Consider the following 72089-nt stretch of genomic DNA (forward strand, 5'->3'; position numbering starts at 1 on the left):
TCGGATCCCACCGGCGGCATGTGGTTGTTTCTTCTGCTGCTTTTCTAATCAATTAGCTTTAAGCGATGACATATTCAGTAATATTCTAAATTGATCAACACCACAAAATAAGTTAATAAATAAAAAAAAATCCCCTGTGTCCCTTGGTTTCTGTGGCTGTTGGCTTCTCCCATATAGAAACTAGGTTATTTTTGCTCAGTTTGTTAAATTTTTGAAGATTAAATCTCTAATAATAATTACAATGCATTTATCTTAATTTGTTACGTAGGGCACACTTATAGCTTTATAAATGCCACAGATTTCTTTTCATTTAGACATTTCAGTGGTTTCTTATCACTGCTTGTGCGACCAGCAGTTTTATCGCATTTCTTCACAATAACAACTGTAAAAATAAATTGCACCGTTGTTTATATATTAGATTATGCGATAAGGTAAACAAAACGTGCACTTTCAGATAAAATTATGTTTATAATCCAAACTGTTGGTTTATAAATTTTTCATTTTATTTGGGGCCTCCCGTCTCAGGCACACCTGCAGACGCACAGACCCAAGTTGGTTTGACGTGCGCGTCGGTATTGAAATGGGCAGGTGAACTCAAGGACAGAAGTGCGTGAAACTTCTTCGAGGCACTCAGCAAAAGTGTCGTTTTGCTGTAAGTAAGTCGCTTTCATTTCATGCGAGCTTGAGTTTAACACACATGCTTCTGTAAATTTAGCTTCACAAGCGTCTTATGTAACCCTTCACCCTGTAAATCGTGCTCTGTCGCAAGCAACTGCAGCTTGCGGAGAAGCCAACAAGACTTGCAGGTGGAAAGAGGCGTATGCGGTCATCCACAATCATCGTTTCCACTGATCTGTTGATAACTTTCGGTAATATAAATGATGTTTTACTCTAATTGATGCGGAAGGGCTCATCAGATATTAAAAAGGCTGACAAGACGCTAGAACTGTGATCTTTGTTGCGGAGGGTATCGTAATGACGACTACAAAGATATTTCAGCTTTTGAGAGATCGTAGTGTTTTTTTTTTCTTCTTGCTGATAAAGGCCAAACGTTTTTGAGAGAATGGATGCCACGCGCTCTGCCACTCTGTTTAATTTTGGTGCACATTGAAAAAAAAAACGAGCCCCTTCCCCCTGGGCGCACACGCACGCACGCACGCACGCACGCACGCACGCACGCACGCACGCACGCACGCACGCACCCATAATTGTAAAACGAACTGCGTATTGCGCAGAAGTGGCTGGGAGCAAGCTGGCCATTGGCAGATATCTTTTCTCGAAAAAAAAAAGGAGAGAAGGGCCCGGTAAGGAGCATAGGCTGAGAAGCATCTTCGAGGGAAACACCGCCTCCAGTGAACTTCTGGCTTGAAGTTTACCTCGGGAAGATGTCCCAAGTTGATCGTATCACAATTACGCACACACGAAGGGAACAGACGGATGACACACATCGGCTGTAAAAAGTCATTGGCATGTCTGGAGAGGAACCCGGTCCAAGGCTCATTTGCGGACTGTATCACACACATACAACCACACGAAAAATCTTCCGAGTGCCCTGGCAATGGCTTCACGCGAACTCAAGAAAGCTAAACGTGGTAGCGGAACACATGCGACGAAGCTTCTTTCAAGGACGACTTTGTCGGCGGTCACGAGACTGCGGTTGCCAGCAGCGATAAGGCACTCACGAGCAGCCTGGCGGGAAACGTTGAACTTGTGATGCTCGGGCACACGCCGCAGTTTCCAATAGCTGCAAAAGAACGAAAAACAGATTTTAAATCAGAAGGAGAAAAACCGAGATAACGTAAAGATATAGCGAGCAGCGAAACGCTAGAGTGCTATCAATACGGTGTGCGACACAGTTGCTTGGGCAAGAAAGGCGGGAAGCAGGCCGGGACTCATTTAGCCACCAACAAAGCACGATCGTAGCGCAGAACACAGTCCATAAATAAACCCTGTACGGTACGCAGGTGGGCTAGTGAAAAATTTTGGCTCATAACGGCCAGGAGCATGAGTGGTTCTTCTGTACGTTATGAAGTTTTTACGCTGCGATGGGTGTGACGTCACAATAGATGAAAACCGAAGCCATTTTCGTCTTTCGGTACTAGCCACATAATCATACCACGCACCAATCGTGTGTACACCTCTTCTTGAAAAATCCTGTTCCATTAGATAGAGCATGAAATGAAAATGCCTCTGTTAACTCTTCTACCTCGCAGACAGCGCCAGTAACACCAGTCAGAAAGAAACAAAAAATCACAGGACGTTTCCACCTCCAGGGCGAATATCAGCGAGAGCAGACTGAACAACTATACCACAATGGGCTCTCCCTTCGTTTCTCCTTCGGCTTTTGCCTGCCTATGACGCCTCCGCTTCGGCAGCACGTGTTGCTGTATCTTTGTGCATGCGTCGTTGCGCCTGGGTTGCCGCGGAACACACTTTAGGGTGCCGCCGCTGGCTCTGTCTTGCCTCTGCTCTGACTGCGAGTACTGCTGGGTCTTCGCGTGTGGTTTTGCCTTGACATCTGCGGCGCGTACACTTGCATCTTGTCTTCGCACTCTCTTCCGGCCTCGGCTGCGTAAAGAGCTTATTTTTCGCGGACTCTACGCTCCCGTTCGCGATCTTGGGCCAGCCGCGAAGCTTGTGCTTTTGATGGGGCCGGTTTCTGTATGGAGACTGAAGCAGCCATTGCAGCGTTTTAATAGTAAAGCAGTTTATTTTAGCGCGCCATGTCATCACACCGAACGATACGCTCAGCAGCGGCGAAGATAAAGATGGAAAGGCTCGCACTCCTACGCATCTGGCGCCGAGCAGTGGCCACCGCTTCCTGCTTTCTTATCCTGCCCCCATTCCCACTGCACGTGTTCCTCCTAGTTCTTCTTCGCTTGTTACGCCACCGAGTTGCACTAAGATCTAGGAGAGCGCAGAACTAACAGCTTTAACAGAGAGAAAACAGTGACGAACATTGTATAGTTCGGGACTGCTCTTGAAGGAGTAAAAATAATAAGCCGCCTTTTGCACAGCTTATGCGCGACAGAATTAAACCAGTAGTAAATGTAAATGAATATGTCCAAGGGAGTGCAATTGCAGTTTTGGCACACCCGCAGGTGAAAAATAAACGAAAAAGGAAGAAGCTACGGAAGCAAAAAGTTACATGACCAAGTGAATCGCGAAACCCACCTTTGAGGTTCACCACAGCGGGCGTTAGTGGAGGCCAAGAACCAGTCTGGTTGCTGTACAGATCATGCCACCAGTCAGGTGGAGAACCTGTAAAGTATCAGTGACAAGATAAAGCAACAAACGCGACTTGAGGCACACTGGCGATAGTGACCCTGCAGGTGGTGCGAGCTTCATGACAATGATATTCATAATCGGTCGTTTGAGTTTACCTCGGGCTAAAGGTTTGGTTTGGTTTATGGGGTTTAATGTCCCAAAGCGACTAAGGCTATGAGAGACGCCGTAGTGGAGGGCTCCGGAAATTTCCACCACCTGGGGTTCTTACATCGCACAGTACACGGGCCTCTAGAATTTCTCCTCCAAAGAAATTCCAGCCGCCGCGGCCGGGATCGAACCCGCGTCTTTCGGGTCAACAGCCGAGCACCATAACCACTGAGCCACCACGGCGGCACCTCGGGCTAAAGGTCTCTCCATGTGGTTTCAAATAACCCCTTTCTGAAACTAGCCCAACACCTCCTCTATCATCGATGCCTGCCAGATTGCCTTCCCTGTGGGAACAGCGTGAACGCCTCGTTCACCAGTCATCCGCGACGCGGCTAGCTCAGATGGGAGCTAGTTACGTAATAAAATATACTATAATGTATCACAAGACGGCATCCTAGGCCATTATTATTCTATAATACGTCGTTCAATTCGTAATGCGACACGTATTCGTGCGTCAGCACTAGATGCCTCGCTAGCGAAAAATCCGTCCTGTCTGCGCATGAAGAAGAAGAAGAAGACGATGAAGAAGAAGAAGGAGGAGGAAAAGGAGAAAAGAGAGGAGGAAGCGAAGGATGAAGTTTTTATATACGCAAACGATATAGCTTTTTTCTCCTCAGAAAAGAATATTCATGCTCTTCACCAGTCTTTGCAGGCATACCTGACTGCTCTTGAAGATTGGTTGGACCAAATTAATTTATCACTTAATGTCAGCAAGTGTGGCGTGCTGGTATTTCCTCCAAACACCCCTTTGTACATCTCGCTAGCCTACCGTTCCACCCCAATTCCGCAGGTGGAGTCGGTTAAATACCTAGGTGTTACTGACGACCCTAGCTTGGACTGGCGCCAGCATATTAAGAATAATGTTATTAAAGGCGAACGTGCTCTAGGCCGGCTGACACGGGTAGGCAATAAAAAGTTTGGCATGCGTCGCGACACCTTACTGTTTCTCTATAAGGCTATATGAGACCAATTCTGTAATTCGGTTGCGTTTTGTTCTCTGGTAGTGCAAACTACAAGCTGCAGCCCTTAGCCTTACTGGAAAGACGTGCCCCACGGATATGCCTAGGGCTCCAAAAATCAGCTTCAAATGCTCTCCTTTATCTGGAAGCCCGTATTCCCGATCTATATTCCCGCTTCCAACTACTCACGGTGCGTACTTTCCTCAGGTGCTTTGACCCGGCCCCCGGTGTTAATACTCCCATTTTTCTATCCCACCGACACCTGTTTTTCTCTACTCATTGGCCACGTTATCAGCTTCCGCAAGTTAGGTTCACGTAGAACCTGTTGGCCCCACTTCAGGTCGATCTGACCTCCTTGAAACGAGTTGCTGACACGCAGGCTGATCCCGTCTTCTATTACGACCATATCTTTCCGTCCCATGCAAAACACATGCCTGCAAATATCCTAAATGGTCTTCTTGCTGAACACTTACAGCATTTTCGTCATCATGCTGTTCTCTCCACTGATGCTTCCGGTAGCTGTGAGAAGGCGGCGATTGGTATATATTCACAGGATCTGGCTTTCAGCTACTCCGTTCGTATCCCTGATTACACTCCTGTATTCTTTGCAGAGTTTCTGGCTCTTGGTTTGGCTCTTCTTAAAATTCCGAGGCATGTAGCACGGGTACTTATCCTTGCAGACTGCCTTTCAGTTTTAGTCTCTCTCCAAACTTCCGGCACCTCTCTATTGATGCGTTCCCTTAGGTTTTTTGTTCCGCGCACAGTAAGGGAGGTCCGCTTTGTCTGGGTACCTGGTCATTCGGGTATCTATTTCAACGGGGTGGCTGATTTATTGGCAAGGTCAGCTCTCGCTGCCCTTGTAATCTATCCCGTACCTCACCTCATTCTGTTGGAGACCTCGCGTTTCCAGCGGTTCCAACATATATCAGCCAGCTTGGGTGATCCGTTGCTGAATACCGTGGATTTTCAACATTTAAAGTTTCCATGGAATGTCCGATCATGTAAGTCAAGGCTTTGTGAAGTGTCCATGACGCTTTTGCGATGCAGAATCCCCCACCTCAACTTGTACTTATGCAGATTCGGGTTCGCTACGACAAACCTTTGTAACACATGCGGAGAAGTTGAAACAATTGACCATTTTCTCCTCTCCTGCCGGCGGTTCGCATTTCAGAGAAAACAGTATTTCGAGGTCCCTCTTTCGAGGTTAGGACTCCCTTTGTCTCTACCAGTTCTGCTTTCGTTTGGTGCGAGCGCCGCGGGGTTCTCGTTAAGCACTATTTGCGGCTACCTTCATGATTACATCATTGCAACTGGTCGCTTACCTTGTTAACTCCATACAAAATTTCAGCGCATGTCCAAAAAGCGTATTTTATTTTATTCCTGGCATATCTAATTTGTTTATTTACTGAAAAATTTTAACAATTCCTATATATTTTCTCATTTCAATTATTCTAATATTCTAATTAGCTTTGTTTTTTTTCCCCGCACACATACCTCCTTGGCATTAACCACCGTACCTTGGCCAATCCCCCCCGCGTGGGTATGTGCCATTTTCATGTGGAGAAGAAGAAGAAGAAGAAGGATGAAGTCGCCAGGGGAACATGCAGAGCAGCAAACGGAAAATCATGGAAGAAGCCGGTCCTACGACAGATTCCGACGCCAAAGGACGTGCACGGCGAGCTGAACAGCAACGTAAAAGAAGAGAGCGCCAACGTGAGACAACCGATCCAGTGGATATACCGTGGACTCCTGGACCAGTACGGGGCCACCCTGGAAGATTTTTTTTTGTGTAATAAAGTTGTTTCCATCCACAGCGAGGCGGAAAGCCAAAGTAGAGAGCCGATTACATCACACCTTGCTAAACGAGATGCGGAAACAGATAAAGAGTGAAAAAGAGGAAACGGATGACGAAGTTGCCTTAGGAACGTGCAGTAGAGAGACTGTATAGAAGTTTATTGAACCCTTGATCAAAAAAAAAAAAATTATGGCTGAGGCATAGCTAAGGTTAAGCCTAGTCAGATGCGAAGCATATTGGTGGCTAGGCTTGGTAATACACGGCTTCCCTTGGTTGCATACTTGGTCATTTTAATACAACCACTAGAAGCCTTCGTCGTGGAGGAAGACAACGGCATGGCTACAGCGGAACGCCGACTAACCCCGAGACGCGCGTTGGGTGAGCGCCTGGATTGCCACGGAAGCCGCGTCTGCCTGCCCGGTGGAGCGAGCGTTTCACCTACACCGAGTGTGAACGCGCGTTCGAAATGCGCGGGAATGCCGCTCGAGGACATTCCGGCGTCTGTGCGATGGCATCGTCACGACGACGTCACGGTGTCACGTGGCGTGACGGCTAGGGGTCCCACGGCGACGGCGCGAGGTGGAGGCCGCCTCTCTCATCCGATGTCACGTGGTGTGTCGTCACGGCGTCACGTGATGTGACGTCACGGTGTCACGTGGTGTGACGTCACGGTGTCACGTGGTGTGACGTCACGGTGTCACGTGGTGTGACGTCACGGTTCTACGTGGGGTGACGTCTAGGGGTCCCACGCCGACGGCGTGAGTGGTAGCTCTAGCAATATGCTTCACATAAAAGGGACATCCGTCCCTCTACAAAAACAAAGATACTTTACGGCGACTGATGTCGCCCGGTGCACACACACACGCAGGAACCTAAGCGTGCAGTAGAGGATTCAGAGACCACCGAACAGAGGTACTGGCGACTCGAATCGCAACGAGCAGCTCGGGCGGCTTATCATAAAAGGAAAGCCGGTGAACGACTGCGAGAAAATTTGGGTGCAACTCGAAATTCCAAGCTGATAAAAAAGTTAAACAAAGATAAAGAAAGCTAAACGAGGGCAAAAGTGCTAGCGCACCTAATTATAATTTAAGCGAACCAGGTAAATCAGGATGATTTTTAGAGCGCAGCTCTTTGGCGCCCGTTTCTGTGTTTCGCGGCGTCGCCGTTGCCGTTGTCCGTTGTAACCAGCAGTGGACACCTTAGTCGCGCTTTAAGCCGCGAAACCAGTGGAGCGAGAGTTTGGAAAGCAAAGGAAAGACGCATGACTGCCCTCTTGGAACAGTGGACACCTCAATCGGGCTTTAAGCTACGTGGCGGCAGTAACAGATCTGCGCTGCATGCGTTGGCATTGACAACGTTGTGCCATTTTAAGAAAAAAAGTGCGCATAACTGGCTCCCTGAGTCAGTGGACACCTGAGTCGCACTTATAGGTACGTGGGGGCGATGAGAGAGAGATGTAGGCTGCAGGCATTGACAACGTTGTGCCAGAAACGCGGCGCTGAAGCCATATGCCGTCGGCGTTCATTGGCGTTGGCGTTAACGTTTTACATTCCGATCATTTTAATTAAAGGAAGTGCACATAACTGGCTTCGCAGGTCAGCGGACGCCTGAATCGCGCTTATAGGTACGTGGGGCGATGAAAGGGAGATGTGGGCTGCATGCGTTAGCGCTGACAACGGTGAGCGAACTCTCGTGATAAACCATTAACTGCCACTTACCAGTGTGGCAGGGTGGGTGAGGAATTTATTGTACATGTAAAAACAAACAGTAATCTCTTATCACTTATGCGGGAGAACATCCCGTTCCTCTCGCTCGTAACGGCTCCCACAGCTGTGAAAACCTCGCGAAATACTTGCATAGACCTCGTCTTTGAGAACCAGGCATTGGGGCAGCAAGTCGAGCATATATCCATCTATTTATCCGACCGCAAAGCCTCCTTCATGACAATCAAGAACTGTTAGTGGAGTGTTTCTTGAAGAAGGAATATGTGTGAAAAATAACTTGTCTGTAATTGTACATACATGTCTTGCTCGAATTCTTTGCCTAAATTTATCAAACAGCTGAAAAAGATAAGGTAAATTGTTTTTTTTTTGAGGAAAGGAAATGGCGCAGTATCTGTCTCTCATATATCTCGGTGGACACCTGAACCGCGCCGTAAGGGAAGGGAGGAAGGTGGGAGTGAAAGAAGAAATAGAGAAAGATGTGCCGTAGTGGAGGGCTCCGGAAATTTCGACCACCTGGGGTTCTTTAACGTGCACTGACATCGCACAGTACACGGGCCTCTAGAATTTCTCCTCCAAAGAAATTCAACCGCCAGCGGGAGAACATTCCGTTCCTATCACTCGTAACGCTTCCCCCGGCTGTGACCACCTCGCGAAATACTTGCATAGACCTCGTCTTTGAGAACCAGGCATTGGGGCAGCAAGTCGAGCATATATCCATCTATTTATCCGACCGCAAAGCCTCCTTCATGACAATCAAGAACTGTTAGTGGAGTGTTTCTTGAAGAAGGAATATGTGTGAAAAATAACTTGTCTGTAATTGTACATACATGTCTTGCTCGAATTCTTTGCCTAAATTTATCAAACAGCTGAAAAAGATAAGGTAAATTGTTTTTTTTTTGAGGAAAGGAAATGGCGCAGTATCTGTCTCTCATATATCTCGGTGGACACCTGAACCGCGCCGTAAGGGAAGGGAGGAAGGTGGGAGTGAAAGAAGAAATAGAGAAAGATGTGCCGTAGTGGAGGGCTCCGGAAATTTCGACCACCTGGGGTTCTTTAACGTGCACTGACATCGCACAGTACACGGGCCTCTAGAATTTCTCCTCCAAAGAAATTCAACCGCCAGCGGGAGAACATTCCGTTCCTATCACTCGTAACGCTTCCCCCGGCTGTGACCACCTCGCGAAATACTTGCATAGACCTCGTCTTTGAGAACCAGGCATTGGGGCAGCAAGTCGAGCATATATCCATCTATTTATCCGACCGCAAAGCCTCCTTCATGACAATCAAGAACTGTTAGTGGAGTGTTTCTTGAAGAAGGAATATGTGTGAAAAATAACTTGTCTGTAATTGTACATACATGTCTTGCTCGAATTCTTTGCCTAAATTTATCAAACAGCTGAAAAAGATAAGGTAAATTGTTTTTTTTTTGAGGAAAGGAAATGGCGCAGTATCTGTCTCTCATATATCTCGGTGGACACCTGAACCGCGCCGTAAGGGAAGGGAGGAAGGTGGGAGTGAAAGAAGAAATAGAGAAAGATGTGCCGTAGTGGAGGGCTCCGGAAATTTCGACCACCTGGGGTTCTTTAACGTGCACTGACATCGCACAGTACACGGGCCTCTAGAATTTCTCCTCCAAAGAAATTCAACCGCCAGCGGGAGAACATTCCGTTCCTATCACTCGTAACGCTTCCCCCGGCTGTGACCACCTCGCGAAATACTTGCATAGACCTCGTCTTTGAGAACCAGGCATTGGGGCAGCAAGTCGAGCATATATCCATCTATTTATCCGACCGCAAAGCCTCCTTCATGACAATCAAGAACTGTTAGTGGAGTGTTTCTTGAAGAAGGAATATGTGTGAAAAATAACTTGTCTGTAATTGTACATACATGTCTTGCTCGAATTCTTTGCCTAAATTTATCAAACAGCTGAAAAAGATAAGGTAAATTGTTTTTTTTTTGAGGAAAGGAAATGGCGCAGTATCTGTCTCTCATATATCTCGGTGGACACCTGAACCGCGCCGTAAGGGAAGGGAGGAAGGTGGGAGTGAAAGAAGAAATAGAGAAAGATGTGCCGTAGTGGAGGGCTCCGGAAATTTCGACCACCTGGGGTTCTTTAACGTGCACTGACATCGCACAGTCCTCGGCTGTCTAGAATTTCTCCTCCAATGAAATTCAACCGCCAGCGGGAGAACATTCCGTTCCTATCACTCGTAACGCTTCCCCCGGCTGTGACCACCTCGCGAAATACTTGCATAGACCTCGTCTTTGAGAACAAGGTGCAGCAAGTCGAGCTTATATCTGTTTCTCCGACCACAAAGCTTCCTTTATGACAATCAAGAACTGTTAGTGGAGTGTTTCTTTTGTCTGTAATTGCACATACGTGTCTTGCTCGAATCCTTTGCCTCAATCTATCCAAAGCTGAAACAGCTGATGGGCTGCGCTCAAATTTTACATTAGGAAGTAGCGTAATCGTCGGTAATTTTTGTTTCTCCAGCACTCCTTAATAAAAACTTCAGAATTTTGGTACGAGACATCATTGAACCTTGCCGCGTCACCTCGGTACTCATAATCATAATTTCCGATAGATAGAAGCACTGTAACAAGCTTTCAAAATGGTGTGTGGAACCGACGCGGTTTTAAAAATATGCTTTAATTTTTTTGAGGTAAGTAAATGGTGCAGTAATTGCCTCACGTCTCAGTGAACACCCCAACCGTGCTATGAGGGAAGAGAAAAAGGTGGGAGTGAAAGGTAAGAAAAAAATTGCCGACGATTACTTTACTTCCTAATGCGAAATTTGAGCTCAGCTTATCAGCTGTTTCAGGTTTTCGATAGATTGAGGGAAAGAATTCGAGCAAGACATGCATGTACAATTACAGACAAGTTGTTATTTTTCACACATATTCCTTCTTCAAGAAACACTCCACTAACAGTTCTTGATCGTCATGAATGAAGCTATGTAGTCGGAGAAATAGATGGATATATGCTCGACTTGCTGCACCAATGCTTGGTCCTCAAAGACGAGGTTTATGCAAGTATTTCGCGAGGTTGTCACAGCCGTTGTCGGCGTTACGAGCGAGAGGAACGAGATGTTCTCCCGCATAAGTGGTAAGAAATTCCTATTTGTCTTTATATCTACGTTTAAGTCCCCACCCACCCTGCCATCCTGGAAGGTGGCAGTTAAAGGTGCACTGAAGAGGAATCTGAACTCGTCTTTTTGCCGCAGGAACTCGATCTACACATTCCGAGCATTCTTAGAAACGTCGAATTATTGCCCTGTGCGGCTGATTTCCCTAATTTAAATCAGATTAACGTCGTGCTCCCGCCTTTTTTTCTTAATTCGCCGCAGACTGTGGGAAGAGTCGACCAAAGCGTGGAGTGGGCAGTCGTGTGGCGGCTTTTATTTCCCTTTTATTTTGTTTTTTTTAAGGTTTTCGTGAATAAATAGATCTAGCCAGAGTCTACATAGTTGCAAATTAGGCCCACGGAAATAAAAATACGTGTGGACTCTTTGCTTTCGCCGATCGCTACGTATCACTCTGCCGATGACAGAGCGCCAAGACGCCATGGGACTGGCTGAAAGGTTGAATGACTCCTCCCACCATCTGCGGGGAATTCAAAGAAAAAGGCGGGAGCCGGTATGTTTAATCGGATTTATATGAGGGAAATCGGCCGCACAGGGCAATAATTAGAAGTTTCTAAGAACGCTCGGGACGTGTAGATCTAGTTCCAGCGGTAAAAATGCGAGTTCAGATTCCTCTTCAGTGCACCCTTAATGGCTGGTCGCGAGAGTTCGTTCACCGTTGTCAGCGCTAACGTATGCAGGCCACGTCTCTCTCTCATCATCCCACGTACCTGTAAGCGTGATTAAGGCGTCCACTGACCCAGGGAGCCTTATGCACACTTCCTTTCCTTTAAATGATCGGTGTGTAAAAGCTGTCAACGCCAACGCCAATGAGCACAATGAACGCCGACGGCCTATGGCTTCAGCGCCGCGTTTCTTTCTTCTTTCACTCCCACCTTCCTCCTTTTCCTTACGGCACGGTTCAGGTGTCCGCCGAGATATGTGAGACAGATACTGCTCCATTTCCTTTCCTCAGAAACCAATTTACCAAAAATTTTACCTGGCACAACGTTGTCAATGCCAACGCATGCAGCGCACATCTGTAACTATCACCACGCAGCTTAAAGCACGATTGAGGTGTCCACTGTTCTAAGAGGGCAGTTATGCGCCTTCCCTCTGCTTTCCAAGCTTCCGCTTCATTGGTTTCGCAGCTGAAAGCGTGACAAAGGTGCCCACTGCTGCTTACGAGGGACAACGGCGACGCCGCGAAACGCAAAAACTGGCGTTAAAGAGCTGCTCTCTAAAAAGGTGCCGTAGTGGAGGGCTCCGGAATAATTTTAACCACCTGAGAATCTTTAACGTGCACTGACATAACATAGCACACGGGCTCCTGCTGCATTTAGCCTCCATTGAAACGCGGTCACCTCAGTTGGGCTCGAGCCCGGGTACTCCGGCTTAGTAGCCGAGAGCCTAACCACTGAACCCCATCGGCGGATGCAACGTTACATTCCAAACAGAGAGATGTGATTGAATTCCTTTGGGCGAAAAACGAGGCATCACAAATATTCAGAGGCGCTTACAGAATGCCTGCGGAGACCTGGAAGTGGATAAAAGCACGGCGTCCTTTGGAGAAGCGTCGGTCTTTATCAGAACAAGGACAGGGAAATCTTCTGACCACCCGCGCACCGGCCTGCCGCACACAGCTGTGACGCCTGCAACATTGGATCGTGCGGACACTCTTCTTCGAAGTGATCGACGAATCACAAACAGACAATGGCTGGACAACTTGACATCTCTTTTGGTAGTGCCTACATAATTGTCCAAGAGTCATAGTATTCAGGTGTGTGCCCACTGGGTTCCTTGTAGCCTAACAGAGGTTCACAAATAACACAGAAGAAAATCTGTGCTGAATTGCTTGCTCGTTATGATGAGGCTGATAGGGACAGTTTCTGGTAACAAATTGTCACAGGCGATGAAATATGGGTTCGTCACTTTCGAGCCTGAAACAAAATGGCAATCCATGGAGTGACACCACCCAGCGTCTCCTCGCAAAAAGAAGTTCAAAACTGCGCCCTCCGCCGGCAAAGTCATGGCCACTGTCTTATGTACGATCATAGGAATCTCTAAAATTACTATGATCGACGTACTTTCTCATGGTGAAGCGATCAACACCAAAGTCTACTATAAGACTCTTCAGGAACTGCAAAAGAAATGGCGGGGGCTTAGCTTTGGTTAAGCCTGGTAGGTTGCGAAAGCAGGTGCTTTATACTGCATATGCAGCGCCTCTAGTGGGAAGAGCGCGGCGCGCCCTGCCAAGCAGCCGCCGTTACCCGACGAGCCGAGTTGGTAGCCCGTCTCTCGCTCCTGGTATGACGTCACGCCATAACGTCACTAGCGCCTCTAGCGGGAGGAGCGCGGTGCGCCGTGCCAAGCGGCCGCCGTTACTCGACGAGCCGAGTTGGTAGCCCGTCTCTCGCTCCTGATATGACGTCACACTATAACGTCACTAGCGCCTCTAGCGGGAGGAGCGCGGCGCGCCGCGCCAAGCGGCCGCCGTTACCCGACGAGCCGAGTTGGTAGCCCGTCTCTCACCCCTGGTATGACGTCACGCTGTGACGTCACTAGGCATGGTATGACGTCAGGGGTCATTCTAAAGGTCAAACGTGCCAAGTGGCCGCCGCGACGCGAAATGCCGTTCTTGGGAATAGCATTGCTTTCGCAATAAAAGATTCATTCGCGTTCGTCCCCACAAAAATCTCTGCCTCTCCCGTAAACGAGAGTAGAGTAAGCATGAAATGTTTACGGGCCTAATGTCATCTCGGTGGACACCCGAACCGCACCGTACAGGAAGGGAGGAACGCCACCACCCGTTCAGCGTTCAGCGCGATGCCTTGCCATTTGAACGCAAGGTTTTTTTGAGGAAAGGAAATGGCGCAGTAATTCTCTGCCATCTCGGTGGACACCCGAACCGCACCGTAAAGGAAGGGAGGAACGCCACCACCCGTTCGGCGCGATGTCTTGCCCTTTGAACGCAGCGCTTCTCCCCCGGGCCCCTGTGCGCCTGCGCGGCTTTGCTTCGATGCGCGAAGCCCCTAAGAGATCACGTATGAGAACGAAGTGTAACGTGGCATTTATGTGCTTTTTGCACGCGTTATTAGAAATCGGAAATTATAATTTCGTGCATTATCAAACCCACAGCTCCACTGATATCTGGATAAACATTGAGAAGGCACTGGCAGCAGTTACTTTTTGTCTCGTTTGGAGACCAACTGGCGCTTGCATGCCGGTCGCGTAGGAGGGCTTAGAGAGTCTCGTTAAATCTCGTTAAGTCTCGTACGGTGCCCGGGTGTTCTCCTTTCAGAGCCCGGATTACTGGAATTCAGTGCCCGGATGATGGCTCTCGGTCTCGGCGTGACGTCACCACACTGCCGACAACGGGAGCTAAAAGCATTTCATGCTTAAAATGTGAACGAATGTTTCCTTCTGCACGACAACGCGAGGCCACACACAAATCTGCCCACTAAAGAGCAGATCACGGGACTTCGCCGGTCTCTTGGTCCTCATCCACCCTGCAGCTTTCACCCCGCACCTTCCGACCTTCATCTCCTTGGCCTACTGAAGGATGGGCTCCGCGGGAAACAATTCCGCAGCGATAACGAGTTATTGATGAATTAGGACGTTGGCTGAGACACGGACCAATAGAGTGGTACCATGAAGGCATACAGGTTCTGACTAGAGCACTGCACGGGCCTCAGTTTGAGGCCCGAGCCCGGCCCGGGCCCGAGACCTGAAGCCCGAGCCCGGCCCAGGCCCGCGGCTTCAAGCCCGGGCCCGGCCCGGGCCCGCTAAATTATCGCTCTAGTGAGCCCGGCCCGGCCCGTGAATCCCGGAGTGAAGCCCAGCCCGGGCCCGGCCCGGCCCGTTTCACATTAACGCTTGAGGTATACTGCTCACTCTGAGCAAGCTAGTAGACTGCTACTACACCGATAAGGAACTGGCCGACAAAGGTTCTGAAACCGCAGTTTGGCTTCCAGAAAGTTGGTTCTTTTTAACCCAGAAGGAAGTGATGAAGAGTAGTTCTCGGCAGGCCCGTCTTTTGGAGAGTGATCTCATGTAGGTGGGCAAAGATAAACTCGGAAGTTCCGAGAGCCAAATAAAAAGGGCTGCATCACGCGTATTAGTCTACTCTGCGCTCACCCATGATTCTAATCAGTTATATTCTGCCGCCCGGCCGCGAAGTATAAATATTAAAGCTGCCTAGCAAGCAGTAGGATGACATTTTTTTATTGAACGCGATCTTACAGGTTGAGCTCATAGCCGAACTGGTCACCTTTCAGCAGAAACGAAAAGCTGAAATGCTTGAGTATTTCATGCTATGTGCTTGAAGACCATAAGCGTCCTACACTAATATGTTCTTCCCTAATAGTGTATGGTATGTTTTGGGAACGCGAATGATCAATGGCCAATTAAGGCCGGTTGAATTTTACTCTTACTGCACCGTGGCGTGGAACTAAGGAAATAAACAAGTCAATGAATAAAGTAGCTTTTTCTCAGCGCGTACTATAACTCATAGCTCATCTGTGTCGCTGCTTCAATGCCGCAGTTGTGCACTTCACTCTGCAATATTGAATGAAAAGTCGGACACGAGCCGTTTCTGTACGGACCCAAGCCTGGCTCGGGCCCACAGCTTTAAGCCCGAGCCCGGCCCGGGCCCGGAACTTCAGGCCCGGGCCCGGCCCAGGCCCGCGCCCGGCCCAGGCCCGGCAAAATAAATCATGTCCCGGCCCGGCCCGGCCCGCGGGCCGGGCCGGGCCCGGGCTTTCGGGCTGGCCCGAGCCCTTGCAGTGCACTAGTTCTGACTGTTAGGTGTCGTAAGGGCGTAGACTTGAACGGAGGTTATGTTGAAAAAATAAGGTTTCTAAGCCAGAGAATTGCGGAACGCTATGGTGGATTTAAACCCAGAATAAATAGATCCTGCTTTGAGAAAAAAAATTCGTTACTTTCTGAATGACGTGCACAAATTAATGATACACAATCGAACCTCGTTAACGAAACGGTTTATAACGAAATTTCGGATACAACGAAGCAATGGCGATTCTCCTTGGAAGCTCGGTGAACATGGGCTATAACGAAGCTACGGCTGTAACGAAGTAATCACCGGACCCCTTCAAATTCGTTATAACGAGGTTCAATCTAGTACAGATAGACCCTGTGGTAGATTTTGTCATTGATGCGGATGACACGAGCCTATTTCTTTCTTGTATAGAATTTAGCAGTTTAGCCCAGAGGGCCAATCAATTGTAAGGGAAGCTTCAGCTTCATTCTGGTTCTCGCATAAATGCGATACCAATAAACCCGTCGAAGAGAAATGATGCGCTTTTCAAGACAAAATTTATGCAGACCTCTGTTATGCAGACATACTGCTGGGTGGTCATACAGTTGAAATAAACAGTGCGCCGCCCTGGTGGCTCAGTGGTTATGGTGCTCGGCTGCTGACCCGAAAGACGCGGGTTCGATCCCGGCCGCGGCAGTTGAATTTCTTTGGAGGTGGTGAAAAACATTTATAATACAATAAATATTTACAGAGAGGTGATTGGGGTAGGCCCTATTGGCCCTTTCCCCTAACAATACTAGGTGGAGCCCCTATTCCGGGGCCCCATTGGCAAGCAACGCCGCCCGCGTCCGGTGAACCAAGGCCTTTTGGGTCTTTAGGTCCTGACAGCCGAGCAGGGCCGCCTCCCAGTCCTCTCTGGTGGGGTTGGGGTTGGGGGGGATAGATGGGTTTGACTGACACGCCCAAACCATGTGGAAGGTGTCAGCCACCTCCCCACAGAACTGGCACGCGCCATCAAAGGATGTATTGAAATGTTTAAGCACCGCCGGGCACAGTACAGTGTTAGTAAGAATTTTGATGAGGAGGCGCTCGTCAGCGCGATCCAGACCCTTACAAGGGGCCGGGTAGCGCCGGTGCTCCTCCTTGTAGTAATCGGTGATTTGTTTGAATGTAATGGCCAGATTGTCTGATTGGGAGTACCCTTCCAAGGACAGGGAGATAGCCCGGGGAGAGAGTGCGCGGGCGGCCTGATCGGCCTGTTCGTTTCCCTGGAGTCCCTGGTGACCGGGGGCCCAAATCAGGTTGCGTGGAGTTGGATCTTCAGATCGACAGCTATATTCCAGTATGCGCCAGGCAAGCGGGGGAGCCCAGCCCAACTCGTAGTTCCGACAGGCCCCTCGCGAGTCGGTGATGATGTGTTTCGACTTGGGAGTAGTGAGAGCAAGAGCAATGGCAATCTCCTCCGCGTGTGTTGCGCTGTAGGCTTTGAAAGTGAGCCCGTTGACTGTGTTTGTGTTGTGTACGACTGCGGCCGTGTACCACATCCCGTGGTGTGGGCCGGCAACGTCCACGTAATACACATGTTGTTGGTTACCATAGTATCGCGCCAACGCTTCCGCGCGCGCCTGGCGACGACCGCTATGGTCTTCTCTGGACATGTTGCGGGGAAGGGGTCGGACCCGGAGGGCGCGTCTCCAGGGTGCTGGCACTCTCTCCCTTTCCTCAATATGGTAGTCATGTTTGATGTGTAGCCGGTCCAAGAGGCGGCGACCGGACGTGGTCTGTGCAAGACGCGTGTATTGGTTGACTAAGTGGGCCTCTCGAAGCTCCCGAAATGTGTTCACCACGCCCAAGGCCAGAAGTCGCTGGTTGGACGTGGTGACCGGGAGGTCGAGAGCCCGCTTGATGACTTTCCGGTGGATGACCTCCAGTTGGTCATCATCATGTTTGCGCAGGTGCAAGTAGGGGGTTGAGTAGAGGATTCTACTCGTTACGAAAGCATGGGCAAGCCGCAGTGCATCCTTGCTTCGTAATCCGCCCCGCTTGTTGGAGACCCGGCGGACCATGCGGCCCACCTGGTCTCCCACCGTGCGAAGTTTGGCTAGGGTGGTGTCGACTCTGCGTTGGTGGTGTATGAAGAGACCAAGGACGCGGATCTCCTTGGACTCCCGGATCGGTCCCGAGGGGAGACTGATGCAAAGCGGGGTTGTGTCCCGAGGGGAGGGACGTATGTGCACAAAATCTGATTTCGACGGGGCGCACTGGAGTCCGCAGTAGGCCGCGTAGTCGTCGACTAGGGTCGCCGCTGCTTGCAGGCAGGATTCCATGTGGCCCAGGTTACCTTGCGTGGCCCAGATTGTAATGTCATCCGCATAAAGAGCGTGATGTATCCCGGGCAAAGAGGACAATTTGGAGGGAAGATGAAGCATTGCCAAATTGAAGAGGAGGGGAGACAGGACCGCGCCTTGAGGTGTTCCCCTCGAGCCGATGGTGTATGGCCCGTGTTCCGCATCTTGTATGCGTATGTAGGCTTGACGGTCTGTAAGAAATTGTTTTATGTAGTTGAATGTTTTGTGGCCACAGTTGGTGTTACTGAGGTGGTCCAGGATTACTTCGTGTTTGACGTTGTCGAATGCGCCTTTAAGATCCAAGGCCAGGACCACCTTGTCGTTGTGGGGACATTCGACAGGATCTAAGATGTCGTGGTGAAGCTGCAGAAGTATATCCTGTGCAGACTTGTGAGGGCGAAAACCGAACATGGTGTCCGCGAAAGTGTGCTGTGTTTCTAGAAAATCGGAGAGTCTGTCGCGCACCATCGTCTCCATCAGCTTGCCGACACAAGACGTGAGGGAGATGGGGCGAAGGTTCTCCACATCAATAGGTTTGCCGGCTTTCGGAATAAAGGTCACGAGAGCCGATTTCCAATCGAGAGGGAGAGGAGTCTCTCCGTCCCAAATGCTATTGATGTATTTGAGGAGCGCGGCGTAGGCTGCGTCGGGAAGGTTGGCCAAGAGCTTGACCGTAACCTTGTCGCGCCCGGGTGCAGTGCCCCGCTTCATTTTGCTCAAGGCCGCCCGGAGGTCGTGGAGCTGGAACGGCTTGTCCAGCTCTGTGTTCTCTTCGCCTGCATACGAGTACGCCGCCTGCCGGGGGTCCTTAGTGGTGCACAGGTAGCGATCCCTGAGCGTGTGCGCTAGTTGTTTTGTCGTTCCTGTAAAGTTGTGCAAGGCCCTATGTAATTGGCGTTGGGTTTCCGTGCGTGTTTGTATTGGATCGATGAGAGCGCGGAACAGGCGCCACGTGTTGCGGCCAGACATCTGGCGAGCAGCCGCGTTGCACCGGTCCACCCAGTTAGTGTCGGCTAGCTGAGTAGCATATTCCGCTGCCTGTTGTGTGAGTTCCAGGATGCGGTTCTTTAGGCGTCTGTTATGTTTCTGTTTCTTCCATCGCTTCGTGAGGCTGCGACGGGCCTCCCAAAGGTGGAGAAGGTGGTTGTCCACGTCTGTTTGTGTTTCTGTAAGCTGTATCTGCTGTTCGTGTTGTGTAAGTGTAGAAGTGAGCGATCTGGACCAGGCGTCGTATCCCGACTGGAGGGGGTCTACAATAGGTAGAGAGGTGCGGAAAGTCGTCCAGTCAGGGATACGAGCTTGTTTTAGTGGGCGTTTCAGGGGACGCATGTAAATGGTTGTGTTGATTATACAGTGATCACTACCTAGAGTGTCCTCTGTATTCAGCCAGTCGGCATGTCGTATGTTGCGTGTAAATGTGAGGTCCGGGCAAGTATCTCGTTGAATGGAATTGCCGACACGTGTTGGGTTGGCGGGGTCAGTGTGCAGGGTGAGTCCAAGTGTGGAAAGAAGTTCCGCAAGCTTCCTCCCACGCCTGTCCTCCCGGGGGTATCCCCATAGCCTGCTCGGGGCGTTGAAATCGCCGACGATTAGGAGGGGATCCCTACCCGCCACCTGCATAGCTTGAGTGAAAATTTCATTGAACGTGACGTTGTTAAGTTTCGGTGGGCAGTAAATATTTAGAATGTGTACAGGTGGGTCAGACCGCTTTAGGGGCAGCACTGAAACCATCGTGTATGGGAAAGACGGTGTTGTGGGAAGTGTGACCTCCTGCGCAGTGTATCGCTTGTGAACAAGTATACATGTCTGCGGGTTGTGTTGAAATGTAGTGTAGTTTGTTAGTTTGGCACCGGCGCCGGGTTCCTGAAGGGCAACCACGGCGACGAGGAACTCAAAGGTCTCAAGATAGAGGCGGAGATGAGTCCGCTTCTTGTGGTCCTTGAGACCTCGGCAGTTCCACTGCGTTAGTGTAAGCGGCTCAGTTGTTCTTGCTCGCGACTTAGGGTTGGGGGCCATGGTCGGAGGCGGAGGGTGGGGTCACGTTGTTAAGACTCCCCAGTCCGCTAGTGCCCGGCGCAGACGTGCAGGAGTCTTCCGAAAAGTCAAACTCATCGGGAATAGCTCTATTGAATTTTGAGGGGCGGTTAGCGTCCCTGATGGGTCCTACGCGTTTAAGGACGCGCGGATTATCTTTTATCCATTTTTGGATAATGTGCGTTACGGCTTGTGTCACCTGTGCGATGACACTCTCCACCTGACGCGCGATGGTGTCATGGATAATTTTGGGGAGGTCAGCCAATTGTGTTTCAATTGCGGTCACCCGGGTCTCCAGGGCCGCTGCGCGACTCTCCACAGGAGGGGGGATCTCCCTGTCTGTTATGTTTTCTGCCTCGTCGCTCGACGCGGGCGGAGTATGGAATTGGGATTTGAGCGAGTTAAGCTCGCTGGCTAGTTTTTCGTTTTGAGCTCGCAAGAGGGCGAGCTCGCGCTTGAGTTCCTGTGTCTCGGCGGTGCTGGTGGGGGAGGAGGGAGGAGGGGAAGGAGAGGAGGCGACCCTCGCCCAGCTGCCTACCTTGGGTTGGTTGCAGGCGGCGCCGCCAGATGAAGCGCTGAGAGCTGGGAACTCCGCTGCTCCGGGTGGTGGCGTTACTGTTGCTGTCTTGCCAGGGGGAGGCATCACGCCACGCCGTGGCGTCTTCTGGTTGTTTCGCTGCCGCCCTCCCCGTGTAGCGCCGGCATTGGCTCCCTTGGGTGGCGTCCTGGGCCCTGGCTGCGGCAACTTGATGAATTTCGCGGTGCATTCGCGGGAGCTGGTGAGGTGCGGGCCCCCGCAGATTAAACAGATAGGATTGCAGACGTGGGGGGCCATCCCCTCAGTACCAAGCCCCACGTTTTGGCCACAAAGGCCGCATCTTTCCTTGACCGGGGTGGGACAGTTGTCCACCCGGTGCCCCAGTGTGCCGCAATGGTAGCACGCTGGCACTGTTTTTTTGTACTCCTTGACGGGAGTCAGTTCTGCGTTATAGTGGACGTAACGCGGAACAGTGCGTCCCTCGAAAGTCAGCACAGCTACGTTTGATTGTCCCAGCTTGCGCACATGAACTAGTTCACCACCGCGCCACTGCACATTATCTTTTAGTGACTCACTGGTTTCTAAGTTGTGAACAGATATCACACCGCGACACACATCCCCGGTGAGCTTGAGGTGGCCGTGAAATGCGAGCGATCCTCTGCTGGTGTTAAGTTGAATGTCCGTGAGGAGCTTTTTAACCACTTCTGGGTTCTGCGTGCCACAGACGATGATGTTCTGTTCCCAATTTGGTGAAATGGTGATGGTGTTCATGTGCTGCCTACCGATGAGTTGCGAAATGGCAGCGCCGAGCTCACCTTGCTGGAAGGCCGTCTTGAGGGAGACCGTACTGCGTGGCTGCAGCACGACCACGTAGTCGTCAGGGTCCATCCTGACCGTTGGCTTGGGAGTCCACTTCGAGACTGGTGAAGAAGTCTTCTGTGGAGGTGCAGAAGACGGAGCGCGAGCGTCTCCCGTTGCTGAATTGTTGAGAGGAGTCTTGGGTGTTGCCGCTCCTCGTGCGTTCTGCCGGCGGCGGCGCCGGCTCTCAACGACTTGGAAAAGGGCAGCTTGCTGCGCCGAAATGGTGGATGGGCCGTCCTCTGGCTGGCTTATAGGGACAGATGACCACGACAGAGTGGTGGGGTCGTATCCGCGTTGTTCAGGTAGAGCCATGTTGAGAGGTTGGCCGGCAGGCGTCTCCGCAGCCAGCGGCGGAGGAGCCGGAGCCGTTAGGCTTAGCTCGACCGCTACGTGGTGATGCGGAGGATTGCTCGAAATGGCCGAAAATTCAGCGTACCTGGGTGTGATCGGGTTCTCCAGGATCCTGCTGACTTCACGGTAGCAGTCGCACAGGTTTGATAGGCGTCACATCAGGTTACCGCGGTTCCAGCCGAGAAATCGACGGAGCCGATGCACCACGCGTCCGATCACTCCGCGCTCAAACGCGGCGTCCCTTCTTTGGAGGAGAAATTCTAGAGGCCCGTGTACTGTGTGATGTCAGTGCACGTTAAAGAACCCCAGGTGGTCGAAATTTCCGGAGCCCTCCACTACGGCGTCTCTCATAGCCTTAGTCGCTTTGGGACGTTAAACCCCACAAACCAAACCGAAACAAACAGTGCACTCAAAACGTCGGGCGTTTATTTAAATGAGCATATGCTCTGGGATAATCATATGGAATCAATGCGAATTAAATTAGCTCGAGCTGGAGGAATAATCAGGAGATGTCAATGGACGCTTCCTGCAAAAATAAAGTCTACCCTGTACCGTGACTTATTCGAATAACATGCGAGATACTGCCATTTAGTATAGGGTAATACAATGTGCGCTAATATCCAGAAATGTTTGACACTACAGAAACAGGCTGTGAGAGCTACAGCGAATGCAGGTTACTCAGAGGCTACACAAACTTTTACAGGCACATGGTTATGCCGCAAACGTTCTGCACGAGTTTAGCGTTTTACACATACACAAATCACTACTGGGCTGCTGCGGTGGCTCAATGGTTATGGCACTCAGCTGCTGACCCGAAAGACGCGGGTTCGATCCCGGCTGCGGCGGTCGAACTTCGATGGAGGCAAAATTCTAGAGGCCCGTGTACTGTGCGATGTCAGTACACATTAAAGAACCCCAAGTGGCCATAATTTCCGGAGCCCTTCACTACGGCGTCTCTCATAGCCTGAGTCGCTTTGAGACGTTAAACCCCATAAACCAAACCGAACCAAACCAAATCACAACTTAAATGTCAGACTGTTCATCTAACAAATATGGCGAGACTACACGTTAATCAAGTACATTGAATAAAAAGACACCATGAATGCTGGTACCTACCTTGTCCGAGAGCTAATTATGGATTTCACTCCTTAAATTATATTATGCTGTCCACATTGGATAAATCTGGTTTCACCATTGACTAAGTTCGCTGCATTCGATTTAATTGCATCAGGAATATAACGCTGTAGCATATTGCTGTAGGTTGCTGTGTGGAATATCTTCTTATTTAAGTTGTCATTATTTTATAAATTTTGCGGGGTTACGGTGGCTGCAACTAGCAAAGGTCAGGGTTAATTGGAGAGACATGGGAGAGGCCTTTGCCCTGCAGTGGGTGTAGTCAGGCTGGGGATGATGATGATGATGATATTTTATGAGCGCATTTGCTGATAGGTTTGTGTATTGTGATGAACCAAGCGTATTTATAACCAAATATGCTGTTCAGTGCCTGTTTTCAGCGTGTTACAACCACAAGGTTTGTTTCTCTGTCGCGTCGCTCAGCCGAAGTATCCAAGAGTTTGGAGCTCAGTCAAGCCGCAATGGCGACCTTTTTCTTTCCGTCTTACTTAACTAAAAGATATACTACTACTCAAGCCACTACGTCATTCGGGCAGCCCGCCCGTCAGTAGGCTTCATTCAACTGATGCACAGCGCAGTATTACAGCAAAATTTTCCGATCTTGTCACTCCACATGACACTCTGCAGGCCTCGACTGCATTCTTTATTATTTTTTATACCTCCTTTCTAACAAGCTACATTTTATTGGTTTCGCGTATCACATACCTCCATTTATTTCCTCCTCTTAATTTAAGCTACGATATCCACGACTCGCGCCTGATCCTCAACTCAGGCATTTTTAATTTTGTATTTTGCCGTTATCCCTGTCATTTTACTTTCCGTCACTCGCTGCATCGTCCAAACCCTAAATTCTGGTTGCTTTTTTAGCCTGAAAGTCTCGCCCACATGGGAGAGTTCTGGCAGGGTACGTCCGTTGCATGATTTTTTTTATTACTTTATAATCGTTACGCAATAATAACAGATTGAAGCTATAGTCAAAAGGTAAGATGAGCTGCCCGTCAAAAATCTCAGTGAGCAGGCTCACCAGAGCTGCGCGAATGTGGCCAGTTCTTCCAATCGTTGTCGAGCAGCTCTCCGCGGACACCTTTGGTAACCAGCGTCCCATGAGACGTAGGCGAAGAGCCCGCCGGAATTTCTGTAGGGAGGCAACATCAGAGGAAAAAAAGAGGGGGGGGGGGGGGGGGTCGTTACACGAAGTTCGATGTTGGCTCGCTGCAATACGTTTCCACGGCTGCGTGATTTTTAGTTTCGATTATGAATTGGAGAACAAGGAAAGGCTTTCAACAGGATTGCGAGCTCGGCGAGCTTGTATGTCTTCATTTTTAGAGATGGTACAGTGATCAACGCGAGTAGGACTGATAGTGAATGAGGCAGGACGGGAGCTGACTTGCAGGCATTGGGAAGGAACAGAAATATACAGGGCGTATATATTTCTACGTGCACGTTGTTTAAGAAAACATAACACAAAACAGTAGTGCGCTGGGAGGAGCAGAATTTTCAAGAATGAAGCTAGAGCTGTATTGATAGTGGCTGCCAAAAGCAAGCATAGTATTTTTAGATGCATACTAATAGAAATAGTTATAATTATTTACCGCGTGCGAACGGCCAATTTTTCTGCTCTCCACCTTCGCACGCTTCCTTTAGAGCGCGGAAAAAAATGTACAGAATAAGTATACATTTTGAAAAATGATATCATTTATAGTTCTACTGACGCTACTGTGCAACTTTCCAATAATAATAAAAAAAAACTTTTCGTGCAGTTTCAGCGTTGTAGAAGTAAATAACTGATACGCACTGCATCAATAAAAGGAAAGTATTAAAACATGCGGCTATTAGCTGAATGCGACCCCAACCATACTGTTTTAGCTCCTTTTCCTCAGACTACATCAGTATTGTTTAACCATTTAGGTCATGTTATTTGGGTTACCGTGTATGCACAGTACTCATACGTTATTAAATAACCAAAGATAAACACGTCCAGCGTGTTGAGGTTGCACAATCTATAATAAACGCTTTCAACTGCATAGCGTCATGGCAGCCCATCGCTTCTCATATCAGAACAGGTTTTTCCATGGCCTCTAAGTAATAGCCGCGCTAAAATGTACAGTTCCTGGCTGCCATTTATTTAAATCGTAGAGAGCTTCTGTTTTTGTGGTTGTGTTATTCTCGCCACTTCTGCGCATTCTGCATTTGTTCATCAAAGCTCGTTATTGTAGACAGGAGTTTTTACCGTCGATTAGGATGTCGCATCGAAAAAAAAAAAAACGCATGTCTTGAATGTTTTGATTGAACCAACTAGCGCGCACGCTCTACGGACGCCTAACAAAGAGGCCTCAGGGCAAGAACGTTCACGCGCTTATGCTTCAGTTCAAAAGCAGCTAAAATAGATCTCATGTTGGCTAGTTCAGCTTGGTCCTCATCAGTGAGCAGGTTATGCTTCCCGGCATTAAAGAAAAACTTCGGACAACTCCACACAATTTTTGTTCTTTGTAAAAATCTATTCTATGGCTCTTTCTGTGTTTGCTTGTGCTTCTCTGCACGAAAAAGACGCATTATTGGGTGGAAAATTACATTTAAAAGTTTTTTTCAGCGCAACTGACGTCAATGCCGAAAAGGACTCCGTGATCGCCGTTTTGAAGTGAAGCAGTGTAGCCTAGCACCTGAGATTCGCGTAAAAAGGACACTATGTCGACGCACCGCAGTTTACTTTTGAAACTGGCCGCTAATGGCGCTGCCTCTGTTTTATTTTTCGGGCTTTCATGGCTTATAAAAGCTCCGTTTTCATTGAAAATGCCTTCTTTGTATTATGATGCATTGATCTATCTATACAGACCAACTTCATTTAGCCCTCAGCGCCTTCTTAAGAGAGACTATGACGTCAGGAAAGACTGGTAGATGTGCTAAACCAAACACTGTGAGCTGCGATGTGCACTGTAGTAGGAAAGTTCTGCATTAATTTCGACTCCCACGTTTTTTTTTTTTTACCATGCACAGAAATATCAGTAGACGGGCGTTATTGATTTTCACTTTATTTAAACGCGGCCGCCGTGGCCGACATCGAACCCACCTACACGCTTTTTATGTGACTATTTTGGTGGGTGTTGAGTAGGCTAGTGTAAGATTAAATTAAATCATGTTTGATTAAAGTTAATAGATGCTCAGTAGCGTTTCATGGTCAAGCAGATTGGGTTCGGTGACCGTGCTTCGAAGAAACCGTGCGCCAATCAGCAAGGAGCTCTATCTCTTGGTCGCGCCAGGCTGCGTCGCCCACTCACCGTAGAGGCCGACTGTGCCCTTGGTTTCTCCGAGCGTGTTCTTAGCCATGCAGTGGTACTCGCCGTAGTCGTCCGGCCTGATCCGGTGGATGACGAGCTGCATGCGCACCTTGTACATGGCGTGTTGCATGGTGACTACCGAGTACTTGGCGTTCTGGTGGATCAGGCGGTCCGCGCCCCGGATCCAGTAGGTCACCGGCCTGGGGTGCGACTCCAGGTTGCAGTCCAATGTCACGTCCGTGTCGACGCTAGCGCCCACCAGCTGGTTCGGGATCCAGATCATGGGAGCGACTGCGCGACCAGCCATAAGTGGCTGCTATTGTGCTGTGACCGGCACCGTGGGAGATGTTGCTCCGCGCGTTAATAAAACAACAGTGGTAATAATGACCATATTGTTCCATGCCGTAACCGAAAATTTCCTCGACCAGACCGAAACATTTCTTTTCAGGTCATTTCTCGCTGATGAATATTGAAAACTGTGTCAATTTAGCAGAAGTGAGGCGACTTCGATCCTTCAGATTTCCTGAAACTTTATAACAATTTTCTTTTCGGCAGTTTTTACCCTTCAGATTCCTTGAAGAAGAGAAAATTCTCCTAGTGGCACATCTCACTGAATGGAATCTGGGCGCATAGAAGAAGGTGAACGCAGGACAAGTGCAGCAGAGGACCGAACATAATTTAGCTCCCGAAGAATTCCTGTTGCTTGATATGGTGTGATGGAGATATAAAAATAGAAAAAAAAATAGTATAAGAAAAGGAAAGGGGCAGTGATGGTCTCGCTTTTGATGGACACCTCGAGCGCGTTGCGGGGAGGGATTAATGAGGCAGTGAAAAAGGAAAAAGAGAAATAGATGCCATAGCGGATGGCTTCTGATGAATTTCGAGCACCTGGGGTTCTGTAACGTGCGCTGACATTGCCCAGCACACTGGCCCTGCTTAATTTCGCTCAATGGAGGGATTGATTTGCGGCGGGAACTTCGGAAAAGGCATTATTGTAGGTTACCATAGAGGGAGGGACATTTGGGGCACAACAAACCCTGAATTCCCGTACGCCCGATTGGAGCCGACCGCCTTCTTGAACGACGATGGGCGGAACCGATTATGACACGATGCATTGGAATAAGTGTACAATTCTATTCTGAACGAAGACTTTGATTGTTTCTCAAAATAGGCTTCGTGTATGTGTGCTGTTTTTGCACAATGCTCCATTTTCGCGAACTTTTGTTTAATACAACCTCGGCGAAAACAGTACTACCTTCGATAAACTCCACAAGTTTTGTTTTGCAAGTGAAACTTGTGAAGAGATAACGCTGATCTCGTGAAGTGTCTCCCATAGAGAGCTTCCGCTTTGAAACCAGAATGAGTTTGGCTTGCGCTCTTTTATCGTCACGCGTCACAAGACGTCCACTCGAACGTGGCAGTAGTGCGTCGTTTTTCTTAGGGCATCAGGACGACGATGCGCATTCCCGTTTACTCAAGAGTACGTGCGCCACCCGTCACACAGCCTCACTCTGATTGAATTCAATGCGGCAGCCGTTTACAAACATCGCGTGAAGCGTCTTACCTGTCTCGATCTGTTCCATTTGGCGTATTAACGGGGTACGCCTGTTTGGGATAGCTGTGCAGTTGGTGTTGTTATGTTCTGTTTCATTCATGTGAATGTGGCTGCGGGCGGTTTGAGAAGCGAGACACGTTTGATGTATTTGTTTACCTTTGATTATTTCTGACCGTACGTGGGTACTCACAGCTGACTTCAAGGATGATCCGCTTGCTGACCGAGGGCAGCACACCGTTGGAGGCGATGCACAGGTAGGCACTCATGTGCAGGCGGGACACCTTCGTGATGTTCAGCCAGGTGCCTCTTACCGAAGGAACTGCGAATCGGGAAATACCGAACATTTTATATTAACGCCATTCTCCAGAATTTTTCATATTCGAACGCACATATTTATTGCTTTAAAAGAACGTCTTGCTGGGCAAGTTGGTAACTGTTCATCTTGGGTTACAGGCGTAAAAAAAGACACAACACAAGGCAGAGAGACGGGACGAACCGCCACTCATAACATTTATTCGAAGGCAACACGCACAAATATATACCATCTTACATGCAAGGAATACTATCATCTTCACCCGTTCGCAATCATATCAACTTTGAAGATGATAGTGTTCCTTGCATGTAAGACGGTCTATATTTGTGCGTGTTGCCTTCGAATAAATCAGTTGTGAGTGGCACTTTGTCCCGTCTTTCTGTCTTGTGTTGTGTCTTTTTTCGCGCCTGTAACCAAAGATTATCGCTTTAAATACTGCCGCGAAACTGTATGATTTCTTTGTTCATCGGTTATGCTATTTTATTGATCGCAGGCGGCACACGGACGCATCACTTTGTCTGCCACGCGAGCTGCTCATGTATAACGATTTCCACGGGCGCCACACGCTGTAACAGGAAATCATACGCGTACGCTATATAAGCACCAGGACGGAGAGCACCGATCACCCTCACAGCTGGACCATTTTCCAAGCTTCACAATATAAGCATTCTAGAAACTTACGCGATAATATACGCCATAGAAGAAGCCTCCTTACTCACTAAACCCCATAACAAAATCGCCAAAAAAATGAACACGGAAAAAACGATGCGAAGCTGAAAAATTCGCTGTAAGTCAAGAGCGCAGGGCTCTGCACCCTTCTACGAAGACAACGCCGTGAGAAGCTGAGAAGAGCGAAGAAGATGCTTCGCTCCTACCATCCGGACTGCTACAGGAAATTATGGCCGAATTGAGGAGACACTCCAAACTGCTACAGACGTCATGGGCGTCTGGAAGGGGGGAGAGGGGGGGGGGAGCGGTTGCCCCCTCCCCCCCCCCCCACCTTCCCCCTGGAATTATGGATATTATTTATGCCCTAGTAAAAACAACTACAAACCTACTGCCTCCCCCATCCTCAGACATCGCCCCCCCCCCCCTGGAAAAAGTTCTGCGGACGCCCTTGACAGACGCCGTCCAAAACCTCATGCCAAGAGCATTGGCTTAACCAGCTCCCCGAGTAAACAGGAATTCTTGGTCTTTCGTGGAAAGCACCGAGACTGAAACCGGCCTAGGGTGCTAATCACCCTTAGTGATGATGCCCATATACCCGAAGAACAAACTATCAGGGTACTAGGAATGCTCATACAGAACAGGGGAACGAATAATGCCGTAAATGGCCAACTCAAAGCATGTGCCAACTGCACGCCTCTCCTCATCAACAGAATTACTAACGAACATAGAGGAATGAGGGAGGCGGACACACGGCGACTAGTGCAGGCTTTCGTTTTCAGCTCCATAACATATACTATTCATTGCGAGCATCTCTCCCGAATTGAGAAAAGGTCCCTAGACAGAATCATTCGCGCTGCATATAAAACAGCCCTCCACTTCCCAAAAACACATCCACCGAAAAACTGCTCCAATTTGGGTACACAAAACGGTCAATGAACTGGCTGAGGTGTAGCTTAGAGAACAGTACGAACGCCTCTTCCACAAGACCACAGTAAAGGCTATTTTTAAAAATTCAAAATTGGGTTCATCACCATGGGTATACCCTCGAACTTTCGCTTCCCAATGAAACTGCCAATCGTACATTCATTCCTCCCCTTCCCAAAGGCTTGCACCAAGTGCATGACCAAGGCCGACGCGCCGCCCGAGCCAGTGCCCTGCATAAATACTATTCCCCATTTACCGGAAACAGTCCGCGCGAATACGGCAGAATAGCTCGAAAAGGAAGCATTTGCGCTCGTGGTCGTAGGCAATCACGAAAAACCTCTACCTCACGGAAACCTCACGGGAAACCGGGCTATCTGCAGAGGCTGAGGAGGCGGCCATAGCGCTCGCCGTAGCCCGCACCAGAGAAGAGTACACATTCTCAGTGATTCAAAGGATGCAGTCAAGAACTTTCCTAGGAGAAGGCTTCGTGCCCCAGTTCTCTCAATCCTGGCGAGAGCCAAATTATCCACAGAACGGTTCCAGCTCATATGGGCGCCAGCACATACTTCCCACCCAGGGAACACGGCAGCTCGCGAATATGCTCGAGGATTCGTCAACCGGACACAGAGCGACCCGTGCCCTGGTTCGGAAGGAAGCGCATGTTAACCTACCATGGAATCATCCTCTACTATCGAAACGATCGACTCAAATACCCAACCCCGCACGAATCCCTCACCAAAGCAGAGCATGTTGCCTGGCGGCAACTTCAACCAGGCAACTTCAAACGGGTGCATTCCCAAACCCTTATATCTAGGTACTCCCTGATGCATCTGGCGGAATACAATTCCCACTGCAATCTCTGCAGTCATACTAAAGAAAACCTCAATCACATCCTATTCAAGTGCCCAGAGCGCCAACCACCTCTGAGATTCAAAATCTCAAACCAAAGTCAGTGAACGACTGCGTTGCTCAGCCCTGACCCAGAGGTACAACTCCGGATAGTAGTGAAGAAGCGTAGCTTGTTGGGCCAGTTGGTGCATGGTATGTAGAAAACCAGCGAAAAGGACGCATTCACAAGGAGGAGAAGTACACAGGACAACGCTGGACAGCGTTGTCCTGTGTACTTCTCCTCCTTGTGAATGCGTCCTTTTCGCTGGTTTTCTACATACATTCCGGATAGTAGGTTGCGCCCTGGAGGTCGCCAACGACCAACACGCCTGTCTTAGCCTAATCCCCAACCCCTAGCCTCCTTGTCATGTCACAAATAAAAGTTGGTTCCTCCTCCCCATCCTTCTTCCTTTGCAGCAGCGTACTAGCAACGCGTAAATAAATTTGATCTGGCCTGATAACCCGACCAAAAGATGGGGAGGAAATTTATGATCGGTAGATGGCGCGACTGGGTACGTTGCAATGACTCTAGCATTATGAATGTGTGCGACGAGTTTCCAGTCATGTGGGCATGGCCCGCGTTTACTCGCAAGGCGAACTCTCACTCGCGCTTTATGCGCGCATCGTGTAAACTGAGAATGTACTTCATTTGAGGCGAGGCATGCATATTTGTTCGGTTCCCATTTTCTCCTGACTTTCTTTTTTTCCCCCTTCCATACTATAAGAGTGTCGCTCCCAAAGTTCGTGCATGGCTCGCGACACTGCCCAAAAGGCACGCAGACTCAAAGAAAAAAAATGAAAGAAAGAAAGGCGCGGCAGCCTGCTTCTCATTAAGACGTTCCGACTTTCGGGACGGCTCTTCTTTTTTTCTTTTCCTTTTACAGGAAACCGGTGCTTGGCAGCAGGGATAGCGTTCGGGTTACACCGACGAGGCAAGCATAGTTGTTTCCTAGCCACAGCCGGGTGCACATATAGGATGAAGGAGAAATGTTCCCTTGCGGTGCAATGCTGTGTTTTTGCAGCCTGTGGAAACTGTGGAGGCGAGAAAAAAATTTCTTCACAGCTAAAGCACATTACTAAACAACTATATCCGCATTATTTGGAGAACAGTTCATGCTGCATGCGCCATTGCAACTTAACTACCTAGAAGTCTGCATGGAGTTCTTGAGCGGCATTCCTGAGTAGCGGTAGTCATCATCATCATCATCCTCATCATCAGCCTGACTACACCCACTGCAGGGCAAAGGCCTCTCCCATGTCTCTCCAATTAACCCTGTCCTTTGTCAGTTGCCGCCACTGTATCCCCGAAAACTTCTTAATCTCATCCGCCCACCTAACTTTCTGCCGTCCCCTGCTACGTTTGCTTTCTCTTGAAATCCACTCCGTTACCATTAAGGACCAGCGGTTATCTTGCCTTCGCATTACATGCCCTGCCCAAGCCCATTTCTTCCTCTTGATTTCAACTAAGATTTCATTAACCCGCGTTTGTTCCCTCACCCACTCCGCCCTCTTCCGATCTCTTAACGTTACACCTATCATTTTCCTTTCCATAGCTCGCTGCATTGTTCTTAACTTAAGCTGAACCCTCTTTGTTAGCCTCCACGTTTCTGCCCCATAGGTGAGTACCGGTAGGATACAGCTGTTTTATACTTTTCTCTTCAGGGATATTGGTAAGCTACCATTCATGATCTGAGAGACCCTGCCATATGCGCTCCACCCCATTCTTATTCTTCTAGTTATTTCCCTCTCATGATCCGGATCTGCGGTCACTACCTGCCCTAAGCAGACATATTCTCTTACTACTTCCAGCACCTCGCTACCAATTGAGAACTGCTGTTCCCTTGCTAGGCTGTTGAACATTACTTTGGTTTTCTGCATGTTAATTCTTAGCCCCACCGTTCTGCTCTGTCTGTCTAACTGATTTATCATGCTTTGCAGTTCTTGTCCTGAGTGGCTTAGCAAGGCAATGTCATCAGCGAATCGCAAATTACTCAGGTATTCTCCATTAACTCCTATCCCCAACTGTTCCCATTCCAGTCCCCGGAATACCTCCTGTAAGCAGGCAGTGAAGAGCATTGGCGAGATCGTGTCTCCCTGCCTGACACCTTTCCGTATTGGAATTTTATTGCTGACTTTATGGAGAACTATAGTAGCTGTGCAATCGTTAGAAATATCTTCCAATATTTTCACATAACACTCTTCTACACCCTGATTCCGCAATGCCTGCATGACAGATGAGGTTTCCACTGAGTCAAATGCTTTCTCGTAATCAATGAAAGCTATATATAGGGGTTGGTTATATTCTGCGCATTTCTCTATCACCTGATTGATAGTGTGAATGCGGTCTATTGTCAAATATCCTTTACGAAAGCCTGCCTTATCATTTGGTTGACTAAAGTCCAAGGTTGTCCTGACTCTATTAGCGATTACATTAGTAAATACCTTGTAGGCAACGGACAATAAGCTGATTGGTCTGTAATTCTTCAAGTCCTTGACGTCTCCTTTCTTATGAATTAAGATAATGTTAGCATTCTTCCAAGCTTCTGGTACTCTCGAGGTCACAAGGCATTGCTTATACAGGGTGGCTAGTTTTTGTAGCACAATCTCTCCTCCGTCCTTCAACAAATCTGCTGTAACCTGATCCTCACCAGCTGCTTTCCCTCTTTGCATTGCTCCTAAGGCTTTCTTTACTTCCTCCTTCGTTACTGGCAGGATGTCCCATTGCTGTGCTCGACTGCCTCCCTCAGTAACTTGATGATTACATTCGCTACTGTATAGATTGTGTAGAACTCTTCGGCTAATTCAACTATCTTATCCATATTGCTGATGACATTGCCCTGTTTGTCATTTAGCGCATACATCTGGTTTTTACCTATGCCCAGTTTTCTCCTCACTGATTTTAGGCTACCTCCGTTCCTTAGAGCATGCTCGATTTTCTCCATGTTAAACTTTCTCATGTCGGCTAGCGGTAGTAGCAGTGACTTACTGAATAAAATGAAAAGAGGTTGTCGGCAGAGGCAATTGCTATCTACTACGCTGACGTTTTTGCGTTTCCGCTAAGTGATTGCGGAAAGTTATCCTGCTCGACTACGTAACAAACGCAGCGCGCGAAAAAGTGAGAAGTCATATTCTACTGGACCGTCACAGCGCGTCGCTGACCTTTCGTGGCAGCGTCAAGTGCGATGTCCTGGGCGTCCTCCCTGCGCCAGGTGATTTCCGGTTCCGGCGTCCCACGCGCTACGCAGCGCAGTGCCACGTCACCGCTCTCGGCGACTTCTGTGCTGTCGCTGGTCAGGTTGTTGTCGATCTTGGGCGGCACTGGAGGCAATGTTCCGCTTTTAATTATTTGGGCTGCAAGTCCTCAAGGTCACGCATAGAGCAGTATAATCGCAGCAGGAAAGACAAGAAAATTCGAGGCCAGCTTCGAGCGTGGTTGTTGAGAGCTGTGGTCTGAATATGCAGCGAACTTATATCAACCTTGCTCCACTGAGGACCGTCTGAAACACACTTAATCGGTCAACGATTCGTTCAGGTCTCACGGTTCTCCGGAGGCTGTTACTACAACGTATAACTAAGGGCGGTAGATACTCGAGAGAACTCCATGCGAACATGCAGTAGTTGTAGCTGCGCATAAGATGACCTGTAGATTCGAGGCACAGTAAACACTGGAACATTCGGTAACTGGAATGCCGGCAGTACTGTTCGCTAGCAGGTCAGTCCCAACAAGGAAACGTATAGTACATAAAAGATTTCGTTACGAAGGAATGCAAGGTGCAGGTCTCAATTCTGGGTGAACACCTCAACCGCGCCCTGGGGAAGGAAAGAAGGTGGGAGGGGGACCCACCTAGGGATCTTTAACGTGCACTGATATCGCACAGCACAGGGACGCCTATGCGTTTCACCTCCATCGAAACGCGGCCATCGCGGCAGGGTTCGAACCCGGGTACTCTGGCTCAGTAGCCCAGCGCCCCAACCACAGAGCCACATGGAACGTGGATATTAGGGCACGCAAATGTAATTATTTGCTGTCGCGGTGACCGCACTGCAAAGGGGCCCATGTGCAGCGCGAAGCCAGCGCATGTTGAACACCAGGTGCGTCTATAAATTATTCCGGACCTCTCCCACGTGCGGTTTCGGTATGCTAATCCTCACGCGTACAGTGTCCGTACCGATTCTTTCCGTGGATCAATACACCCTTAAGTGAAAGCACGCGAACGATTGCCGGGCACCATTTATATTGATTATACAGACGACAGCCAGCGCGTGCACACAGACGTAAGCTTTCTGTTACTTTAAGTTTGGAATATTAACTTGCTGTCTTTGAAGTCAACGGCAGGACTCCGAGCAAAACTTGGTTAAAGGTTGCGGTAAATTACTCAATGAGGCTAACGTAATTAGAAAATGCTTCAGTAGAGTTAGTTCTTGGGCTAGCTGGCATTCTAGATTTAAACTCATAGTTTTTCAGCGCAACGGCACACGACCAAAGAAAGGAAGCAGGAAGAGAAGAAGGACGAACACAGCGCTGTGTTCGTCCTTTTTCTCTTCCTGCTTCTTTTCTTTGGCCATGTACCGTCGCGCTGAAAAACTATGAGTTTAAATCTAGAAAATACTATTTTCTTTTGCCGATTTCCTGGACGAAACACACATGAAGAGACGTCAAGAATAAAAATAAAATACACACAAGGTGTATACACGCAAGTAAGAGTCGTACTGCATAACGTAAACGAACAACAAGCCACTAAGCAGTCTTCCCATTCGCATTCTTTGTGGTGTGTATGGTTTAACGTTTCGAAGCTTCTGGAGATGTAAACGTCGAAAACTGTTATTTTCTTTCTTTCTTTCTTTCTTTCTTTCTTTCTTTCTTTCTTTCTTTCTTTCTTTCTTTCTTTCTTTCTTTCTTTTTCTTTCTTTCTTTCTTTCTTTCTTTCTTTCTTTCTTTCTTTCTTTCTTTCTTTCTTTCTTTCTTTCTTTCTTTCTTTCTTTCTTTCTTTCTTTCTTTCTTTCTTTCTTCCTTCCTTTCTTTCTTTCTTTCTTTCTTTCTTTCTTTCTTTCTTTCTTTCTTTCTTTCTTTCTTTCTTTCTCGAATGGCATTCAATTTTTTTTTTACTACCGAAATGAGGCTACCGCGATCGGGATTCGGTCACGCGACCTTATGATTAGTAGTCGAACTCCACCAGCGACGTTTACATGAACCTGATAGGGCCGGGTTGAGTTGACTTGTCGGGCAGAAAATCAGTCACTGGATTCATGTAAACGCGCCCGAGTCGAGTCTGGGAGTCGAGGAATCGTGTTCAGTCAACTCCTCCGCAAGGGGTTGGTTTACTCAGCTCTACCCTGCCGGAGAGGTGCTTGTAAATGCTGACGAGTCGAAGAATGAGGAAGTAGGATGACAGAGGATTAATGCGAACTGCGCCGTCGCGCCTCCGAGACAGTGGTTGCTGTGGTGTTCTTGGAGGCTGGCATTGCTCGCTCGCTTTGCGCTGCTCGACGCTTGGCGTCGCTGCAGTTTTGACAATCTTGACTCGCTGAGATCGAGTTTATGTAAATGCGGAATCGTCGAATTCGGGTGACCAATTGCTTAGGCCTGGCCCCTGACTCGACCCGACGCTATTAGGCTCACGCAAACAAGGCCATAGCCACTGAGCCATCGTGGTGGGTAGCTCTGCTCAGTCTGAACTGACGAGATAATAGCTCATACAATTTTCAGTGTAAAAGGAATTGAATACGTTCACCACTTTTACTAATATACGCGGATATTTGTTAACATTACCCATGATTTCAAAGGCCATTCGCGCGCATTAGAGCACAAATCATGTGCATACTTCTCGTTCGGATGCGGTCCTGCCCGTGAGGCAAATGTACCACCCAGTACACCGAAAACGAGATCATACAGTGCCTCACTGCGTTCAGCACTGCAACTGGCGTAGCAGTTAAGAACCGCCAGAAAAGGCGCTCACCGACCACGTTGAGGTATCCCACTTGGGACTTCATGGGCGACGTGTTGATCTGGCACATGTAGGCGCCGCGGTCGCGCTCCTGCACGTCGTGGATGTGCAGGTGCCAGGTGCGGTGGCCGTTGTGGGTCACCTTGAAGCGAGAGTTGTGCGTGATGACGCTCTTGGCGAGCGTCAGAAGCGTGAACTTCTCCACGAACATCCAGGCCACCTGCGGAGCCAGAGCGTTGTCCAAAGAGCGAAGCAATTTTGATAGAGAGCGCGGACGGGCTCACAAGAAGCATCGAGTTCAGAAGGCGTTTTAGTGCGATAACACTACATAATACGGTCCCAGCCAAGAATCTTGTGTGAAGCCTCGGAGTAACTCGGGTAAGCTCGGGTCTATTCGGAGGAGCGTTGCGCCAGCTCTAGCCAGTGGGACGGTGACCTTGAGGGTGACCTTGGCCAGGCCTAGCATGGCAACAGCCCACGCAGAAATAAAATAAATATTGCCATGACTGGGTTCCGATCCCGCGGCGGCGCGAACAGATCAGCTTCGCTGGCCACTGAACGTCACTTTCAGCATGCATAAGAAATCATAACTTAGAACACACATTCATATATCAGTATATGTATACGAGACAGTGGCTAAACACATGCTTTCGCATGTCTACTCGGTTTAACTACGTTACAACTCTGGCATTTTTTTCTGCCTTTTTGTGCGTTTTGTTCTTTTTTTCTAGGTACATTTGATACTCTATCATATGCAAACGCGTTTCGTTTAATGTAGCAGCGATTCACTGAACCGAGCGTTGTCTGTAAAGGTCTAGGTGTCCCTTTTATAACAGCACACTGTTAACGCTCACACTGCCTCCCCCGAGCGGAGGGTGAAAAACGTTATTTTTTCGTTTTAATCACGTGTGGAAGGTAGATTTGAGAATTCACATTTACGCAAAAATTTAGCTGTGAAAGCAGTAGCTTTTCTTTGCATGATTATATCAATGCGAGCTAGAAATAAATTGCAACTGAAACCGAGAGAGAACAGCACTGTACTTTCTACAGCTGTATTAAAAACCACTTCTCTAACCTTTACCAACGCATGACTGTCCAAAAGACTATTCGCTCGCTATTGCAAGGTCTCAACGTGATATCGAAATCGTAATATCCTCTCATGCCATCATCGCTCCCATGCATAATAGTCTTTTGCATTTTTAACTTTTGTGTAATGCTTCCTGCCTAGATGCAGTCGTATTTTCTACTCATGTCAATGGAAATGAGAGCTTGAAATCGTTTCGTTTCGCCATGGTTCATCATGGCTAACACTGAAGGGGTCAACCAAAAAGTCAATATTAGCGTCTGAGTTATGGTTTTCTGCCGTCTCATAACTTTAGTCAGGAATGGAAAATCTTTGAAAGTCACAGGAACGGCACGTGGCCATCGATCGCTGTTTTTGGCCACAATAGAAATCTTTTATTTATTTTTAATAGATTCAGATAATTTAGAAGGAGCACTTGCTTTTTAATTATATTGATTCATACACCTTTAACTCGCATTTTGCTTTTTTTGCCGGATATGCTCGTACAGCGGCTGGTTAGTCCCTTGGTTTAATTGTATCACGCACAAGTTTTCTACGAGTGACGATGGATCCGGCGAGTGCACCCTTGATGCACACGAATTTCGCTGTATACCACGCGGGACAACGCCCCGTCAGTGCCTCTAGGCCTATAGCGCTTCAGTTGTCGAAATTGGCCGTTCTCTTTCTTATTTTTAATGTTCAAAGCCATGCGCCACACGGAGACAGCCCTGGGAACTAGAAGCGCTTGTCCTTTATTTCTGGGAAAAAGCATTTTACGCCGCAATTCACACGTTACTAGTCAGTGCGGAATTTATGTGGTAAGCAAGAAAGCGATATCTTCAAGAAAAAAAAATTCTAAGGACGATTACGATTTTTACTAGTGCGAAATTTGAGCGCAACTATGCCGGTGTCTCGCACCCTGTAGGCTCACTGTTTTGCTTGGCTGGGTCGTCAGCACGTCTGGCGACGATATTAGTTCGATAGTAGTAATAGTTACTACTATCGGCAGTAGTTCGATAGTAGTAATAGTTGCTAATATCGAACTAAGTATTAGTTCGATAGCAGTATTAGTAGAAGACGACACTGCGGGAGAGTTTTTTACAATTTAACACAAGGCGTCATCGGCTGCGGAGATAGCCTAGTGCTCTCAATCTCTGTAGGATCATTGTTTTGCTTTGCTGGGTGGTCGGCACGTCTGCGAAGATATTAGTTCGATAGTAGTATTAGTTAACAGAGCAGATGGTGTGCAGTGCACAGCGCGAGAGAGTGTTGCAGTTTAACACGAGGCGTGCTCGGCTGAGGCGATATATAGTGCTCTCGTGCAGTGGCCAGCGAAGCTGATCTGTTCGCTGCGCCGTGATTTCTGACCCCATTCGCGGCAATGTTTGTTTTTATTTATGTATGTTTTGGGTCGGTTAGACCGACGCCGGCGACGCGGCTTAACCCACGAACGGACGCTTATGAGCTGCGCACTAAAAGAACAGGAGGTGTTGGTGCGAGGGTAAACCAACACCACGAAGCGCGCACATGTTCCAGAATTGCACGGCGAAGCTATCTAGACTACACGTCGACGACGCCACTGCTGTTCGAACGTATATGGGCTGAACCTTTCATATTCTGTTCTGTCTTCGAACTCGTTCAAGACGCAAAAAGAACCATGAAAGTTCAGAGAAAGAAAAGAGAGGGAGTAGAGAAACGAAAAGAGAGCGTGCTCTTACCCTGTTACTCGTAACTCGCTCGTGCGCCAGTGGACTTTGACTGCTCATACACTATACATATCACGCTCTTCACTCAAAAACGAACGGGCGCGCTCAGTTTTCTCGTGGGATCAACAACCGTCAAAGAGCGGCGGATACCGGGTTTTTGAAAAACGATCTCGGGCAAATGCCCACATATATTACACGCGAAGCGTACGCGTCAGTCGAGCTCCCCAGTCCCTCCCTTCTTTGCCCCCTCGCTCTTTTTATTTTTTCTTGGGCAAAAAATGTGAAGACACAATAGCCGTGCAAGACATAAACAAGAGGGAATTGCGCTTAGAACAAGTTGAGCAAGGAGAGGACATTGCTTCCGTCCTTGATTATAAATAACGACAGGCGCCATTTTCCTTGGTTTCTTTTACTTCGAGCCGCGCGCCTCCACGCCCCATACGGCGGAGGAGGCTCGCGTCTTCGAGCAAAGGTCCATTATTACAACGCTTTGGAGCCACGCAGGTCGCGCCCGAAGATGTCCCCAGAGGAGCGCGACGAGATTTATGCTTTCTTGTTTCTCCGCTAAATCCCGAGGGTAAGGTTCGGCTCCGAGCAGGCTAAGCCGCGCGGTGTGTTAGCCAGTACAAGCGAAACATAACATCCCTGTGTCATTAGTACGGCCCTTGCACGCTTCTGAGAGACTGAAGGTGGGCCTTTGTTGCTTAATACAGCCTTGACCGCCGGCCGAGAGGCGCTTGGAGATTCTTCTGTGGTTGCCGAGCTCAGGTGATTCGTGTACTCTGGAGCGATGAAAGAAACACTGCACTATGAATGCGGGGAAAAGGTACGTGGCAGGGCTGGAAATGGAAACCGGTTTAGTTTGGAGTTAATATATTTACTCTGCGCTCCTTGCTGCATCAGTCTGCTGGGCTTACACCAATTCTGTCATGAAGAAACCAGCCTGAACGAATGTACGACAACTTGAGCAAGTTGCCGCCACGGCCTCTCGGGTTTTTTTAAGTGTTCTCGAATAAATGCAATTGTTAGATGACGTGTTTAATTACACTAAGCGGGTGTTTTGGGACACTTTCGGGCCGCTGTTTCATCAAACCTCGAATGGCCCAGCAACCAATCAGCGCGAAACGTCCACCCTTTTTCGTGAGACGTACAGACAAATTGCCTCTATACCAACTTGGCAATGGATTTGGCAACAGACTTTCACACAAAGACGAAGCGATTTCTGATGCAGATATTGATGCGAGATTCAGAGAACATCTGCTGCGCCAGCTAAAAGCGTTCGTTTGCTTAAAATGGTGCTGCTGGAACTTGTTTGCGGGCACAACTGCTCCATCGGTGATTTGTCAAGGTAGGCTTCGAGTAGGTTCTGGAGAAATACACACAGATGTGTGTACCATCGTGTGCGTGTCTATGACGCCACCTATCCGGCTGGCCTGACAGCTCTCCGGTGCTGAAACGAGCCCATTCACAAACGATTTCAACTCTGCTCCGGAGGATTGTACGTTCGTCATCACGATTGGATCGAATTAGATGCAATCGTTCGATTGCCCGACTTTGAATAGATAGACGAAGACAACTGCACAACGCTGCTTTCGATGGTGGCAGCGGCGGTATTTATTCCAGGATAAGTAATCTATCCCATTTTTGGATTCGAGGTGAAGCTAACTTACAGAACTTTGCTCTTAGCACTGCATTATCGACACAACCGATGGTGTGCAAACGTAGCGCACTTCACGTGCATTCCCCGCTATGCAGCTATCCTCCTTTTGCTGCTGTGTGATTTAGTGACGGATCGGAAAACGCGCGGAAACTCTACAGAGCTCTCAGTGGCATCGACTACGGCTATTACTTTCGATGCGCAAGACGAATGTCACCACTTTCGCATCACTCATTTCTCTTGCTCGGATTTGAGGAGCTTTCAGCCCCCGAAGTTTTGCGTCCAATCAAAACTCTTTTACTTTCAGACTCAACAAACAAAGCCTTATCTCGAATTCGACATCTTTCAAGCTCTGACGGCGTTGTATGCTCCAGAAACAGAACGCCAATGCCGCGAGTCCCACGGCTCGAGCGGAGTAGAGTTCTGGGGTTGTTTACAAATCCCACTTACCGAGTCCGGAGTCCCGACGACGTCATTTCACGCACCGATTACTTACAGGTGGAGCAGCTCTCCGACCGAGATTGTCACTTCGCGTGCCTCGCTACACGTCTTCGGCCGCAGCACAGAAAACTAGCTAGCTTCACACACGCCGCCTCTTTTCGCGAATCCGTCGTTACCCACCGCACCGGGCTTAATGGGCCTCGTCTCCGCGTTGGGCGCATTCCCCATTGCGGCTGCTGGGGTTCGACTATACCTTACAGGATGCCACCTTTCATTCGCTCCTTCCCCAGACTGCTCCATCAACCCTTCCTCCAATCCAGACTGCGACGTATGTGTGAGCTGGAAAAGCCGCGCGTGTGGGGGCACACAACGCCCGAATTCAGTCGTCGTTTTCGCCGCGAATAGGTTGCTTTCCACCTAGTGTGCGTTAATATACGAAGGCCGAGATTTTGCGGGCCTACGTAAACACGATAAAAGCCTCCCTCTTTCTGCCTTGGGACAACTAGGAAGGCGGCTGCGTGCGGCGGATGGACCTTCCCTCCTCAGCCGCTTGTTTTAGCTTTTATCGACAAACACGCACGCACGCACGCACGCACGCTCGCACGCTCGCACGCACACTGCGCTTTACGGTAAATCTTCCCCGGTGTGCCCACGTGAGTGTATCCCGACGCGGCGCGTGGCTGTTGGCGCTGGGGCGGCGCATTTGTCTTCGTCAATAGGGACGCAGCACTCGGCGCGATTCGTACGCGTCTCGCATTTATGGATCTGCTCGCTTCTGCCCGGTGGGGAGGAGAAGGAGAAAGGAAAGAGAGGAAGAGAAAGAAGAGGAGGTGATGCCTGAGGAGAGCGAGAAAAAGAGAGAGGCGGAGTGTCTCTTTCTCCGTCCATCAACCACTCCTTCGGACCGCGCCGGGCGCGGGTTCTCTGGAAGAAACCATCCCGTCGTTTAACTTGCAGAGCTACTCGCCGCTACGGCCGTTGCCTTGCTAAAGATTTCCTTCTTTAAACAGATTTAGGTTGTTAACACTACCTGTTTTCCATAGTTCAGTTTCCCCCCTTCATGGAGTTTGGTTACCTTCATATAGAGATGGGAGTGTACTACTCGGGATCACTCGACGTTATGAAACACCGCGCGTAGGCGTTGAATATGAAACACGTTAGACATGTGGAGAAGCTGCGATGGAGACGCTCTCGCATAAAACGCGGGGAAGGCGTTGACGGCAGAATGAGAGAAGACTCTTTGGCGGCGGAGCTCAATTTCTGTTCATACCTCGTTGGGACGTTCATGACTTCCGAGTTTCTTCAGAGAGGCTCAAAAGATGGAGTCAGCGTCGGTTTCTTCATGCGCACGCGTCGCAGAAGAGCAAAAAAGATGGGGATGCGGGGTTAAAAGTTGCTACGAAAACTCCTTCAGTTTGCTTTTCTCTATACAAGCGTTTCATGAAATTGGAGACTAAAGCGCATGGCTGTGGAAGCAAGAAGAAAGACGCACCGTTGCTTATGCGAAAGGGAAATAAGGATACGGAGGAGGAATTAGAGACAGGGAGGTGAACCATAATCATTGCAGTTTTTTTTTTGTTTTCTGCTGAAGCGGTAGAGACGTGTCCACGCAATCAGGCACGATGACACGCCGCAGCGTCACATCTTCATTGCGCACGCCTCACCGCAATTTGTACAAACATTTGCCAACAACGGTCCATGTCGAGCACAGGAACCGCGCCCACGAAGCTCGGCGCCACGTGTCAGACCGTCGGCCGCAACTGGCGGCTAACAGCGGTTATCTCTCGAACGTCACGCAAACTTTTACGCGACTTGTGCACAGGAGCGAAGCGCTTCGGCAGCGGCCACGCGGGACTGATAAAGGGCTCAGGCAACGCTTTCAGCCTGCACACCGACGCTTATGCTGATCAGCCTCTTCCGTGAGGCTTTCATTCGCATGCTCGCTTTTGTGCGCGCGCGTAAGCCGCTTACCGCACGCTGCATCTAACACGACGCAGCCGTCCCCGTCCTCGTGTCACCAGGCGATGACGCCCACGTAGACGGGGAATTAGCTGCAAGTAGCGCAGTTGTTTTATGCCGCTGCAAGCCTCACCGCAACTGTGCGCCGCACACTGAATAATGGCTGGTGTTCTTCCAGTGTCGCTGAAAGCTGTCGATGGCTGGTAAGCGCCCTCTTAGTTTTGACTTCCGTGTTGAGTACCCGCTTCTTCATGGCGGCACTCTAGGGCTTGTTTTGAAGGTCTCAGCTCAACGAGATATGCGACGCTGTTCCTGCGCTTCTTTTAGTTTTAGTTTTATTTTACTGCTCAAGTGTCCGTACAATTATCTCTAAACTATTTCCTTTGTTGCTAGGCTCCTGCAAACTTGTTGTTTTGAAATCTGCGCAGTTTTACTGTTTTTTTTTTCGGACGTGGTACGCGGTGTGGGTTGGTACTAGTTTTTTTTTTTTTTTTTAAGCATGAAAAACGTTGAACTGGCGTGGCAGATAATGAGCAGCAAATGCCGCCACTGTGGGTGGCGCAACCACAGCATATCGTTGAAACGCGATGGCGTGTCACTAGCTTTCTTTTATTTCAACCATAGAAGGGGGGGGGGGGGGGGGGGAGGCAACAAGCTCGAGACATGCCTATAGATGAAAAGCGCTCAACTGGCGAGGTCGCCCGAGACTGCTGTGAAAGAATCTGCCTGGAGAATATGCATTGGAGATTTAAGCTTTGAACCTTTGATCCTAATTTTGTGAACAAACTTCTATCTCTCCTCTGGGGTGTCGAAAGACGTTATGCAGAGTGTTCAAAGTTAGACTTTCTGGATTAAAAAAAAATATGCAAAGAGCACTACACAAAAGTTTTTTGTACTTGGGATATGCGGCCAGGTGGTCGCTAACTCTGAGGATAATTGTAATCGCAGTATAGGTAATTAACTAAAAGCAATGATTAACTTTTTATTTTACTGTAATTAGCGTGCATGCTTATGTTGTTTTTCGGCACAGAGATAGTACCGAAAACAAGCGCGCTCACACGGGACAGAGAAAGAAGACACGCACACACACAGAGCTAACTTACAACCGCAGGTTTATAGCATTGCTCGCAATAAATACCGGAAAGAAAAACAACAAACAAAAGAAGGCGAGGATGAGTTCCTTCTGTCACATCATGTCGTCATAGTTATTCAAGATATGCAATCTCTTTTCTAGTCAATGCCATTGATGGTGTGGTAACGCATGACGCGCCTTTCCTCTCTATGATGAATGCTTCATACAGCTCGCGCTTGTGCTGATGATTAACCGCCTCAAAATCTGGCTTCGTCCAAGGTTAGGAGTGCATTGACAGGCAGAAACGTGTTTTGGCAGCATTCTGCCGTATGCCGTGCTGATGTTATTGTCGTGCTCTCGTAACCGTACCAGCTGGCCCGGCAACTATCCTTAATGTAATTAGAGATAGGGATATTTTATGACTCTTCTATTCCGTGCAATTTTAGTAACGCACGTGCAATTTTAGATATGCGCGTCTAAAACTTCAGCCCAATCTGCGCACGCATGCGAGAGCGTGGTATTCACCATAAAGCTCGTCCCTGGTGGGATGCACCTGTTGCCCACGGCGCTCCGTATGACTAGGATGTGGATTGACAGGCGACGGTGATTACTTTTCGTTCTTGGCCAGCGAAACAGAAGAATGACTGTGCGGGCGATATGAGGCGATAGAGTGGGTGATAAGACGCGGTGCCGCTTTAAACTTCGCATGCAGTCAAGCGCTCCGATACCGAACTGCTGGCCGAGAGCGAAGAGTCGCCTGCCACGCCGCTTCCTTGTCGGACAGAGCGTCATATGCAACAGCTGCTTCACACCAAGGAAGAGCTTCATGCCGCGGTCTCGCTTGCATAGACTGATTGGGCTGAAATTTTAGACGTACTCAGGACACAGGCGCGTTACTAAAATTGTACGAAATTGAATAGTCATCAAATGCCAATATCTTTAAGTTTTGAATATAAGCATGCATGCTAACTGCAGTGAATAAAAAGTTTATTACATTTAGTTAATTACTGACATAACGATGACAATTATCCTCACAGTTTGCGTCCGCCTGTGTAGTGCTGTTTGTATTTTTTTTTTAAATTCAGAAAGTCTACCTGTGAACACCCTGTATATATGGTGATGTTATCCCGGGAAACGTAGATGGGAAGATAAACGGCTACAAGTTTTAAAACGCGACTACTGGAAACCGCGATGATCTTAAGCGATCGCACCCTCTTCATCAGCAGAATTTCAAACACAGATTACGTAATCACTACGGGTTCGTGAAAATGCACCCTTTATGTCAAAGGAGCGATCTAGAAGCGCATTCTGAAAGCTAGAATGTAAAATTTCTACTAATATTATTCAGATTGTGTTGTAGACGACAGGTCTAGGTAAACTTTGTGCAACTCTTTTAAGGTGCAGTGTTAATGCAGTGGTTTGCATCTTTAATATCAGCGATCTGTTATATTGCCTGTCGTATAACTATTCTTTGTGCTAGCCATTCTTTGCGCGAAGTGGAGAACCACGTAATATTTTTCATGCATGGAATTTTTGTTCGCATGGGTCGTAAGAATATGTATAGTTCTATAAATCTCACATGTTAAATTTTATCTTATTTGGTAGCAAGTGCTCGACTGCTCTCTGAAACAGACCTGCATGAATCATGTTCCTCAGAAATTCCTTTTAGGACAATCACAGGATTTTCTCTGGACAGTGTTTCTCAAAACCCGGTTCGTTCCATTGAAATCGACGCGCGAGCTTAGTGGCTAGTTGGAAGGTATTCTTCGCCAGCTTGGGATATTCGACAAACCGATGGAAAGACGAACTTGGCACCCGCCACCTGTCCGTTTCAAAGCGGACGCTCGTGCCATGCATCCTTTCCTGCTTGCCTTTAACCGCACGTCGTCATTTACTGAATAAATAGGTGTGGTGCAGAAGGTACCCACCCGGTAATTGTTGAGGTTGTCGACGACGCAAGAGAGGGTCACCTTCCTTCCCACTGACACCGTTATGTTCTGGATGGGTTCGGCGAACTGCGGCTCCACTTGAGACGCTGCGCTGCCTTGTGCTCGGACTGGCTTCGTGGGCGTCCCTGCGTTAAGAGGAGCCAGTACGTGTACGACGTTGACAGGAAGCAGAACGGCGCTATGCCGCTGGAGATATGTGGACACGAGCATTTCAAACTAAGCGCATTTCTGCATGCAAGGATACTCAAGTGGAGAATGTATCAAGTACAAAGTCCATGGTAGACATTCCGTTTCTTAGGGAAGCGTGACTGGCCGCCTTGTTTATTTTATTTTATTAATGAATTTATCCAGAGTCCGTGACAGATGCCTTCAAGCGAAATGTACATCTCTCAGCCAGAAGTCTTTGGGTCACGTGGTTCGGTTTTGAAGTCCGGTAGGGGAGGCCTTACAGGATAGCTCCAGTGAAGAAAATGTTTAAGGCAGTCAGGCGTTCTATTCACTCTGCAAAGATTTGGAGATTCTGGACTGACATAAGCTCTTCACAATAGAGCTGAAAGCAAACAATTTCGTCCGAAGACTTTTGACGACGATGATGATAAACTTTTTATTCAATAAAGACGTTTGAGCACACCGAGCTGGTGGGGGGGAGTCCTTAGTCCAGAGCTCCGACGGTGGAGTTATGTACAGTCCCGGTCATAATATTACGGAGCATGCTTCGGCGATCAAACCCTTGTTACGGATTACCTAGAGAAAATTGGGAAGTACTTTATACACATGTTAGCACATGCCGCCGGTTCGCTCAATAAACCACCATATCTACTCTACGGAGTGTGTGAGAAAATTTCAAACGTCGAAGCGTGCTCAGCAATATTTTCGCCGCATTTGTACGTTTCTGCGGTATGTACATGATGTCAGCATTGTGTGTTTAGAAAATAACTTCTCTGCGTTACTGAGCGTCCCTTTCAAGCATAAATTGACGCCGTTGAATACTATGTGCAACGCAGAGCCTTTCATGGCAACCTCTGAAAATAAGCTGCATTTGCATCAAAGCGATTCCTGATCAGCATCGTCGAAGCCATCCCTGATAAAGTGCGGCAGTCCTCTTTGAAGTCTGTTTTAATGTTTCTGTTAACACAGTTTATAATTCTGCTTAGTCTTGGGTGTGGTGGTCTGCTTCTAGTGAACCCTGCTGCTTTTCGACAACTGCTTTCCCCTGGGTGCGAGAAATGCGTTGAAGGCACAACTGCATGCATGCGCATTTTGAATCATTTTCGTCTTATGTGCGTACGCTGATTTCCCATCTTTTCAGATGTGCGCTTTTTCAAAGAAGCGGAATGAAGCAGTCGAACGTCACTTCCTGTGAACGATGACCGAGCATATTGTGCGCCATATGACTGATTGCTTTCTCTGGTACAGAATTTTTATGCTGGGGCGTGAGGTTTCCTGTGGGCATAATAAAGCACCAAAACTTAACCAGGCTGCTTTATTTCGTTGCATTTGACGCCTTTGCTTTCGTTGGTGTAGAACGTTACAGTGCCGGAGTTCCTCTGGACATAACGCACCATAACTTAACCATATTGGTTTATTGAGTTACGCCGACTACTTTGCAGCGTTCACTGACGCGTGTGCTTGTGGCGAAGCCTTATCAGGACTCTTGGAGCTGATTGATTCCCTGAGCGTGCCACAATCTACGTACGGTCTGCTGAGCTGCGAGTTGAAGCCGAATGTAAACTTAAAATTCACCCATTTTTGCATGCCGGTTTTTGCCACAACGACGCAGGGCTATGCGGGGAGACGTTCGAACTGCGATGCAGTGGTGGTGGAAACGAATAGTCCACAAACCGACAGACAAGCCGCACCGACCTCTGGTTAATCCTTGAACTACTTTTTTTTTATTTTTAAAGCTCCGGAAGCAAGCCGAGGGAGAAAACGCTCAAAGACTAATCAGTGCACGCTTCTGGCGGGATGCCAAGGCGGTCGCGGTGGACTGCAGAACAAGTGACCTCTCTACGAAGAAATAATTTACTTAGAATCAGGGCCGTGCACAGGCTTTCTCAGCGAGTGCTTATTTATGGTTCTCAGTCGCCGGAGAGTAATGGTATACGAACGTCAGTCAAGGCCTTGTCTGCCTGTTGCTCTTTTCAACTTCGGATACCACACATTTCAAGCTGCTAGCAGGGAAGCTTTTCCGCCGCACTGCCTACTGTGCGGTTGAACAACCAAGCTGGATAGAAAGTGCAGTGTCTTAAATAGTTGTTCTATCTACGAAGACGCGTGAAATTAGTGCAGCGGACTGGAACAGAGAGGCGCGTTTTGTGTTGACAGCTCAACGTTTCACAGGTGGCTACACTTACGCGCACTAAAGCTGCGGTCGTGTATGCGGGCACTACCAGCCGAGGCAGCGCTTAGCATATAGAGACGTTGTTTAAGCATCTTCTCAGGACCGACAAAAAAGCGCTGTATTCGCATGCAACCGCTGCCGCCTGCTTGCATGGTCCTAAGTTTGGCGGGCACAAAGTTTTAGTTGTAGAAGCAGGTGAAGGCCCAATGCTTTAGCTGCAGGAGGCAAGTGCAAATGCTAAGCTAGACTGGCACGGTTGACATCATCAGACACAGTGCTTAACATCGAAGTATACGTCACCCATGTGATGCGTCACAGCATACGTAGCGAAATGTCTGAACACACTGCGGTATGACACTGCAAAGAAGATGACACCGTCATGCATGCTTTCCACGACGCAGGTGTTCAATATGACTAGAGCGAGAAGAAAAAAGTATAGCTAACATTTGCTCACAACTTTCAGTGAGGCTGGGCACAGTACTTAAGCGACAAGTTGTTAGGAAATCTGATCTAAATTTTTCCTTCATCGTTGGTTAGTAGATTTAGATTTAGTCTAATGGATGCTTATAAACTTGGCATACATTTGTACCTTTCAGGCTTGCGCCAACTTGTTCGTGCTTTTCTTATTCGACACCCATTAATTACCTTCATACTAAGCTGTTCTCCAGTCGCCACTGTTTGGCTAACTAAAAGAGTGGAATTTCCTAGGAATTCCTTGACGCAAAGAGCTGATATAATGCTGTTAAATAAAGAGAAAATAGAAGCAAAAAGACACAAAGAAGAAAAAGCACAACAAAATAAGACCATCCAAAATCAGTTACGGTCCCAGTTTTTCTTGGAATATTTCGCTGATGGGATAACATGATTACCGACGCATTCTCTTGGCTCAGTGGTTACGGCGCTCGGCTGCTGACCCGAAAGACGCGGGTTCGATCCCGGCCGCGGCGGCTGAATTTCGATGGAGGCGAAATTCTAGAGACCCGTGTGCTGTGCGATGTCAGTGCACGTTAAAGAACCCCAGGTGGTCGAAATTTCCGGAGCCCTTCACTACGGCGTCCCTCATAGCCTGAGTTGCTTTGGGACGTTAAACGCCTATAAACCAAACCAGCATTCTCTGAGCATGAGAAGTTAAAAAAATAAATAGAAATTTGACGTTTATGGTAATGCTTGCATCGTAACAATTTTTTTATTATTTTTGAAGATTCTACGCTTTCAGATTCGGCAAAATCGAAAAGGAACAGATAAGTAGAAAATGCTCACCGGTAAATATATTGTGGATTTGAATTTCTCACGAAAACTTTGAAATTTCTGAATTTCTGTGAACGGTGTTTTCTTTTTGCTAGGAGCGTCTCGGAAACATGCAGGTATCTATTACAAAGAGGAAGTTTGGTAAAGGAATTTTTATGTGCTAAGTCGACGCTGTGGGCTACAAGATGCATAGTAATGGAGGGATGCAGACGAGGACATGAGCGCTTTATCGCCGCAAAACTATTTTATTGAAAAACACGTACTTTTATGTGCAAGTGTTCCAATAAAATAATTAAGTTGCGAAATAGCTCTTGTGTCGCCGCCTTACTTTTGTGCCCACCCCTTTTCGCCCTTCCTTCCAGGGGTAAGCAACGTCCAATTCGCCCAACTCGCCATCTTGCTGTGCGCTGAAATTCCACTGCGTGGAGGTGCGTGGTAGTTCTCCTGACTGTCACCACGTGGCGCATAGCTTTGAACATTCGAAAGCAGCGCGCTGACGTCATCCGTGACGTAAGAAAAGAAGAGAATGACCGAGTGGCTTCAGAATAAACGTGATAGGTCGCTAGGCTTAGCGGCTATTGCTGGGAGCTGTCAAGAATTTGTGGTAATGATGCTGTAAAAATATTCGTTGCTGCTGACGTTTCTCTGGTTAGGTTGCGTTTTTATTTGAACATCTAAGCAACTTTTACCCAAAATCCGAAAAACCTGCGTTGCTACAGACTTGAGAAACTTCAAGTTTTAGCGTGTTCCAAATGTTTAAAGCTCCAACAAGTGCCGTGGGTTTTTACTTCGAAGTTAACTCTGAGAGCGCAGAACTCAAGTAGAAAGTTCGGCCATGCAAAGACAGCAGACATGCGCAGATGCTGCAGCATCGTCACTTCCGCACTTATCACTGTAGCTAACTATCAGAGTACAGTGACTGCGCATAACGTATGCAGAGAGGCATGCACTGGCGCGCTCAATAGGAATAGCCGTGTTCTTCGCGAAAGACTGTTTACCGCCTCGTAATTTTAGTCCATCTTCCTGCCTCGTCCTCATATCGTTATGGTTATGGAACAGCCGGCGATATCTCTAGCATTCTAACACTACTTGTAATGAATGCATTATTTCCTTTTCCGTCGGTGTCCCTGTCCAAGTGCATGCGCAGCGAAAGTACTGATTTCCCTTTGCTTCTTTGTAAGGGCTCTTTTGAGTTGTTAGCTGCACTTATCAGACAAAAATGAGGCCGAAATTAGAGGCCAGTTATAGCAACAGTGACAGCAAGCTTTTGATGTGAACGGATACCGAACGTCAATACATAACGATCGTCGACATCACAAGGCTAACTATGTGTTACTTGTGCCACTGGAAGACGCAAACATGCAGAGATATATTACAGACAGCTCTTATTGCAGCTATTATGCCTCTTGACGAAAATGCCGCACTGTTTATGTTCCCGCGCTGGAAATGTGACTAAATGGACGTCAGTAAAACGAAGCTACAAAGCTTGTATATAGCTTGTTATTTTTACTGTAGTGTGCGGAGACGGGAGCTGTCAACAACTGCGTGTGTTGACGAGCAGAAAACTGACGAAGTCCCAGTTCTGTTCACGTGCACATTCTGGATTCCAAATACGAATTCTATTGACTTCTATGGTATACCGGTCTTGAATCCTGAACTTGAATTTTTAGATCATTGCCCTGCATTTGAGCTACCGGTCCTCCAACCATTTTTACTGACGTCTACCACAGATGCAACTTCGCTATCGCTAAGCCCCATAGATCCTCAGGGATAGCGAATGTGCCTGCATCGACGTCTGGATGACACATTTTTAAGAGGGCTCCCTCTCGGCCCACGTAGCCGTATTGGCTTCTACTCGCCTGGGCGCACGCCAGCGAATGCCACTGAAAACTTGTGATTGCAACATGAGACGCTGAAAAAATATCGCTGGAAAAGAAATTGTAAAAGAGAGGAAATTTCGAGCGTGTTTGTAAGAAATACATATCAGAGAAACATTGGAAGGCAGAAAGAAGCTTCTTGTTCAGTTCCAAGTTGTGCTAGTAACGCCTTAGGGAAACTGCAACGGGAGCTGAAGACGCACGCCTGGTCTGTAGCTTACCGCTCCACCTCTCTGAACGTGACTCGGCTGCCGGCAGTCGTCGCCATTGTTGCTCCGACCGGTAACAAGTCTTACTAGAAGTGCTCGTCAACGTCGTCCGCAGGCTATGTTTCGACACAAAAGCTCTCGACCTTGCGGCACCACTGAATCGTAGTTCCCGGCTTGAACAGTTCCAAAGAACGGAGACGGAAAACGAGAAAATTTTGTTCTTGTGTCCTAATTTCTATTTTAATTACGTGCCATGCTGCAGTAGCGGAAATAACGAAGCGATGGAGGACTTTTAATTTATTCTTCTTGTTTCTTGGCTTGTTTACGGGTATGCGTCTTCATGCGCGCTCGAATGACTCGTCATGACGATGACGCTGTGTGAGCACAGCAGCTGCATACGACTAGAGAAAGAAAAGACGAATAAAAAAAACAGCTGACCAACCAGCAGAGACTTCGAAGGAGGATGGCCCTAGTTATTCAGTGCAAGATCACTGCACTCAGTGAACCAAGCTTCTACGCGTAATGCGCCACCGTGCGCCCCTCTTCAAGCGAGCTAAAAACTGTTGAAAAAGAAAACGTTGGTTTATGATCTCTGCGGTTCCTTGCGAGGAGAAAAAAAGTGCATGGTTAGGGAAATGGAGACTGTGAAGGCACGTGCGTCGGGAAAGAATCGCAAAAAAAGAAGGAAAAAGAATGAGAAAGCGGGAGAGAGAGAATAAGAGAGAGAAAAAAGAAAGCGCCTATGCGCAGAATTACAGCGTCATTCGAAATAGGTGCAGTCACCGCGACGCCTAATTGACTATATTGAATGCCTTTTCCTTTTCACTTTTTACTAAGGAGCGGTTTGAAAGAATAAAAGCGCCTACCGCCGGAGTTTCTGGGCCGTCTCGCCATGCTTTTTGCTTCTTTCCGCACGTGGCTCGATCGCTTTATGGTGGTGGTCAGCGCTTCTCTTCGGGGCCCCGGACATTTGTCCGGCGTTCAGAGCGCCGACCCGCCTCGCTCCATTAATCAGTGGTATTTAATGGGCACCCGCGAAACCCGGTCCCGCCATTATAAACTCTCGAGCAAAAACCTCTAAAATAAAAAGCAAAAATGGGAGGAGAGGGAAACGGTGCCGGAAGAACGCGCGGGAGGGAAGTCCTCAGCGCTCAACGAAGCTGTACCCGTCGCAATTGCGCGCGACGTGCGAGTGCGTTCGTTCGTTCCACCGCATATCGCTGACGCTTCGAGGAGAGTCAAGCGCTGCCTGGTTGCTGCTTCCGCTGCAATACGCGTTTCATCTGCAGGGCATTCTTCGGGTAAAGAAACCAGAGACGAAGATGTGGGAAGCATGCAAGAGAGACTGGTTTACATCCGTTTCCCGACATTTTTGAGTTTTTTTTCTCTGCTTTCATTACCTTCCTCCGTACCTTCCCTCACGGCCCAGTTCAGGAAACTACAGTGAGTTATTATTGTTTACCTCGGTAAACATGACACACACCCACGCGGGGGATTGGTCAAGGTACGGTGGTGAATGCCAAGGAAGTATTTGTGCGAGAAAAAGGCGTGTCTTTGTTTTACTTGTAACCTCCTCCTTCTCTTACCCTGATATAGATGCCGTAACGCAAGTTGTGAACAATTTATTCCGCAAGCCTCCACTTGGCAACTCTTTCTCTTGTTCTTTTTCATTCCTTCCTGCATGTTTTCTTCCTTCCTGCGGCGTGGTTGAGTTGTCCACCGAGCTGTAAAAGAGTTACTTCGCTCAAAACCAATTTGGCCCGCCGCGGTGGCACGGTGGTTAAAGGCGCTTGACTACTGAACCGGAGTACCCGGGTTCTAACCCGACTGCGGCGGCAACGTTTTTGGTGGAGGCGAAACGCAGAATGCGCCGGTGTGCTGTGCGATGTCAGCGGACGTTAAAGATCCCCAGGTGGTCGAAATTATTCCGAAGCCCTCCACTACGGCTCTTCTCTCTCTCACTTCTTTCACCCTCTTCTCTACCTCTTCCCCCACGGCGCCTCCTAGAAGAGAGTGACAGTTAGTGCGCCCTTCATTTTTTGTAGCCACAATTATGATAATTTTTCACATTAAGAAATTATTCAGGAACTGGTGATGATGATGTCCTTAGGCTTAATGGCACATACCCAAGGCCGGGGATTGGCCAGGGTGCATCACTACGGCATCTCTCTCTTCTTTTTTTTTTTGCGAAAGCAACACTACTCGAGTCGCCGAGTCATTTCGCGGAGCTGACGCAAGGCCATACTGCGCATGCGCGAGGACGGCGCACAGCTGGCGCACCGCCGCCGTCGCTGCGCGGGTGACTCAGAGGTGCCGCCGCCGCGCTCGCCAGTTGCGCATTCGCAGTAGCGGCGCATAGCTAGCGAGCCGGGGCCGCCGCCGCTGCCGCTCTCGCTCTCTCTCTCTCCTCGTTGCTTTTGCAATCCTCCAGGTTTAACCGGAGCTAAACCACACCCAATTTTTCTTCTTTTGCTCCCACCATCCTCCCCTCCATGGCGGCGCGGTTTAGTTGTTATTAAGCAATTTTCATTTTCTTTTCATTTCACGTCGTGAACACTTATTATTGGCGGTTTTCTGCGCAACGTTTATTGTTTGAACTTTCGTTGGAAGTCTTAAGAGCGTTTTCACTATAGCGGCAGGCTCTTGGCTTTGTACAGAACCCGGCCGCGGCGGTCACGTTCTGATGGAGGCGAAACGAAAGGTACCCGTGTGCTGTGCGACATCAGGTGGTGGTGGTAAAAAACTTTACGAAGGCGTTAAAAAAAACGAAAGTTATGCAGCAGCAATGCGGGCGGCCTTCAGGCTGCCGGTTGTGGCGTCCAGGCCGTGCCTAGTCGCGACGTTCTCTTCCCAGGTCACCAGCCGAAGTTGGAGATTCGGCTCGGTGCTGGACAAAGCAGCCTCCCACTGCTGCGACCTGTCGTTAAAGATCCTTAGGTGGTCTAAATTATTCTGGAGCCCTTCAGTACGAAGCCGCCGCGGTGGCTCAGTGGCTATGGTGCTCGGCTGCTGTCCCGAAAGACGCGGGTTCGAACCCGGCCGCGGCGGTTGAATTTCTTTGGAGGAGAAATTCGAGGCCCGTGTACTGTGCGATGTCAGTGCACGTTAAAGAACCCCAGGTGGTCGAAAATTTCCGGAGCCCTCCACTACGGCGTCTCTCATAGCCTTAGTCGCTTTGGGACGTTAAACCCCATAAACCAACCAACCAACCAACCTTCAGTACGACACCTCTTTTTTCTTTCACTCCCACCTTCCTCCCTTCTCATATGGTGCGGTTCGGGTGTCCACTGAGGTGTGATACAATTACTACGCCATTTACTTCCCTCAAAAACAAAAAACCGAAACCAATAGGAACACCACAGATACATTCCTAAGCCACCGCAGTGGCTCAGTGGTTATGGCGCTCGGCTGCCGACCCGAAAGACGCGAGTTCCATCCCGGCCGCAGGGGTTGAATTTCGATGGAGAGAAAATTCTAGAGGCCCGTATACTGTGCGATGTCAATGTACGTTAAAGACTCCCAGGTGGTCGAAATTTCCGGAGCCCTTCACAACGGCGTCCCTGATAACCTGAGTCGCTTTGGAGACGTTAACCCCCCCCCCCCCCCTCCCTCTTTCCCTCATCCGCATCTCCAGTGCTTCATGTGATGCATTTTTACTTACCTACTGCATACGAGTGAATAAGCCGCAGCCGTACTACGTTAACAACTCTTCCGTGCCTTCAGCCCGTCATAGACACGCTGAAACTAGCTCTGCGATTGTGTTCCTATCCTCGTCCCAGTCTTTTGTTTTACAGCGAAGATTGTAATAGCTTAGTTAAAGAGCCAAATGTAAGGGGTAAAATGGCGGATTCGATGTCACAGCTACGCGTAACGCTGCCTACATAGGGCAGGTAGCCCGGCGCGGCGGACCGGTCCCTTGCGGGCTGATCCAAGCATACCTCCCGTCGCTTGTATAGCACAATAAATGTCTTCACCACCACCATCTCGCAGATAGTCCTAGTCTTGTTTTATTCGCTGTCTAATCCCATGTTGGTTTTGAGAAAATGAACAGCGCTTAATTGCTTCACTTTGTAGCTAGACACTAGCGCCAAAGCGCGATTGAGATGCCCACTGACCCAGTGAGCGGGTTATGCGCCTTTCCTTTCCTCAAAACCAGCGAAGGGTTTAGGCTGCGTATAACACAACACTGCAAGAACTATGCTAATCTGCTGAAATCTGCGTGAAATCTGCGTGAATCTGTGTGAAATGTGCCCGGAACATGATCGAACCGGACACCACTAGCGGAAGGCGGCCGTGTATGCACATGAGCGCAGAAACGCCGAAACGGGCGTGTGTGGTGACCAAACGGGCAGTCGCCGGTGAAACGTCGAAGCGGACCTGTTACTCCATGCCTTTTGACCGCTAATGCCAATTAAAGTCACTGGATGAGTGAGTCTAATGTCAATCAGGATTTGCTGATTAATGCGTTAAGCCGGTACGGCTCGGTCTTCTACTTAGTGTTTTTTTTTTTTTTTTGCGGCGAAATTTTTGAGTATTAACTATGTCAACTGGTCCGAGCTTCTAAACCGTGCGACATCCTGTAAATTAAACCTTACCGACCTGTGTACCTCGGCTGTCGCATTGTCGACTACAATTACAGCCCAGTACTCTGGTGCCGGCGAGTAAACCCCTGTTTGCATGTGAGAGTATATTCCCTGCATTATTCCGCGCATTAGTTTAGGCGAGGTCAGCGCTGTGGAGTGCTGCACGCTTTTATTGAGCTGCTGCCAGTGCTCAGACGAAGACTGTTGCAAAATGGGAACGCAGCTTCACCCCAAATTTAAAGTGCGATTCTTGGCTCGAGTTCACCAGCGCGGAGCCACTTCCCTCCGCCAGACAAATGGTTTACTGATATGAGAGGTTCGCAAGATAACGACACTCTGCGTTCCGGAGCCTTGAATGAAGATAGGCGCGTAAACAGAGGTGAACGGCCAAATTAGCGAGCTAGCGGAGGGCTTGACTGGTTGTGCAGGTTCGAGGGGTTACCTGCCATGCTGAGCCTTATCGGGGCTGCGTTCCGTCTGCCACGCGCCCGAGACGATTACTCGCGAGCTTTCATTAGGGATTTAGAAGCACTCGTTCGAGGGCGTGCTAATGGTTTCCCTTCCAGCTCCCGGCGCAAAATGAGTTACACCCGTGTCGATAAACGCGCCGTCGTCTGAGCTGATAAGTTTGCAAACACACCTGTCTGGACGGTAGCGGCGAAAGTGGCGATAACCGAACGAAGCGAGCAGCGCTAACGATTGCGCTATTTGGGAACAGGGAAACAAGCTTATTGACGTGCGGTGTAAGCGGTACACGGCGAGACAAAGTGCTTTAGTCTGCCTCTTGACGACTATTGCTATGACCTGTCTTTATGGGCTTTGTCCGAACCGTGAAGCCAAGCGCAGTAGTGGAAATGATCTATATACGACTGCTGCGAGCACGCAAGTGCGCCTCAGATAAAGCGAAAAGGCGAATCCGTACTTTACTCTGTAAATCACGAAACCGGTATTGAAGAAAAAAAAATGCTGTTGCGCGATTATGGTTGGCTTCCTGCAGTGAGATGATCGATATTTACCCGGCTTGTCTTGCGGATGAAACATTGAAAAGCTGCGACAGTGCAGTCCCCTTCATTTGCTTGGAGCGAATTTTGAAAATACTAAAATGGTAATTGTCGGCCATTCCTCATTTAACCTGAAAGGAGTCCAACCGAAATAAAAAGTTACCGATGGAATCGAAAGAGATCATAAGGAGGCAGATAGAATCTCAGTAAATCTGATGGGTGGCCAAGAAATTCAGTATGACAGGAAACAATCTGCAGGAATTCAGTTCAGTTCCTGGTTGACTTTACCTCTCACTCAAAGCAAAGGTTTAGTTTTTAGGGGTTTAACGTTCCAAGGTAACTCAGGCCATGAGGGAGGCCGTCGTTAAGGGCTCCGGAAATTTTGACCGCCTGGGGTTTTTTAACGTGCACTGACATCGCACAGTACACGGGCCTCTAGAATTTGGCCTCCACCAAAATTCGACCACCGCCGGGATCGAACCCGCGTTTTTCGGGTCAGCAGCTGAGCGCCATGACCACTGAGCCACCGCGGCGGCTCAAAACTAAGGGTAAGCATGCTGGAACAAGAGGGAAAAGCCGCAGTCCAGCTGATTGAGTAGGATTTTGCCCCTTTTACTTGCGAGGGGCCTCTATACGTAATTAAAGATACTAGTATATCACGCATACTTGGTACGTCCATTCAGTACGAAGACAAATGCCCGTTCACATACAATGAAACATTGCATGAGCATTTCTGCGATAGTAACGCATACATTCCTACGCATAATATGCGACTGGTACCACGAAGACGCATACCTAATGATATATTTCAGTGGCATCACTGTACAGAAGGAAATGCCCTGCCTAAATGTAGTCGTTAAGAATACATATACAAGACAAGGTTTTGAAACATAACGCCAAGTTTCTTTAGAAGGGAAAGTCACCGCGCTAATCTTACAGCGCTCTCTTAGATTTCTCGTTCAAGCTTTGCTGAAGAAATATTTGACGCGGTACAACTATTTCTTAATCCCGTGAGGGAGCGAGAGGAGGGTGATAATTTCTAATAATAAGTGGTATTACGATAATTTTTGTGCCATTGAATGGTTTAATGAAGTTTTATTATTTCCTTGAAGATGTTGTAATTAAAGCGAGGCCAGTGTCACACCAATACCACCTGGAGTGGCATTGAGTGCCGATAATCGGGTGTCACTGCAGCATCGGCTGCATGACGAACCGCTTTCCTCTGCAGCGGGATTGTGTTGAGAGTTGTTTCTGAAGCCATTCACTGTGCACAGAGAAGAGTCGGTAAGGGAGCAAACACAGGCTAATGACATCCTAGTCGAAATCAAGAAGAAATGAGCTTGGGCAGGGCATGTAATGCGAAGGCAAGACAACCGCTGATCCTTAAGGGTAACGGAGTGGATTCCAAGAGACGGCAAGCGTAGGAGGGTGCGGCAGAAAGTTAGGTGGCCGGATGAGATTAAGAATTTTGTAGGGATAAGGTGGCCGCTTTTAGCACAGGGCAGAGTTAACTGGAGGGGTATGTGAGAGGCTTTGTCCTGCAGTGAGCATAGTCAGGCTGATGGTGATGATGATGACAAAATTATAAGCCTGGCTCTTGAATGAATTTTTGGAAAATTTGGTTTCACATCTGTCAATCTACCACAGGCAGACAGTCAGCTAGCTCATAAAATCTTAGGGAACCTTCATATCAACCTTCTAAAAGCTGCTGATGTATACCCACCAGGACACAAGGTCAGTTTACCTCATCTCAGCCAGAGTTTCTCTACCTTCGAAAAAGCAAACTATCTACACGAGATAACCATAGTCGACAAAGCAGATTTCGCTGACCGTTAAAAAGAGGATAATAGAAATTATGAACAGTGGACCGCTTTGGATACACATTTAATTTGTCTTGTGAAACCGTTGTTGGGTGGGTGAAAGAGAGAGAAAGAGAAAGCGTTGGTAACGCGCGTTGTGAAAGAGACTCGGAGCTTGTGCCTGTGCTTCTAGTGCAAGACAGTTGTAATAAGGCCCAGTTCGTGAAGCGCGATTCAATTGCCGTTTGCGCTTTCCTCGTCGAACAAGTCTGCGACAGACGGGAGGAAGTCGGCGTACATTTCTTGAGCATCCCACCGACAGCGTTTGCAACTATGCGACTGATCGAGTTCCCGGTCGCAAGAGTAATAGCACAGTGGTAATTTTAGTAATGCATGCGCGAGAAGTCCCATCGTTTGAGCCATTTTGTGCACTGTTTCTTTCTCCATGTAAGTTGCTGTCGCAATAGGAAAAGAAATGCAATCGAAGTCTTTGCTCTCGAGTTTCACGCGCGGTTGAATTTACGACTCTCTGATGGCAATATTCATAAGTATTATCTGGGGCTGTTTCGTCTCTTCTTTCTTTTTCATGAGTTGTGAGAGGAAGTATAGGAAGCTAAGAATATTTGTTTAAAGTCTAATAAAGGCCTGGTGGTGGTGGTAAAACTTTATTTCCCACAGTAGGGGTCCTGAAGGACACTCGGCTAGGCGCCAGGTGCCAGTATCTTTTTGTAAGCTGCCTTTCATGGATCCGCTAGAAAAGCGAAGAAGAGAAGGATCACCTACAGCGAGGCAGACCCCCACATCTGTTCGATTTATGGCTTGCACGTCGTCACCATACAGCTTTTATCCTTGCCATTGTTTTTGTTACTCCACAATAAATGTTTAGCGGGAAAGAAAAAAACCGGAATTCCTTTGCTCAGAACGAAATCATGAAGGGCCGGACTACAACTAGCTTCATTCAATGGCGTGTTAAATCAATATGTGAAGCATCGAAACAAGAGCCACAATGGTTCACCGATCTATATATGCCATTCCTAGAAGCCATTGACGTGAGCGGCTCATTGACGACGCACTTTCGATGTGCAAAGCCATCGGCTCACGATTAAAGAACCATCACTAATTCCCCATTGGTTAGAAATGACGTGCGCAAAGAAAGGCACGCCCTTGGCTGAAAGCGATCGACCCGTCCCTTCTCTTTTACTCAATGTAGCTCTTCTGGCCTCTCTGTTTTTTAGTTTTGTGCTTTAGGCACTCACTGAAACGGTGCGCAACCTTGACGAATCACGTGACACCTCCCTCTTTGATTAGCTGTAGTAGCCAACCGTGTTGTCACGTAGGCGGCTTCGCGTGTAGACGCGCCTGCCAACCGTACTCGGTGATTTCCGGGCGGTTGGCTCTTGAACAGAAACGAGCCGTGTCCTGCCCTCCCCCTTTTTTCTGTCCAGCCGCACTCGCACCGCCCGAACCGAGATCACGGTGCAAACGCGAACAGCGCGATCGCACACCGGGCTCGATTTCGGCCGCATCCAGTCGTCCAGGATGCATATTTTATCTGCGAATCACACGAGATGGATGAGCTCGCGAATTGCTTCCGCGTTTTCGCGCACTCTTGCGCCTCTCTCGTTGGCGCTTGTTCTTCAGGGTCTTGCACGACGGCTTGCTTTCCGCTGCGTTCTGCTCGTTCAGGCCTTTTTATGCTTGGGGCTCCCACGCCAATGCAAGCAGAGAGCACAGTTTAGTTTGGTTTCATGATCGTGCAAGTTTGCGAGCGGGAAGTAGGCCGACTTCACTGATACTGGTGGCTAGAAACTCATCACGAACCAGGCAATCTTATTTTCTCGACTGGTACTGCTCGCTAGAGACTCGTCACGTACCAGGAAATCTTATTTTGAACAAGAAGCACTGATTCTTCATGTATTCTGTACGCTATAAGATTGATTTGGTTGCGCTATCCTCCACATTGCAGACTGCACCCACAGTGCGCAGTCTGACAGCATAAGTTTAGAAGGAGCTCGCAATAGGGATAATTCTCGTGGGGAAAGTGCCACCGCTTTTCGCCTGAAACTGTGCAAATGTCCTTTAGCTGTCACTTTGCCTTTCAGCACTTCAGTGGGGCACGTGGCGCCAGCTTTTTTCATCACTTCATGATGCCTCCCTTCTCTCTCGAAGGGAACATTTTAGGACACTAATTAGAGGATCTCAACTAAGGTGCTTTTTAGGGCCTTTGTGCAAAGCGCCATGAAGTAAGACCATCCAAAAGATCCGTTTTTCGTAGGTCGAAGCTTTGGTTATCGCTTTGTTGGCTCCTGTGGCGTGCCTGCACACAGGCCGTTCATGACGCAGCTAGATTCTCGTTCACCAGTTGTGATTGTCACTGTCAAGCCATAAATCGATCATGCGCTTACAGAAAAGTAGGAACAATACTCCCAATCTAGCGCCCGCTTTCTTTTTCACCCGGTCGCTGATGTCTCGAACAGCGAAAATCAAAAGTATAGCACCGGCCAGCCGGAAGTGTCACGCGCGCCATCACTGTATGCATGCACACCCGATGCTAGAGGGATTCATTGCTAGTTTTTCTCCGCTCATGCGTTTCATTTTACCTTTGAGGCATCTGCTAGCCACAGAAAGTGAGTTTGTAATCAACTAGCACTTACTTCCTACAAGCCACTTCTCATTCACTGAAAACAAAAAAAACAACACATGTTTGCTATGAGTAAATTAAGAGTTTTGATCTAATGCTACGGCAACACTGAAGAACGAAGGAAAATTTTACTCCTTTACGCAGTCTTAGTTGAGTCTTTCGAACAGCTTCTTATGCTTCAGATACTCAGTCATCACAAAGATCCCCACCCAGAAAAATATAAAAAGAGAAAATAGAAACAATAAAATAAAGGAAAAGAAGTAATATATGCACGTTTTACTTGCCTGCCAAGCAGACGAAGATGAGCAGGGAAGGCAAAGACGCTTGGAGTTCTCTCCACGGAGTGCTAGCGAAACACCTACTTCTTGGAGCCATGCGTTGAGCGCCTGTGAGTTACATGCGGGTGCGGAAAACAAAATTACAGATCTCTAAGAGGATGAAAGCTGGAATACTCTCCGAATTCCGCTTGCAGGACTTCGACTATTCTTTCCACGCAGAATGCGGCGCATTCTCAGCTTACACACGCGACATTACGAATGCTAACTCAATGAAGTCGCTCTCAGTGCTTGACTTCCGGTCACCAGAGCGCACGCGCAACAGTTAGTGCACGGGCCCGTAGACGACAGTTTTGTCTGGAGAGCGCGAAAATCTCGGATTGGCAGCTGAGCCGGCTCCTGCGGCGGCGGCGGTGACGCGTCGAGGGACGAGCGGATCCGGCCGGGATGTGCGGGAACCGGAGTTAGCGCGCCGGCTTCCCGTTTCACGTGGAAAGGGTGCCGGATGGGGAGCGTCGGCAGGAGAGCGCCTTTCCCGCCACCACGTGGCGGCTCCCCGAAACGGGACGGCACTCGCCCGCGCTGCCGCTTGCCCGAGCTGGCTGTTTTTCACCCGAGCGAAGTGGACGTTTTGGCTCTCCGTTAGTGGTTTAACAATGTTGAGACGTTGTCTACTGGAACTGTTTGAATTGTAGCAAAGGGCACTGGAAGCGCGATGACAACAGAGGGAGCTTCAAGGCCTTGCGTTGTCGGCAATGCGGTTCTGTGCTTAAGGGCAGAAGTTCAGTCGAGATTAGACGTAAATCAGAGAGCTGTTGGAAGATTAGCACTAGGTGCCGACGGCAAAACCACAAACGAGGCAGTACAAGGGGATATGGGCTCGGCATCGTTCGAAGCACGGGAAGCTAAGAGTAAAATACTATATGAAGAACGCCTGAGGAAATTGGACGATAACAGGTGGGCAGCTAGGGTATTTAAATATTTATACAGAAAGAGCGTTGACTCACAGTGACGGAAAAGAACTAGAAAACTAACCAGTAAGTATGCCGGTCATGACGACGGAGAAAGAAAGAGCATTAAACGACAGGTTAAAAACGCGGAAGTTAAAAATTGGATGAGTTCAATGGAAAAGAAACACTGTGTAGAACTATATCGATACTGGAAAAGGCAGATCAGGAAAGAATTTTTCTATGATAACTCAAGAGGCAGTACCCTACTTTTTGAAGCTAGGTCAGGGTGCCTTAGAACGCGCAGCTACAAAAAGAAATTTAACGAATAAGATGACACATGTGCAGTGTGTGGTAGATCTGTAAAAACAATTGAACACCTCATAATCAAATGTGATGGTATCCATCCGGATGTCGATGCAGCCACAGTCACTCTTTTTGAGGCTCTAGGGTTTAAAGATAACAATGGTCATGTAAATAAATCTCCAGTGGAAGTTAGCAAAAAGCGATTGGAGGATTGGCGGCTGAAAAGCAGAGATGTGGCATAAGGTTAGAATTGTAGGAAACCGTAAGTAAAGATGATGGCGAATGTTAATGAGAATTGCCAACACAGTAAACAAAAAATAATAAAGAAAAGCTGTGCAAAAGCTGTGAAAAGCAGAAAAGCTCAATTGGTAGAGCGACTGCTCCGGTGTGGCGGTGGTTCCGGGTTCGAACCCCGGACCAGGACGAATTTTTCTTTAACTACGAAGTTTCTGAGAAAGCTGTATAGCTTTCCTTTGTAGCCGTATGGCTGCGCTTGGGTGGATGCCAATGAGTAATTACTCCCTTATTACAAATCTACTCCACCTTGGGGGATTCCCCTAAACATTTGACCAACACTCTTCCCACTTCGAGTTACTGATCAATTCGCTCTCGCCCTACCATGCGCTTGCCGTCCCGGTTAGCGCAATTGGTAGAGCAACTGCTCCGGTGTGGCGGTGGTTCCGGGTTCGAACCCCGGACCAGGACGAATTTTTCTTTAACTACGAAGTTTCTGAGAAAGCTGTATAGCTTTCCTTTGTAGCCGTATGGCTGCGCTTGGGTGGATGCCAGTGAGTAATTACTCCCTTATTACAAATCTACTCCACCTTGGGGGATTCCCCTAAACATTTGACCAACACTATCTATCTATCTATCTATCTATCTATCTATCTATCTATCTATCTATCTATCTATCTATCTATCTATCTATCTATCTATCTATCTATCTATCTATCTATCTATCTATCTATCTATCTATCTATCTATCTATCTATCTATCTATCTATCTATCTATCTATCTATCTATCTATCTATCTATCTATCTATCTATCTATCTATCTATCTATCTATCTATCTATCTATCTATCTATCTATCTATCTATCTATCTATCTATCTATCTATCTATCTATCTATCTATCTATCTATCTATCTATCTATCTATCTATCTATCTATCTATCTATCTATCTATCTATCTATCTATCTATCTATCTATCTATCTATCTATCTATCTATCTATCTATCTATCTATCTATCTATCTATCTATCTATCTATCTATCTATCTATCTATCTATCTATCTATCTATCTATCTATCTATCTATCTATCTATCTATCTATCTATCTATCTATCTATCTATCTATCTATCTATCTATCTATCTATCTATCTATCTATCTATCTATCTATCTATCTATCTATCTATCTATCTATCTATCTATCTATCTATCTATCTATCTATCTATCTATCTATCTATCTATCTATCTATCTATCTATCTATCTATCTATCTATCTATCTATCTATCTATCTATCTATCTATCTATCTATCTATCTATCTATCTATCTATCTATCTATCTATCTATCTATCTATCTATCTATCTATCTATCTATCTATCTATCTATCTATCTATCTATCTATCTATCTATCTATCTATCTATCTATCTATCTATCTATCTATCTATCTATCTATCTATCTATCTATCTATCTATCTATCTATCTATCTATCTATCTATCTATCTATCTATCTATCTATCTATCTATCTATCTATCTATCTATCTATCTATCTATCTATCTATCTATCTATCTATCTATCTATCTATCTATCTATCTATCTATCTATCTATCTATCTATCTATCTATCTATCTATCTATCTATCTATCTATCTATCTATCTATCTATCTATCTATCTATCTATCTATCTATCTATCTATCTATCTATCTATCTATCTATCTATCTATCTATCTATCTATCTATCTATCTATCTATCTATCTATCTATCTATCTATCTATCTATCTATCTATCTATCTATCTATCTATCTATCTATCTATCTATCTATCTATCTATCTATCTATCTATCTATCTATCTATCTATCTATCTATCTATCTATCTATCTATCTATCTATCTATCTATCTATCTATCTATCTATCTATCTATCTATCTATCTATCTATCTATCTATCTATCTATCTATCTATCTATCTATCTATCTATCTATCTATCTATCTATCTATCTATCTATCTATCTATCTATCTATCTATCTATCTATCTATCTATCTATCTATCTATCTATCTATCTATCTATCTATCTATCTATCTATCTATCTATCTATCTATCTATCTATCTATCTATCTATCTATCTATCTATCTATCTATCTATCTATCTATCTATCTATCTATCTATCTATCTATCTATCTATCTATCTATCTATCTATCTATCTATCTATCTATCTATCTATCTATCTATCTATCTATCTATCTATCTATCTATCTATCTATCTATCTATCTATCTATCTATCTATCTATCTATCTATCTATCTATCTATCTATCTATCTATCTATCTATCTATCTATCTATCTATCTATCTATCTATCTATCTATCTATCTATCTATCTATCTATCTATCTATCTATCTATCTATCTATCTATCTATCTATCTATCTATCTATCTATCTATCTATCTATCTATCTATCTATCTATCTATCTATCTATCTATCTATCTATCTATCTATCTATCTATCTATCTATCTATCTATCTATCTATCTATCTATCTATCTATCTATCTATCTATCTATCTATCTATCTATCTATCTATCTATCTATCTATCTATCTATCTATCTATCTATCTATCTATCTATCTATCTATCTATCTATCTATCTATCTATCTATCTATCTATCTATCTATCTATCTATCTATCTATCTATCTATCTATCTATCTATCTATCTATCTATCTATCTATCTATCTATCTATCTATCTATCTATCTATCTATCTATCTATCTATCTATCTATCTATCTATCTATCTATCTATCTATCTATCTATCTATCTATCTATCTATCTATCTATCTATCTATCTATCTATCTATCTATCTATCTATCTATCTATCTATCTATCTATCTATCTATCTATCTATCTATCTATCTATCTATCTATCTATCTATCTATCTATCTATCTATCTATCTATCTATCTATCTATCTATCTATCTATCTATCTATCTATCTATCTATCTATCTATCTATCTATCTATCTATCTATCTATCTATCTATCTATCTATCTATCTATCTATCTATCTATCTATCTATCTATCTATCTATCTATCTATCTATCTATCTATCTATCTATCTATCTATCTATCTATCTATCTATCTATCTATCTATCTACCTACCTACCTATCTACCTATCTACCTATCTACCTATCTACCTATCTACCTACCTATCTTTCTTTCTTTCTTTCTTTCTTTCTTTCTTTCTTTCTTTCTTTCTTTCTTTCTTTCTTTCTTTCTTTCTTTCTTTCTTTCTTTCTTGCTTTCTTGCTTTCTTGCTTTCTTGCTTTCTTGCTTTCTTGCTTTCTTGCTTTCTTGCTTTCTTGCTTTCTTGCTTTCTTGCTTTCTTGCTTTCTTGCTTTCTTGCTTTCTTGCTTTCTTGCTTTCTTGCTTTCTTTCTTTCTTGCTTTTTTTCTTTCTTGCTTTCTTTCTTTCTTGCTTTTTTTCTTTCTTGCTTTTTTTCTTTCTTGCTTTCTTTCTTTCTTGCTTTTTTTCTTGCTTTTTTTCTTTCTTGCTTTTTTTCTTTCTTGCTTTTTTTCTTTCTTGCTTTCTGTCTTTCTTGCTTTTTTCTTCCTTTCTTTCTTGCTTTCTTTCTTTCTTGCTTTTTTCTTTCCTTCTTTCTTTCTTTCTTTCTTTCTTGCTCTTTTTCTTTCTTTCTTTCTTTCTTTCTTTCGTTCGTTCCTTCTTTCTTTCTCTCTTTCTTTCTTTCTCTCTTTCTTTCTTTCTTTCTCTTTCTTTCTTCCTTTCTTTCTTTCTTTCTTTCTTTCTTTCTTTCTTTCTTTCTCTTCCTTTCTTTCTTCTGGGTGGCTAACAACCATGAGGCATTTGCAGCTTCAGCGCAGAAGTAACAAAGAAATTTGTCAGTATGTGCAAACTGGTTACTCTTTCGCATTGCAGCTAGCGATGCACAATGCCAGTAGAGTTCAGTCGTCCCTTTCCGCTTTTTATAGGAAGCCTTCGATCTGTCCTCTTTCCGGTTGCATTTTGCAGGAAAGTTCGATGAACTGCAGTCGGCCGTCACTGCATTTGCAGAACGATTCACTACATTTGGAGGGCAGTGGTGAAACGTCACAATAGCATAGTGATAAGAGCATCATCTCTTTCGTTCGACATGGAACTAAGGCCCGCTTCATCTCGCGCGATAATGCCACCTTTGTGCAAAACAGCGCAAACGTTCCAAAGCGGCTGAGACCATTTCCCCTCTTTTACAACTTCTCAAGATCGCAGTGACGTGCGTGCTTCTTCAGCACAGCGGCTGTGCTGACTGAGGACCCAACATAATACCAAGCGCACCAGCACACGTGTACTGCCATACACAATGCCCCTGGACTGCGTTTCCTCTTTCAGCGACGAAACTGATTGCGGGATCACCGCCGTGAGAAGCGTTATACAGCTCCGTCGGGACAAACCGTGAAGCTCCGAAAAACGCTTGTGCAACGCAAGCGCAGCGGAGGACTTCGAGAGATTAACACGCTTGGGAATTTCGCTAGGTGTGAATATTTATTAAAGCAGCATCCTTCACCGCTTCTGCTCCCACGCTGGACGCTTTAAGCGGCTGTTATTGCTTGGTTTGCGAAACGAGACGAACTGCATGGAAGTTCGGGTAGGGTGCTTTTTGGTCTGATAGGGAGAAGACGGGCTGTGCAAGGGACAAGTGGTCCCAAGGTATCGGCATTATGTGCGAAGAACTAGCTACCCGGTGCCTTGCGCCACACTAGTCGGGCATATATTACTTTCTGCCTGTCATGCCACACACTGCGCAAAGAAAAAAAAAATAGGGTTTACGGTTAAGGCACGCAAACTATGATACTTATTACGTTGCATAAATTAAAGCCACGAAGATGAAAAGAGTTGTAAAAGCAGAGACGCCGATCAGAAAACAAAAAGTAACGTTCCAGCTCCCATAAGGGAGTCTCATTATGGTTGCGAAAGGTTGCTTCTTTCTTGCGTTGTGGTCGGCGTCCCTGTTTTTATGTTTGGCACGACTTCTGACCATACCCCGTTTTTTTCAAGCAGTTGATTTCGAAGTTAAAGCAAATTCAGTTTTTTTATAAGTAAGTTTTTTTTTACGGTAAAGTTAAAGAAATTTTCCTTCTGCGGGCTGCCGTTATGTTCAACATTTATTTTTTTTTTTGCTTATTTTGATGCATAGTAGTCGTCACAGTTGTCACGATAGCGATATTGTGGGTATATAATGCAACATTATTAAGGCGTAAGCCTTTCTTGGCTTTTGAGTGGCATGGGCGTAAGTTTCAGGCAACTCACAGAAAGCTAGATGGGACAAGCGCATCCCGTCTAGCTGCGCCTGTCCCGCTAGCTTTCTGTGTGTTGTCTGTTTCGGCGCTACAACCATTTTCTGTAAACATGCACCAACTAGCCACCCAACAAGTATTACTAAGTTTCAGGCAACTTTGCTACAAATTCGCCAGCAATGCGAGAAGTTTTTAGTGAACACGTTGGCACTAAGGCCTCTGTCTCTCACTCGACTCCGCTGCCGAAATGCACTGTTTTATTCAGTACCCACGTGTGCCTCATTTCGTGCACATTATTATAATCCTAGAATGTAATGCAAGACTTGCGAGCATCCCCCAGACTTTTATTACCAAGATTTTCTCACGGGCTGGTTTCAGTTATAAAAGCTGGGACTTTGGCACTCAGCGTGACGTCCTAACAGCTTATGTGAGACTGCAGAGAGCCGATGGCTAGCTGATGAGGCGTTCGCGGGAAATACTGATGTTCACTTGTGTATTTCCCTCAGAACCAGATTCTCTCGGTAAGCGATATTCTCTGAATTGCGAACATTTTGTTGTTTCTAGACGGTGATAACTGCGAAATCAGCAGCAGGAACGGGGGTGCGAGAGTGTTCAGAATATACGCCATTTACTTGCTTTTCTTCTTGTCGGCTGAGTCAGATGATTACTCCTTTTGTTAAAGTACATAGTGTCAGTATTTTAGCGTCCCGAAACTGCACTCAGGCTATGAAGGATGCCGCTGTGGAGGGCTTCGAACTTGAATCAAGTAAGGTTATTTAACGTGGCCTTCATCGCACAAAACAAATGCGTCTTTTTTTTTTTTTGCAGTTACGCGACATTGCGATTAGCAGACGAGCTCTATCGCCCCTGAACCACCACGCCGGGTTTTCGAGCACAAAGTTGCCGAAGAAATTTTGGAGAGGACCCCGTTTGATCTCTGCTGCGGTGGCTCAGTGGTTTTAGCTCTCGGCTACTGACCCGAAAGACGCGGATTCTATCACGACCGCGGCGGTCGAATGTCGATGAAGGCGAAATTTAGTGGCCTGTGTACTGTGTGATGTCAGTGCACGTTAAAGAACCCCACGTGGTCGAAATTTTCGGAACCCTTCACTACGGCGTCTCTCATAGCCTGAGTCGCTTTGGGACGTTAAACCTCATAAAAGAAACCAACCAACCATCTTTCTGGTTCAGTGTTTAGGGGAATCTCCCAAGATGTAGTAGATTCTAATAAGGAAGTAATTGCTCATTAGCGTACAACCAAGCTCAGCCATGCGGCTACGAAGATATACAGCTTTCACAGAAACATTGCAGTTGAAGAAAAATTCGTCCCTGTCAGGGGTTCGAACCCAGGACCACCACCTCACTGCGGCTGTGTCTCTCTCACGACGTGGAAACCGCGAGAACATGTTTAAGGTTGTGAGCTCTAGGGGCAAACCAGTGAAATCTGTGAAACGTCCGCTTAAAGTCGACTATAATAGTAAACACGCACGTGCGCAAAAAAAAAAAGAAACAAAAAGAAATACACGGTATATTGGATACTAATCAAAACAAGAAAACCATGATTAGGACTACAAAACTGCCGTCCGTAAGGTTTCGTGCAGCCACAGTAGAGCTCTCAACGAATGCCATGCGCGTTTCGTAACAAGCAAGGACGTTGGTGTGCTTGGCAAGAAAAAACACCTTCTCCGCTCACGCCACCGCAGTAAAAAAATTCAGCTCCGGCCCCGCTAGCAGTTGATTGATTATTGTAATGTAATCATCAGTAAAGGAAGGTCTCCGTTAGCGACAGATCTCGCAACGCAGGTAATTGAGTCCCGCGAGGTCACTACTGCAGCTGTGAGAAAAAAAAAAAAAAACCTGCTCTAATGTAGCAGGCATAAACATATCGAATAAAGTGCATGATATCAGCTTTCTTGATTTATGCAAGCGTGCGATATCGTAGCATTACCGCACGTTGAAGGAACCACTTATGCTAGGCAGTGATCGATTTCTCGGGCTATCCAATCGAACGCGTGGCTGTAATGTGAGGCAAATATCGCGACAGGTGGGCAACAGAAAGTCATGAGCGCTGATCTGAGAGTGCTATTACTGGAGTGCATGTTCCTGAAGAAGCAAAAACAAAAACAAAAACTATGAGGGTTGAATAAATGCGGAGCTTTTTTTGAACCCTATTTTCATCGCTTCGTACGTAGCAGTGAAACAAGATACCTTGGAAAATGAATGGTTGATACAAATCAGCATATATTAGCGCTGTTCGATGCATTCCTGATTAAGGAACTGCACACGAGCTGTGAACTCACACTGTTAACATAGAATGCAGTAATAACAGCGTCTACATGACCGCGGGAGTATTGCAGGCTGTCAATAGAGAAGCATTTACGTCTGTGTTTCCTTAGCCATTTCATGCTGGTGATAGGTTATCGCAATATTATAAAAGGGAACTTGAAAATGAAAGAAAAAGGAGCTGAAGGGGGGGGGGGGGGGGGGTCGTCGCCTAAATTTGCGTTAATGCGCGATTTCAATAGAAAACGCCTAGATATGGGCGAAGGAGCAATAGTAATAGACTTATACCACCCAAATGATTAAAAATAACACAATTAGAATAGAAAAAGTTTGAGGAACAGAATCTAATAGTGTCTTCCGAAATGCATTAGGACTTGTTTGAGAACAAAAGTCAGGAATATTTATCGCGGAAATATTATTTGCAGCAGTACAAATCTTTTCTAGCGAATCAAGAATTCTAATCAGTTTGTGAAATTGCTATTTAGCAAAAAGAAATATAAGTGAACCAAAAGAACGGACAACGTTTTTATTCTTTGTAGTGTGGTCAGACTTCA

At 47.3% G+C, this 72089-nt stretch overlaps 1 protein-coding gene across 1 annotated transcript; it reads right to left on the reverse strand.

Annotated features, from left to right (window-relative positions):
• Positions 1–462: 462 nt before the first annotated feature.
• LOC149341526 (lachesin-like) lies at positions 463–37185 on the reverse strand. Its single transcript, XM_089541985.1, has 7 exons — positions 36657–37185; positions 33859–34017; positions 28096–28224; positions 26351–26641; positions 24100–24210; positions 3175–3261; positions 463–1744 (listed from the first exon to the last, which is right to left on the reverse strand). Exons 1-7 carry the CDS (start codon positions 36853–36855, stop codon positions 1644–1646), a joined length of 1077 nt encoding a protein of 358 aa, XP_089398111.1. The 5' UTR covers positions 36856–37185; the 3' UTR covers positions 463–1643.
• Positions 37186–72089: the final 34904 nt, after the last annotated feature.

The sequence above is a fragment of the Amblyomma mixtum genome, chromosome 5, assembly GCF_055824585.1.
Source record: "Amblyomma mixtum isolate Tamu chromosome 5, ASM5582458v1, whole genome shotgun sequence".
In the NCBI taxonomy this organism is placed as follows: domain Eukaryota; kingdom Metazoa; phylum Arthropoda; class Arachnida; order Ixodida; family Ixodidae; genus Amblyomma; species Amblyomma mixtum.

Excerpts from the sequence above, each read along its gene's own strand:
- LOC149341526 (XM_089541985.1), bottom strand. The coding sequence starts at position 36,855 with ATGTTCGTGGAGAAGTTCACGCTTCTGACGCTCGCCAAGAGCGTCATC. Across the intron at positions 24,211-26,350 it reads GGGCACAGTCGGCCTCTACG|AAATTCCGGCGGGCTCTTCG; the intron begins GTGAGTGGGCGA and ends GCCTCCCTACAG. Across the intron at positions 3,262-24,099 it reads GCCACATTCGCGCAGCTCTG|GTTCTCCACCTGACTGGTGG; the intron begins GTGAGCCTGCTC and ends GATACTTTACAG.